The sequence below is a fragment of the Eubalaena glacialis genome, chromosome 7 (assembly GCF_028564815.1).
Source record: "Eubalaena glacialis isolate mEubGla1 chromosome 7, mEubGla1.1.hap2.+ XY, whole genome shotgun sequence".
NCBI classification, from domain to species: domain Eukaryota; kingdom Metazoa; phylum Chordata; class Mammalia; order Artiodactyla; family Balaenidae; genus Eubalaena; species Eubalaena glacialis.
Genome location: NC_083722.1, coordinates 101,926,271 through 101,998,359, shown reverse-complemented (window position 1 = coordinate 101,998,359; position 72,089 = coordinate 101,926,271).

The following is a 72,089-nucleotide window of genomic DNA, read 5'->3' as shown; positions in this document are numbered from 1 at the left end:
ACCTTCTATCTCTAGCTTTCATTGGTTACAAAGTGTGTTCACTTATATAAACTCATTACCATCTGATAACTTTGAGGTTACGAAGGCAGGAATAAAATGTTTCGAACAATCCTAGAAGGGGGAAAAATAGAAAGGTAAAGAATGCCAAGTCAGAGAGACCTGGATCCAAGCCTCGGCTCTGATCCTCAGTACCAGGGACCGGCTGAGCCTCGGTTTCTTCATTAGTAAAGTGGGTATTATTGTATCAAGATGTGATAAGAATCATTCATTAATGACACACCCTGAGTACCCAGATTCCTTTTCCAGACTTCTTTCTGTCTCACCACCCCACCTCTAAATTATCTTCCCCCATCCATCCACCTATATTAACCACAGCTTTTATTTCCTGTATCCAAATGATTCGACATCTGGAGTTTGCTGACGCTGGCGGGACTGCCCTCTCAGGGCTAGCCAGTTCCTAGAGATAATCAACAACTTAGCCAAAGGTGTACTTTTCAAATGCAAACTAACCAATCCAGAACCCATACCCCCCAACCACCTCCCGTATGGGACTCTCACACTCCAGGCCAATAGCCACCCGCTCTTATCACCCCAGGCTCAGCTACCAGGGAACTAGGGACAGCCCTGATGTCCCAGAGCCTCCCAGAATTATTCAAATTGGCCAACCCTAAGCCTGCTTTTCCTGCCTCACCTGTTCCTTTTCCCAGAAACCATAGTCAAAGTTTTCACAATACTTCCTTCCTTTCCTTCTGCCCCGACCAACCCTGGTGCTTCCCTGTGTGCCCCCTCCCCCTCCCCCTCCTCCACCACGGCATGGCAGGCCCCCTCCTCTTGGGAACTCTCAGTAATAAATGATTTTTTCAGTGGCAATCATCTCTTCGTCTGTTGGCCTCACTATACCTCAAATTTTTCTATTCATATGCTATAATTTAGGGCACCCCTACCACCTTTTACCCACCCCAGTACCAGCATAGGTGAGGTCACATAGCAGACGCTCAGTTAAGTGGCTGTCATAGTACATATTATGTGTCAACTTGACCAGACCACAGTGCCCGTATATTTGATCAAACAGTATCCCAGATGTTTCTATAGAGGTTTTGATCATCATTTAAATCAATGGACTTTGAGTCAAAGCAGATTGCTCTCCATAACAGGGTGGGCCTCATCCAATCACTTGAAAGCCTTAGGAAAACAAAGACTGACCTTTCCAAAGGAAGAAGAAATTCTGCCATCAGACCATTTTTGGACTCAAACCACAGCTCTTCCCTAAGTCTCCAGCCTGCTGGACTACCCTGCAGATTTTGGACTTGCCAGCTTCTACAAGCACATGAGCCAGTTCCTTAAAATAAATACACACATACCCTTTTGATTCTGTTTCTCTGGAGAACCCTGACTCATACAGTAATGGTGAGATTAAATGTACCAAATCACGTCTGCTGGGAATAAGAATGCTCATAGCAGCACTCCTCATAATAGGCAAAAACGACCCAAATGGTCCTTCATGGTGGTTTGGATAAATAAATAATGGCACGGTCATCACATGGAATACCAGACAGTGAAGAAAATAAACTACAGCTACAGTCAACATGAACAAGTCTTAAAAAAAAAAAAAGAACACCTTGCCAGTACAGTATAGACCAAGGCAAAACTAATCTATGATGCTACAAGTCAGGACCTGATTACTCTAGGAGGAGACATGGGAAGAGCTGGGGACCCCGGGGTGCTTTTGGAGGACTCCCTGCAAGGTTGTTTCTTGATCTGGGAGTTGGTGACACATGTGAACCAATTGGTGAAACATGTATTGAGCTGTGTATTGATGATGTGCGCCTTTTCCTGTATACATGTGACCTTCATGAAAGGTTACAAAGATGGAAACATAAATTAAAATGATTTTTTAACATTATTCCAATCTGCAACCTATCTCCAAGATATAGTGGGCATTTGTATATTAGAAAGTCAGCAATGTAGAAGATAAATGTTAAGCTTGAAAATAACTGAACATGTTAGATGTTTCCTAAACTGAATTTTGGAAAACATGTTATAGCATCTGGCTCATATCTCTGGAATCACTGAGAAGATTCAGGCTTCTGAGCCTTGGAATCATCCCACCAGGTACCTGAAGTGCTCTCCCCGCCCCCATCCCCCTGCCACAGGGCACAGAGCCCCACAGAGAACCTGGCAAAATAACCCTCTTGGCATCTAGGTTTTCTCAGAAAACGGAATTTCCCAGTGTAACTATCTCAAGCGTCTCTGGATGAGTTGAATAAATTAGACATGCAATCTGTACTGCACACTTCAAGAATCGTGAGTTATTCTACAAACTTTGAGAAGAAAAAAAAAAAATCAAAAAAAACTAGAAAATCACTGTGTTGCCCAAACAATGATGGCAAACCTGCTTGGATTGTGACTTGGAGGCAGGGGAGTGCTTTGTGTCTTGTCTTTTTTAGTAGCTGTGTGTTGAGAGTGGATTCACTCAGAGAAAGTGGTTGGGTTGGAAACGTAGCCTTCCGGAATCCCTTGGGAAAAAAGGGAGCTGTGAGACCAGGAGATGTGTGAGGGTCAGCAGTCCTTTCTTCGGACCCCGGGGTCTGCTTAGCACGTAGAGCAGCGAACGCTCACACTCAGCTGGCCGCTCCCCTCAGGACCACAGCTACACTGCTTCAGCAGCGTCCACCCAGCCCTGTCCAGCTCCCCCAGCTCCTCCCAGACACGCCACGTGCACCTCTGGGAGCTACAGGAAGGCACCAGAAGGCCTGACCTTCACACCTGGGGGGACCCTGTGCTTCACTTGGAAAACGAGATCGAGGCAAACTCCTGCTCCCTCCTCAAGACCCAGCCCTCCTTCCAAAGGCTTTTCCCAACCCTCCCGCCCACCCCAGCGCAAGCCCCCTCATGCACTGACCACGCTGCATCACAACCCACGGTGACCTGTCAGCCTGCCTGCCAGACTCTGAGCACCTTGAGAGCTGAGGCTGAGGCTTTTGGTTCTGGATCCCTAGCACCTCCCTCTGTCCACCTCTCTGGGCGTGTGTGTGTGTGTGTTTCCACGTGTGTGTTTGCTCACCTATGCACCCCCATTGGTGTGTGTCCCCTCCCTCTCCCAGTCCCCCTCCCACTTTGCCTCCCCATCACCCTCCCTCTGCCCTTCTCTGTCTCTCTCCCCCTCTGTACTCTGACCCTTTAGCTCCTATCTCTCCCCCTCTGTCCCTGTCTCCCCCAGTGTATGTGTATCCTTCATGTGTCCCTCTCTCTCTGTCCCTGCCCCCATTCCCCATCCTTCTTCCTTACCATGCCCTCCATCTCTCTCTCCCTCACCCCCCATCTGTCTGTCCCCCCGACCCAACTCCTTCTCCCTCTCCCCCCTCTCCCTTTCTCCCATACCTCCTTCCTCTCTCCCTCTCCTAGTCCCCTCCTCCCCTCCTGTCCGTGTCCTCCTGTGTAACCCCACCCTGTGTTGCCCCCTCCCTCCCTGTCAGCTCTGGTCTCTCAGAATTCATTCTCCCTATAGCAAGGAACATAGGTCTGCAGTCAGTCTTACATCCTTTACCAGAAAGCAAAGAGTCTCCCTTTCCTGAATTCAGTAGGAAAAAATCCTAGGGAAGAATTAGGATTGGTTCGGCTCAGACCAAAGTCCTTTCCTTTAGACCAATTACTGTGGCTGGAGATAGGAGATCTCACACATCCTCATTTACATTTTAAAATATGTTTAGATGAAATACAAATAATGTTAAGATGACTTGGCATTCTTATTAAATTTCAAAGCTACCCTATAAAGGATAAGCTCCAGATGGACTTTATTTACCTATATCTGTGTGTCTTGCACAGAACTAAGCCTTGTTCACAAACCCATCAGTCTACTGAAATGCAAGGCCCATAAGACAGAGCTGTGTCTGTCGGGTTCACTGCTGTATTGCCAGCACACAGCCCAGTGGGTGCTTATTAAATATCGGAGTGAAGAAATGAATAGATGACAAATGACTGGATAGATGGATGATCAATGATAATTTCGTAAAACACTTGAGAATTTCTCTTCACTAAAAACAGACCTCTTTCTCTCACAGATGCATCCCCATACTTCACCCAACCAAAGATAACTAGACTCAGTGGCTCCCCATTTTTCAATCAACCACCACTCCCAAACACAGCACATGCTGGTGGCCCCCCATGGCACACTAACCTACAGGGAACCTCCCACCTTACCTGCAGCCCTTTCTTCTGATTCTTTCTTGGATCAGTTTCCACAAGAAATCCCAAGTGTCTGACCTAGAAGGTCCCTGAATGAAGGAACCAGCCCTGGATTCCACCCGCCAACACTGACCCAACTAAGAAAGGATGAAGCTCACAAGTAAAGCATCTCCCGTCTGATTTCTTCCTAACTGCATGTCTGACCCACACTCAGGAGGCAGATGAAAATGAGGACAGGATCATTAGGAATCAAATCTGTACAAATGAGGATGCCTACAGCAGATTAAAAAAAGCAACACAGGGCCCTTTTTCTGGGTATTGCATCATTTCTCACACGGCGCCTTTGGAAACGGCCCCTAATGATAGAGCAGGCCTCAGAAGGACCACATGAAACCGAATAAAACATCAGGGCTGGGCAAACAGGGTTGATCGTGCATTTTTAAAACCCCAAGTATGCAGAGAAGAACAGAGAATTGGCTCCAATCAGCCAGACACATACAGCCTTTATTTTTTTCAGCTGGAAGAAACCTTCATCTTTCAACTCACCTCCGGGCTTTCGTATTTAAAAACCAGTCAGGAACACAACCAGAATTCAATGTGTGCTCTGACACCAGATCTTTTTGACGCACCTGCCAGTCCTGACCTTGGATGTGTCAGAGTCATGGTAGCCCCTTCCTCAGTTTCCACACTTATTCACTGGGACATTATGTTCCCCATAAATCTCAGGAGCCACGGAACAAATTCCACTTAAGAACAATCTGTTAAGTCCTCTGTGTCCCTCAGCTGAAACACAATTACTGGATTCAGGGCCTTGGACGAGTCATCAAAGATTGTGAAGCCTCAGTCTTCTTGTCTATAAAATGGGAATAACACCTCTTACTTCTCATTTTCATTAAATGGAAAAAAACGGGTGAACCACCTCACCCAGGGCAGTGTTTGGTCCATGGCAAGTATTTCAAAAATATTAGTTCCCTGTATATCCTAATCAAAACAGAGAGACCTAGAACCCCCTATTTCATGATTGCATTTCCGCACAAATGCGCACACTGAGACCCCTAGGAGGCAGTGCTCCCCAAGTTGGAAAGCTGGACCTTCAATATAGACCCTGTACATGGGATTCCACTGCCCACCCCAACAACCACGTGGTGATTAAAGCCAGACCAAAGGTATAAGTCATGGAACACAGTGATACGGAGGTTAGAGCAAAGAGGTAACAGGAAATAGCAACCAAGACAATGGAAGAAAGAGTCATGTTATTTTTTAAAAAAAATCAAAACAGGCAAAGAAAACAGGAGGAGGAAAACAGGGTAAGGGGTATGGGGACGTAATTCTCCATGTGTTGGTCCAGCTCCTCTGAAAGGCAGCACCAGGGTGGGATTAAACAGACAAGGATTCTATTACGGGACATGCCTTGTGTGAGAAAATAGGGAGGGGGCTAGAGAAGACGGGGGAGCTTTCAGACTGCAACGCAGGTCTGACCCCGAGGGAAGGAAGGTTGGTGTGACACGTCCCAGCCTCTAAGGGGGGTTCAGCAAGGTCGGAGGTCACTCTGTGAGAAGTAGGGGAAGGCACATTCTCAAATCATCAGTCAGCATTTTCTACCAGAAACAGCGGACACCCGAGCATCTCCCTCCAGTTTGCTTGCATATCGGCCTGTTTTTACAGCACAGGTCACACGCCGAACAAAAGGACATGCAATAGAAATACACCGCACTAGGGCTTAGAAAGCTTGTAAGCGAGGGTACAAACGCATGACACTGGTTCCAAAAGGAATGGTCAGGGGAGGTACAGGGATACTAGAGAGGGTTGGGGAAAGAGGCAAAGGGACCAGGGTGTGCTCCTATTGTAAGGGTGCACTACTGAGCTAGTGCAAGGGGAGCTCAATTCCCCCCTCAACCCGCGTACCCCAGAAGTGCCCCGAAGGACCACAGTCTAAAGCATTTATTCATGGGCTCTCATCCCACTGGTTGAGAGCTGTTTCTTGAGGAGTTACTCCGCAATATTCCAGGCTGGAGAAAGCCTAGGCAGAAAGCCAACTCTTAGGTAAGACAGTGCCAGTGGCAAACAAGCCTGAGCGTACGTGAAACTGCCCATCACAGCTGCAGTGAAAACCAGAGATGGGCCCAGAGTTGAAACGCAAGGGCTACAGCTCCAAAGGCAACTTGTAACTTAATATTAACCTTGGCACTTTGTTTCCATTGTCATATTAAACACTCCCTTCGCCCTGGGTCCCACGAGTGTCAATCCTATGATGTTTCATTTAACACTTTAGTTATCTGTGACCTCCCACCCCAATCCCCAGGGCATTTCAATTCAACCCGGAGGCCCATCAACACAGAACTCAGAGTGGGGTGAAGGACGTAGGGCAAAGCCAGGCCATTCCATGTCCAAAATCCTCCCCCTCGCCGTCATTTCTTCCAGAGGCAAACTCACCCTGCTTCCTGAAGGATGACTCACAGAGACGTGGCACTTCACGTGAGACAGGCTGGCTCACACTACGGTGACCTCTTTGCTACAGAGAGGGCCAGCGTCTGTCGTGACTCAGCAGCTCAGAGTGATGGCAAAGAAGCCTACATCCGCGCCCCAGCTTCACGCCTGACACACTGCCGGAGATTTCAGACTGGTGAAGAGTCCGCCTTCACCGGCTGCAAATACCTAGTATTTAAGCCAGCGGCCTTCAGCCCATGGTGTGTATCAGAATCACCTGGAGGGCCAAGGAAGCGCCCAGAGACCTCTGCTTGTTGAAGTAGGAAAGGGAGGGCCTGAGTCTTGACCAGTCCCCTCAGGAGATTCTGAGGCCCACCGAAGTGTAAGAACCCCTGATTTAAGTCTGGACCACAGGGTCTCAAAGTTTTCTGTGCATATGACTCATCTGTGGATCCTGTACAACTACAGATTGATTCAGCAGGCCTGCTGTGAGGCCTGAGAGCCCGCATCTCTGATGGGCTCCCAGGTGATACTAATACAGCTGGTCCACAGGCCAACTCAGGAGCCAGAGCTTACGATGCAGAACTTACTGGCCTCAAGATGGCTTCACAGAGAATCTGCAGCAGAGGCTTTTCTGGGTACTGTTTTTCCCTGGCCTCTTGGTACCCCACGTTGTGTGCAGCTACCAGTGACTTTTGGGCTGCAGGTAGAAAAAACAAAAATTCTTGCTATGCTGCTACCTTTTTTGGAAATTTAGTAACCTATTCTATTTAACCCAATATATTCAAAATATTATCATTTTAGCAAGCAATCAATGTAAAAGCTATCAGTGAGACATTTTACTCTTTCTTTTTTGTTATTGCGTCTTAGAAATCTAGGGTGCACTTTATAATCACAAGCTGTCACATTCCAAATAATAGCCACGTGTGGCTGGCGGCCACAATACTGAATAATGCACTGCGCTGTTACACTCTGGCTTACATCACAATCGAGAAGTTCTTTTTCTAGCAACCTATGTGCTTCTTTTCAAGCATTGCACAGTCCTGGTTCTTAAGCCAAACCCAGCATTAGAAAGCAACACCCTCAGCCAAAGACAGAAAAAGTGCTCCAGCATCCCTGAAGACATTTTCTTTTCACCTCTAGCTTTTCAGTGGCTTCCAGGGAAGCCTAGGGTGACCAACCATCCCAGTTTGCCTGGGACTGCCTCAGTTTTAACACTGAAAGAGCTACATCCCAGAAAATACCTCAGTTCAGATAAACCAGGAGAACTGGTCATCCTTGAAAGTTTGTTGCTGCACAGGTCACCCCCTTACCCTAGAGGACTTTTTCCCACAGGTGGGACAGCTATTAAGAGCTAAACAACTACATACAAGATTAGCAACGTCTGAGGTCCTGACAATTAGCACAGGGCCACTCCCATTTCCCTGATTCTGTTGTTGACTCTGAGCCTCGATGTATCTCACCAGGTTTCAGGGGCATTGTAAGAATGTGAAAGCACTTTGAAAACAGGGGAATTAAGTAAATGTGTCTACTATTAAGACTTACTGAGCAAGTGTTATACGCCAAGCCCTGGGCTAGAACTTTACATTCATTATGGGATTTACACAGACCCCAAGGAAGCAGGCAGGTACCACTATTGCCCTCATCAGTCTATGAGGCAACTAAAGTTCAGAGAGATTAAGTAACTTGCTTACAGTCACACAGCTCATTAAGTCTCAGAGGTGTGACTTGAACCTAGGGCTCTTAGTCCAAAGTTCACGAAAATAACAAAACAGAAGAGAAAGAGCTGAGAATGGGAAGATCCATACATGGCAGGACTGATCTCCATACTACAAGAAAAATGCTCTAAACCTTAGGCCCTTGACGAAAAGCAACAACAAAATTTTCAGGGACATTCGAGACAAGAGTATATGATACTGTCTTCAAACAGGTTTCAAGAAAGGATTTATGGAAACTTATGAGTCCTATTCATCCCTCTACGTCCAGCTCTTAGTAGGAGCACTTGCTGTGCCCTCGGCCTGGGACACTCTGGCCCCTGATCTTCAGATGGATGGAGCTCTCTAGTCACCCAGGTCTCAGCTCAAATGCAGCTTCCTCCGTGAGGTCTCCCCTTCCTGACTTATCTAAACTTCCACCCCTCAAGTCACTCACATCTCACCCTATTCCCATTACCCTGCTTTATTTTGGTTGTAATACTCATCAGGGATCTGCTATTTTTTTTTTAAGATTTTTTTGATGTGGACCATTTTTAAGTCTCTATTGAATTTGTTACAATATTGCTGCTGTCCCATGTTTTGGTTTTTTGGCCGTGAGGCGTGTGGGATCTTAGCTCCCTGATCAGGGATCAAACCCTCACCTTCTGCATTGGAAGGAGAAGTCTTAACCACTGGACCGCCAGGGAAGTCCCAGGGATCTGCTACCACCTTATATCTGTATGTATCCGATTTGTGTGTTAATTACTGCCTCCCCATATAAGCTCCATGGGGCAGGGACCTGATCAGCCTTGTTCATCCCCCGTCCTGGGGCCCAGAGCAGAGTCCAGTACATGGCAGGCCCTCAAACTTTTGTTGATTGTTGAACAAACACAATACCTGAAAAGTTGTGGAATATATTGCCAATAGGCGGGACAAAACTGCTGTGTAATTTTTTTTAAGTGGTCTGCAATCAACACACAACGTCAAACTTGGTCAAAGGGCTCATCTTCTTAGTATCAGTGCATCCCCATTTGCACAGTGACCAAACGACAAAAGCTATACTGAAACGTTCCCTTACTGGAATGAGTTCTCACTCTCTGTTTACAAACTGGAATCTGTTGATTTCAATTACCAAAAGTGTCACCACAAATGACAATCACTCAAATTCCTTGGCTCTGGAGAGGTCAAAACCCAAGTCGGCCAAGCCAGAAACACCTTCACCGATCTGGTTGTGTTCTGAATCATTTCCACAGAAACTGGAAGAATTCCCAGCAGAGGCTTCCAAACTTCCAGCAATTATCTTAAGGTCTGATTAGCATTTTAAATGTCACCTGTATAAATTAAAACGGTTTACAGCTCCCAAAGTCATTATTTTGTGATTCATGATTTCGCCGCAGCTAGCCCAAGCTCACTTTTTGGAAAATCTCATCCTAAATGTTACCTGCTGGATTAGGCCTGGCAAAAACGCTTTCTCTTGGTTCAAATATCTAGCTTCGGGCTTCCCTGGTGGCGCAGTGGTTGAGAGGCTGCCTGCCAATGCACGGGACGCGGGTTCGAGCTCTGGTCTGGGAGGATCCCACATGCCGTGGAGCAACTGGGCCCGTGAGCCACAACTACTGAGCCTGCGCGTCTGGAGCCTGTGCTCCGCAACAAGAGAGGCCGCGATAGTGAGAGGCCCGCGCACCGCGATGAAGAGTGGCCCCCGCTCGCCGCAACTAGAGAAAGCCCTCGCACAGAAACGAAGACCCAACACAGCCAAAAATAAATAAATAAATAAATAAATTTATTAAAAAAAAAAAAAAAAAAAAAAAAATCTAGCTTCTCTTTTTCTGCTTCACTTTGATAATCTCAGCTTCCTTCCCTGGCACATTTCGGGTACTGAGGGTGTCAAACTTGGCTGGGAGACTATTTGAAAACAGTTCTTCTGGTGCTGTAACTTACTCAACACCATCTTACACTGACTTGAAGAAAACAAATGAGGCTTTCTGAATATACGTCCACATCCATCAAGCATCACTCATCATCATCTCTCTTGCTGGTGTACACATTACTTTCCTAGAGATTGGAGGATGGGATAACGATTTTTGGAAGTCACCTCTACTCCTGGTCATTTGTTTACCAAAACAGTATTTTTTTTTTTAAATCCCCTTTTATTTACACTTTCTCTATGCCACCAGCATTTCACTGATTTACTTCATTTTGCTCCAGAATTATAGAGTATAGTGGCATTTTGTTTCTCTGATCAAAGGTAGCTGGGCTGTGAAGTCAGTTGGATGTGGATTCTAAGTTTCACTTGGCTACTTCAAGCTCTAGGACCTAAAACAAGTCCCGTAGCCTCCATCTGCCTGAGCTTTCTTCGGCCCAGCCCTGCGCAGGGAACAATGTAGAGTCTAGGCCTTCAGTCTATTGGGACTTACACCAACACAGGAGACAGCCGGAGGGCCAGCCACAAATACTCCACCTGGTGCCACTGTGATCTTCCTAAACTTCCATTCCCCTGCTTTCAACCCTCTAAGCAGAGGTCAGCAAACTCTTTCTGTAAAGGGCCATATAACAAATAATTTTGATTTGGGGGGATATATGTTCTCTGACTCAACTACTCAACTCAGCCCTGGTAGCATCCGCATAGCCATAGACGAAATGAAAACACGTGGCCATAGCTGTGTTCCAGAAGGATTGCTCACCTCTCCAGCCCCATCACACTTCAGCTACACAGGCTCCTTCTTTCAGTTTCTGGAACGTTCCAAGCTTATTCCCTCTTGCTGTTCCTTTTTGTGGTCAGTTCTGCTCTCGTTATCAGCACATGCCTGGTTCCTTCCTGACATCCGTCTGTCCATTTACTGTCATCAACTTGGAGAGGTTTCCATGACCACCAGTCAGTCACTCTTTAACAAATTTCCCTGTTTTGTTTTCGCCAGCACACTCTGACAAGTGGTACGAAGAAGTCGGTTCCCACAATAGTGGTTCTGGAGATAGACTACTGATATTTTCTCAATCTTATATGGAAAGTTTTGCAAACTTTTTCTCTTATCCATTTATTTGTTTTTTAATTATTATTTTTAACTGTGGTAAAATCCACATAACATAAAATTTCCCATCTTAGCCACTTTTTAAAATTTATTTTATTGGAGTATAGTTGATTTAAAATGTTGTGTTAATTTCTGCTGTACAGCAAAGTGATTCAGTTAAATATATATATACATATGTATATTCTTTTTCATATTCCTTTCCATTATAGTTTATCCCAGCATATTTTTTAAATGTATTTTTTTTAAGTCTTTATTGAATTTGTTACAATATTGCTTCTGTTTTATGTTTTGGTTTTTTGGCCGCGAGGCATGTGGGATCTTAGTTCTCCGACCAGGGATCGAACCCACACTCCCTGCATGGAAGGCAAAGTCTTAACCACTGGACCACCAGGGAAGTCCCTGTCACAGCATATTGAATATCGTTCCCTGTGCTATACAGTAGGACCTTGTTGTTTATCTAGTCTATATATAATAATTTGCATCTGATCTTAGTCACTTTTAAGTATACATTTCAGTGGCCTGAAGTATAGTCACTTTATTGTGCAACCATCACCACCATCCATCTCCAGAACCCTTTTAATCCTGCAAAACTAAAACTCTGTACCCATGAAAAACTCCTGATTCCTCCCTCCCCCAAGGTCCTATCAACAACATCTTATCAGTTTTTAACATTAAACCTTACCAGGTAAAATCAGATTAAGAAAAGGTCAATGCCTTCTAAACGATGTTACCACCAAATTTCCACCGCTGAGCCCTTAGCTATAGAGATTCTGGAACCACCGTTGAGATCTGATGTTTTCTAATCTACTTTTTGTTTCTTCTTCTCTTCCCGCACTACAGCGTAAGTTCCATGAGAACAGGAACCTTATCCTTTTCCTTACTGAATGGCAAACACCAAACACGGGCTAACACAGAGCTGGTGCTTAATTAAATGAGGGAACAAAGGTGCAAATAACTGCCTTCGTGGTCGGGATAGACCTTGAGCAGGGCTCTCCAAAGGCTTTGGATATGTAAAGAAGAGAGGGGAGGTCAGCCCAGGGTAACAGCGGCAAGCTTAGCTCCTGGAGGCCTGGGTAGTATCTAAGTTGCAACATCAGGGCCAGGTACCAGCAGGCAAAGGAGGAAGGAAAGGAGAGAGGACAGGAGGAGACAAGCAGATAGGGATGCAGGAAGAAAGGAGAATGAGAAAGCCCAGGAATTTCTGCAGAGAGTATGCATTTTGAGAGCCTTGCAAAAAAGGGGTTGAGGAAGCAGGGAGCTAGACCGTGGAAGATCTGGGAAGTGTGGTCCTGTGAGCCTCTGGTTCTTGACCAGGTAATGTCATGATTCCAGCTGGTGTATAAGGAAAATGTCCCTTGCAGCCTGGTGAATATCAAGGTGAGGGAGTATGTCCAACTGTCACGTCCCTGGCAAAAACTTTATTTTCAAAACTTCAGAAACAGCTGGAGGCACATGTTAACATTTCCAGGGCAGACGCCTCATCATAATGAAACTTCTCACAAAGGGGAGAGAGGCAAAAGGTACATCTGCCAGAAATACAGACTAAATGATCTTTCTTACCCAAGAAGAAGGAAAAGAGAGCTCATTGCATGGAGCCAGCATCTGCTCGATACCGTTCTGACCTCTGCTCTGGCCTCCAGGTCCGAAGTCCCTGTAACCCGTGGCCTTGACAAGGTAGGTGACACGCTGATCAGTAGTGTGTGGTGTGGGGGGCTGTATATTTCCCTGAGCATGAGTGATCGTTCACAAAGGATGTGATTCACCAAGCAGCTCTGATTGTGATTTCCTGCATCACCCCTCTGGGAACCCTGACTCATTCACAAGCCATGAGGAGGTTGTTTTTAAATGGTTGAAATCGTACAGCAAATTTATACAAACAGAAGTGGGCTGGGCGTGGGATTTACTGATGTACACTGGACTTCCTCATGGACTCAGATAGTGTCTCTCGTAATTGGTCTTATGAGTAATACCTACCTGGAGGCACTATTCCTGCCAGGGTTAATGATATGCCTTGGTGGAAAACTGTGTGTAGCTGATCCTATGAGGTAGCTAGGTTGGATGATTACACATCTAAGCTGCAAGTTCTTGAAGCATTCACAGTTCACTGTGGAAAAGTTAGCTCTATTCAGCTGGGATGTATTAGAACGGTGATGGCAAAGAATGTAGAAATGAATTCCACCTACTCAGTTTGCAAACTAGGAAACTGATTGGCTGAGGTTAGTTTAAGGAAACTGACACACAGCTGGATTATCTGACTCATGGGGCTGGGGTCTTTGGACCCCGGTTGTCACTGAGTTGCACACTGGACAAGGAGGGATTGGATGAAACAGAGGTCCCTGCCTTCAGTGAGGTTAAAGAACTTTCAAAGAGGCTGGACAGACACATAAGAGTGTGAACATAAGAAATGAGTGATAGGGCTTCCCTGGTGGCGCAGTGGTTGAGAATCTGCCTGCCAATGCAGGGGACACAGGTTCGAGCCCTGGTCTGGGAAGATCCCACATGCCGTGGAGCAACTGGGCCCGTGAGCCACAATTACTGAGCCTGCGTGTCTGGAGCCTGTGCTCCGCAACAAGAGAGGCCGCGATAGTGAGAGGCCCGTGCACCGCGATGAAGAGTGGCCCCCGCTTGCCACAACTGGAGAAAGCCCTCGCACAGAAACGAAGACCCAACACAGCCATAAATAAATAAAAATTTTTAAAAAAAAAAGGTAAAAGCTTTCATTGATTTAAAAAAAAAATCAGTAAAGCTTAATATCTTTCTTAAAAAAAAAAGAAAAGAAAGAAATGAGTGATGCGGGTGATAAGTGGAGAGTGTGGAGAAGAGGGTACGAGGGAGGGCAGGAGTAGTCAGGGAGGACTTCTTGGAGGAGATGATGCTTGGTCTGGGCCTTGAAGGAAGGGCAGGATTTGAGAGAAAGGAGTGAAATATGACAGCAGAAAGATGGCAGAGAGCAGCAGCGGTGAAATCTGAAGCAAGCAGGACAAGAGCAGAAAGCAAACGGAAGCACACCCACCTCAGAAGAGCGTGATCCATTGAGACCATCGACACTGCAGCTTTGAGCAATCCCGGACCCCCTGCTGTGCTGGTAAATGATTAACAGCCGGCTCTTGGAGACGGGAGCCCTGATTTGTAGCCTCTGCCAACTGTCATGGTGTAAATACTCCCTCCACAGCTGATTTCTAAGATGGCTGTGTTTAGCAACAGGCTCACAAATTTTCTGAAGATTTAACTATCAGCTCCTTCGGGCAGCCCTAGCACACCTCTGCTTGGGACCCTCTTTGTTTACAAGGATTCTTCTCTCCTAGTCGTTTCACAATAGCTGCCCCTTACTGAGCACTTACGCGTCAGGGTCTACACTAACAGTCAAAGTGCATTATCGCCTTAATTCCTTACAAGAACCCTATGGGGTAATTGTTAACAATTAACATTGCCATTGTGCCAATGGGGGGAAAATGATATTTAGAGGTATTAGAAAGCCAAATGCCTGTCATTCTAAAACTCATACTCCTAACTTTTATACCATACTCTTCCCCCTCCTCTGGCCACCGCTAATATTATCTTTTTCTTTATTATCATTCTTGGGTTGTTCCTTTTAATCTCAGAACGCTTCTGACCCTTTGCTGGAAAAACAAACCAGAGAAATGATTTGCCACTGGAGCTACTGTCCATCTTCAAATATAAAAAACAGTCAGGGACGTTGCCTAACTTTATCAGAACATTTTATTGCTTAGATTTTCAAACTCATATTTTAATAAAAAGGTTAAGGAGGTAAAACCATTCCTCATCAAGAAAACAACAACACGTGACTAGATAAAATGGAAAAGAAACTTTGACTTTTTCCTTTTCTTAAATTTTACATTTCACAAAGTTTTCAGTGAGAAGTTAGTAGACATATTTGACTGCTGAATTTCTGTCCTCTCAACTCTCCAAGTTATTCTAAGACAATATCTTTGACGAGGTTCCCTGGAAACGGGGCGCCTGAAATGGGGATTCTTGTGCAAATGATTTTTTTGACAGAATAATCAGTAAGGAAGTGAGGGAGGCAGGAGAAAGGGCAGAACAAAGAAGTGGTTTCAGCCTCAGCCTGGCCCCAGCCGGATCCTACAGGAAGCTCCGGAGTGGGAATAGCGTCAGAGCCCTGTCTTCCCTTAACGCAGGAGGACCAAGCTTTTATATCATATCGTTGGCTATGGGACCATAACCTCCCAAGCATTTGCCATTGAAGTAGCTCCCGTGGACCAAGCGAAATTCTTTAGAGCCATTAACAGCCAACACTCACAACAGGTATGGGATAGATATACCAGCCAGTAAATGGGAACCAGGCAGGGCACTGATAATGTCTATTTCATACAGGTAATCAAACTACACTTCCTAATCAAAAGAGCGTCACTTCTTAAGTACAACATAGAAAGAAAAATATCATATGATGTCACTTATATGTGGAATCTTAAAAAATGATACAAATGAACTTATTTACAAAACAGAAATACCGAGACATGGAAGCAACCTAAATGTCCATCAACAGAGGAGTGGATAAAGAAGATGTGGTACATATATACAATGGAATATTACTCAGCCATAAAAAAAGAATGAAATAATGCCATGTGCAGCAACATGGACGGACCTAGAGATTGTCATACTGAATGAAGTAAGTCAGACAGAGAAAGACAAATATCATATGATATCGCTTATATGTGGAATCTAAAAAAATGGTACAAATGAACTTATTTACAAAACAGAAGTTGAGTCACAGGTGTAGAAAACAAATCTATGGTTACTGGGGGGAAAGGATAAATTGGGAGACTGTGAGTGACATATACACACTACTATATATAAAATGGATAACTAATAAGGACCTACTATATAGCACAGGGAAATCTACTCAATACTCTGTAATGACACATATGGGGAAAGGAATCTAAAAAAGAGTGAATATATGTATATGTATAACTGATTCACTTTGCTGTACACCTGAAACTAACACAACATTGTAAATCAACTATATTCCAATAAAAAAAAAAAACACAGAAATAGAGTCACAGACAGAGAAAACAAACTATGGTTAACCAAAGGGGATAGTGGGGAGTGGAGGATAAATTAGGAGTTTGGGATTAACATATACACATTATTATATATAAAATAGATAACCAACAAGGACCTACTGTATAGCACAGGGAACTATACTCAATATCTTGTAATAATCTATAATGGAAGATAATCTGAAAAACAATATATATGTGTATAATTTAATCACTGCTGTACACTTGAAACTAACACATTTTAAATTAACTATACTTCAATTTACAAAAAGAAAAAATGCTTTGAAAAAAAAGAACTTTACTTCTGCCTACTCAACCAATCACAGTAATTGTTCAGCATGTTAAATGCATGGGAAACCTTACAACCCCAACGCCTGCGTTAAGATTTCACATCAGTCAAAACTCAGATGTTGTAAGTGAAACTGCCATGAACGCTCATAGAATTTCTTATGAGGGATTGAATTTCTCTTCATGACTCTAAAGATCTTCCAGGGGAAAGACTATGTCTTATTCATTTATGGGTCCCTGGAGACTAAGACAATACTTGGCAAATAGTAGGTGCTTGATAAATGCATTGATGAACTGGATGCCTAAGACCTCAAGTAAAGTGACCAGCTCATCCCTGTTTGCCCAGAACTATCCAGTTTTAAAATTAAAAGTCCTACATCCTGGGCACCCTCTCAGTCCCAGGCTAAATAGGACAACTTGTCACCCTACCCTTACGTCTTCCTCCCTGCTTCTGCATCATGGCTGCATTCAAATCAGTCCAGTCTCTTCATTTTCCCTAAATGTCTCCCAAGAGAGAAACGTTTTAAACTCCATGGGTAATACACTCATAGAAACTTCTGCAAAATATCTAATGTAAATGCTCTTGCTGGAATTTAGATCATTTTCGCTTTTCTTGTCTCCAATAGAAACATTACCACAACTGCCTCCAAAACGTTGATATAAGAAATATTAGCATATATAGTCCTTTCATTCCACCTTCCGCCTCACCCGCTAGGGTAGCCAGTGTCCTTGGGTTGAACTCTGGGTACTTCAAGCTTGAGAAAGGCTGACTACACCTACAGCTCTAGAATTTTTTCTTCTACATCCTCTCCGTCAAATGTACCTGTCCTGTGTCACAGTGTCCCAGTTAGATAGTAATTATCTGGTCCTCAAAGTAAGAAAATGATCAACCTAGTTAAAATAGGAGAAGTGTAAGCACTGGGGCAGCTTTTTGTCCCCCATTAGACCCTGAAACTATGCTCAACTAACAGGGACTCTTGGTGTGTGTAACGATATTAACTCAGTCCAAACAATGTTAAGGAATGAATGAGTTGATATGATGATGAGGTGAGGATTACTGGTTCACATAACCCAAGCTCTCCTCTGCTTTGCTGTCGTCTTTCAATTCCAAATAAACTCTCTTCATGAAGGGGGAAATACACCACTGGAGGGTCATCATACTTGCTACCCACGGGTACAAGAATACATACCCCCTCCTTCAATAATCCATACATCAAATGTCTCACAGGGACTCGGGGTGTCCCCAGTGGGTATGTGCTTGTCCTGAACCAGTCATTCTGGCTGAAGATAGCAGAATCCTCTGATTGACCAAGTTGGGGTCACTTGCCTCCCCAGGTCTGATAAAGAGAAGGGGAGAGGAAGAAGAGAAGGATTAGGTGTGGGACTGACAAAAACTAAAGCTGTGAAAACCACAGCCATCCAGCTTCACACTTCACCTACCCACAGGGCTTTGCCTCATCGCCATCCTTATTTCATCATAAAATACTCTGGCTAGGGACTTCCCTGGTGGCGCAATGGTTAGGACTCTGTGCTCCCAATGCAGGGGGCCCGGGTTCCATCCCTGGTCTGGGAACTAGATCCCACATGTATGCTGCAACTAAGAGTTCGCATGCCACAACTAAGGAGCCCGCCTCCCACAACTAAAGACCCAGCGCAACCAAATAAATAAATAAATATTTTAAAAAAATACTTTGGCTAAGGCCCTGGAGCCCTATGTAGAATCCCTTGGGGGAATGGGGTAAAAATGTGCTATTAAAAATAATAATAACTCTCTGTGAAGAATTTTAAAAGTCAAATAAATACAACACTTTAGGTAACATGCCCCAAACATGGGTAAAGTTTTGCTTAAAAGTGGGAGGTTTTGCTGGGGCAGCTCAGGGAAGTTTACAGGTGGTTTCTCAAAGCTTTCCCTGGTTGATGCCAGAAAGACCTTCCTCCACCCAGGCGTATTCTCCATTTATTCAGAGCCCTCGGTAGCAACTTCACTCTCTAATTGCCTGTAGTTAGTCATCACATCTCAGCTGCAAGACTTGGGGATACTAAGAAGACAGCTCACCCAGAGGCCTTTTGTGTTTTTAATGTTTGGACCAAAGAATGAAATTTCCTAAGGAAAGTTACCACTTAGACTTCGGTGGGCTAAAGAGCTCTGGTTTGGAAACATTTCCAGGCAATCCAACTTTGAAGTCTCTGACGTTCACAGAAGAACCTTAGAGCAGCAGCGTACACAGAAATGAGATTTAACAATCCTTTGCACTTATTCTTGAGCATGGCACAGACTACAAAATAAGTTGGCCGACCAGTTAGGGGAATTCAATTCTATGAACATTAATTGAGCTCCGTTTCAGCTGCAAATAACAGCTGAAAGAGCCAAATAAGTTGGCTTTAAATAATAGGAATTAATCACCTCACATAACAAGAAGTTGGAGAGAGGCAGGTTCAAAAGTTGGTTAATCTAGCAGTTAAACAACACCAGAAATACTGGTTGGATTTTTTGAGATTCCCATGGAAATATAGGCATGACTTCAAGATGGCTACTACAGCTTCAAACATAACATTCTCCCACAACATCATCCAAAGGTAGGAAAGAAGGTGGGATTTCTCCAAGAGCATGCCTTTCTCTTTTTCTAGAATAGGAAATATTTTCCACAATTCCTTGCAACAGACTTTCTCTTACATCTCTTTGGGGAGAATTGGATTGCATAACCATTCCTGACCCAATAAGCCAGGAAAAAGGAATATGATGGCCATTAATGCTTTGGACCAATCGTATTCATTTCTTAGTTCTGGGCCCACCTTTCTGGGGCACCTTGCCTCCCAAACAAAGTGAGGGATTTATGGGTAAGGAAGAAAGGGTGAAACAGTGGCTGTTAAGTAGGCAACAAACGGTTTCTGCACCCAAGCCTCTACCTCTGGGGTTCTGCACTGGGCACACAAAGATGAATAAATCTCAACCCATCTCCTCAAGGAGCCCACAGGTATACAAGAATCCACTCGACAGTTTTTATTATTTATCACCCTGCTCGATTCTAAAATGGATTTGAAGTGGTAATTTGCTGTGTCAAATTTTTTCTGGAAACTTCTACAACAGTATCTCCCATCCCATATGCTCTTCTAACAATGTGACTTTAACACTCCTCCTTCAAGAGGTGGGGTCTCTATTCCCTCCATTTGAATCCAGGTGGGCTTGTGACTACAGCCAAAGTGACACCACAGGACTTCTAAGGCTAAATCTTAAAGGTAACACAGCTGCCACCTGGCTCTCTTTCGATGCTTCCTTCTGGAACCCAGCCACCATGCTGTGAGGAAGCCACAACTGCCCTGGGGAGGAACCCAGCTCCCACTTGCCAGCCATGCAAGTGATCCTCTAGATCCATCTGGATCCTCCAGCCCCAATGACCCACCAGAGCTGATGCCACATGGAGGAGAGATGGATTGCCCCGCTGGCCATTGGTCACATCACAAACACATATGTGAGTAATAGAAACGATCATTGTTTTCATAGGTCACTGGGTTTGTGGGTCGGTCCATTAGGTGCAACAGATAACTAGAGCTGCACTAACTTTAGAACCAGAAATACATTTTCAAGATGCCATAAATCACCTGCTATTGGAACACAGAGGAAGGAAAAATAAATATTTACTGGGGCAATGAGAAAGGGCAGTTACAGAGGAATCAGACACACAGGAAGGGTCTTTAGTGCAAGGTCTCAGAGGATGAGTAGATTACAGAAGATGGATGATGGAAGTGTAAGCAAAGTGAACACACACTGTGATTTTGGAAAACATGGAGTGCACGGTGGATGTCTGTTGGGTTTGACTCCTGTGGTAGACTTTACAGGTGCTCACCAAGATTTCTGGCTTTCCTCTCCCTCCAGACACACCGCTTCTTGAACTTAGGTTAGCGCCATATGCTGGTAGGGCCAGTTAACTGTCATAGGAAGTGTCATGAGTCTCTTTTGGTGAAGCACTGAAGAACCTCTACACAATTCTCCATTCTCCTGACTATAACCAATCCTGAGGCCTCCTGTTGAGATGGTGAAGTTTCTGACTCCCTGACTATAATACTGTTTGTTTGCTTGTTCGTGTTAATGCTGCCTTGACCCAGGCCCTAGTGAGAGGTCAGTCAGTTCCCCTTCTGAAACAGCCTGCTAGGTCCACACCCCGAACCGCCTCCCTTATTGGGCTCTCGCACTCCAGGCCACCACAGACCCACCCTAATGACCCTTGGTCCAAGTACCAGACAATCAAGTACAGCCCTGTGTTGCAGAGCCCACTTAAGTTATTCAAATTAGCCAATCCTAGACCCCTTGCCCTGAATCCCACTGTCCTTCACACAGAAACCACAATGAAGGTGCTTGTCCTCAGTTCCCTCCCCTCTCTCTGCCCCATGACCCACCCCAGTGCTTCCCCACGTGGCCCTGCATGGGGCTCTGTGTTCTCTCCCAAGAAGCAGTGAGGATAACAAAACAGAAAACTCTTTCCATTTTCTCTCTCCTGATCTGCATCTGGCCTCAGCATATCTCACCCAAGGTAATATGGGTAAAACACAGAGTTATTCTCATAAGTACATGTTCCTTAGTAACCTGCATTGGGCATGCAGCTGGTGCAAAAGGTACAACTTTATTGCATTAAACCACTTGGGTTTTGAGGTTGTTTCTTACTGCAGCATAATCTGGTCTATCCATCCTGACTGAGAACTGCCCAATCACTATTCCCTTCCTCTTGTGGGAGTACCTCAAATTTTCATTGGGAAACCATTTCTCTGACTTCCATGGGGTTGAGATGTGTTGGCTCCACTTTCCTGGCTCCAGAAAAAAACATGTCTCCCAAGACTCGATAATCAGCATAATTCATTTATCTTCAAAAGATACCTAAAATCTGACCACTTCTCTTTCCAGCTTCACCATCCTGGTCTGTGTCAACATCATTTCATCACTGGAGGAATGCATTTGCCTTTCCTATAACTTTCCTAGTCTCTTCGACCATCTATTTCTGAAAGAGCAATCAGAGGAATAACTTTGAAACATAATTCACATCATGTCACTCCTCTGCTCAAAACCCTCCCAAGACCACCCATCTCATTCAGTAATAGCCAAAGTCCTTCCAATGGCCAGTGAGGTTCTACCTGATTTGCCCTCTCTTACCCCTTTGTCCTCTCCTCCTATTTCTTTCCCCCAAGCTCACTTTTTTTCAGTCACACTGACCTCCTTCCTTTTCCACAAATATGCCAGGCTTGCTCCTGGCTCAGGACCTTTGTACTAGCCATTCCCTCTTCCTGGACCACTCTTTCCCTATATCTGCGTGGCTCACTCCTTCATCTTCTTCAAATCTTTGTTCAAATGTCAACTTCTCAGTGAAGCCGTCTGTAACACTCAATCAAAAATTCCAGTCTGCAACTCCCTAGTATTCTCTATCCTCCTTCTTACTTTATTGTTTATCATAGCACCATCTAAAATGCTATATATGTAGATTGTTTATTTGGCTTCACTAGAATGTAAACTCCATGCAAGCTGGGACTTTGGTCCGTTTTCCCAGAGTTGAGAATCGTGCTTGGCACATAATAGCTGTCATATTTACTGAATGAAAGACAGAATCAATGAATGCATTTCATCTACTTAGTCACAGTTTTTAACTCAAGAATAAGGATATGACCCAAACCAGCCCAAGGCTTAATTTCAGAGAATTTGGAAGTTCTTTGAAAAATTAAAAATAGAAGTACCAGTTGATCCTGCCATACCACCTCTGGGTATGTATCCAAAGGAAATGAAATCAGTGTCTTGAAGAGATATCTGTACTCCCATGTTCATTGCAGCACTATTCACAACAGCCAAGATGTAAAACCACCTAAGTGTCTGCTGACAGAGGAAGGATAAAGAAAATGTGACATATTATATATATGTATATATATATATGAATATTATTCAGCCATAAAAAAAAGAAAATTCTGTTTGCATATCAGTGAAACTGAATGACATCATGCTAAGCTAAATAAGCCAGACACAGAAAGACAAATACTGTATGATCTTCCTTATATGTGGAATCTAAGAAAGTTGAACTCACAGATGTAGAAAGTAGAATGGTGGCGGGGGGGAAATGGGGAGATATTGGTCAAAGGATAAAAACTTCCAGTTACAAGATGAATAAATTCTGAGGATCTAATGTACAGCATGATGATTATAGTTAGTAACACTGTATTGTATGTTTGAAACTTGCCAAGAGAGTAGATCTTAAGTGTTCTCACCAAAGAACAAAAAAGTAACTATGTGAGATGATAGATACGTTAGTTAACTTCATGGTGGTGATTGTTTCACAAGGTATACGGATGTTAAACCATCATGTTGTACACCTTTAAGAAATCACATTGTATAACCAAAAAAAAAAAAAAAAAAAAATCATACCACCTTTCCATGATCTGGAATTGATACTAGGAAGCAGTTACTCAGTCAATGGCCACATTTCTCATCTTTCTTTATCCCCCCATAGAGTCATGGAGCCAATTCTTGCTGAAGGAAGGTGAGAAGGTGCATAGTTAACATTCTTTAAGAAATTGATGAGGTTTGTCCACGTTTTCTTTACCCTCTTGCTGACTAAATGAAGAGGATTCTGAGCCCTAACAGATGGTGGGACCCAGAATCACTCACCCCATGGAGAAAAGCCACTCGCCAGTCAGGAACACCAGCATCAGACCATCATGCGAGAGAAAAATAGATTCGTATTGCTCCAAGACCATTCATTGTAGGGGGTTGTTTGTTACAGCAGCTGGCATGATGCTAACTAATCCAAATGAAGCAGCTTTAACTGCTTTTGCTGAGAGGATAGGTTGCAGGGCTGGAAGCAGTATGGGCTACTGCATGGGAAAGAGCCTGCCTGAACTAACTGCTCACAGAGGAAAGCAGATCTAGAGAAGCACCAGATTCACAGTGACATCATTGGAGCCCCCGGGTAAAGTTAGTCCTCCCAATGAACTTTTTCCACCGTCTCCGCCAATAAAATCTCTTTTGCTTAAGCAGGTTTGACTTGGCCTTTCTGTTACTCAGAAAATTCCTGAAATAGAACGTCCCAACTAGTAACAGGTGAGTGGAGGGATATGGGGAAAGGAGGAACCAAAAGGAGTTTGAGACAAGATTGCGGCGGCTGCCACCACCCAAGGACTTTGGAACTTAGAACCCCGCATGTTAGTGAAGGGGGCACCAGATCAGGATCTGAGACTCCGCGACATTGTATTACATAACCAGCCAACGTTCTTTTCCAAAGGTGTAATCCATAACACAGTTCTCATTTCTCTCTCACCTACTAGAAAGAATGTTTTTCTCCCACCATGTACCTTTCTAGACCTATCCTGCAATTCTGCAGCAGTACACCTCTACAGCTTTCCTTTATGACTGGGAATTTTTAAACTTTGAAGGACAAAAAAGAAAATTGAGGTCTAATTTTCTTCAAGCAGTGGGGATCTCGAGTATTTTTGACTGTGTCACTGAAGACAGCATACTCTCCCTTCAGCCCCAGGTCAATTACCTTCCTGACAGCTGCTGTGGAACAGAGTATTCCAACCAGATTGAGACCATCTGAAAGCTATTTAAAGTCATACATAGAATGTAAAGCTTCCTATCTGAGGGACGCTTACTACTGTGTGACGTTGGTTTTGTTTCTTAACCTCTCTGTGCCCCAATGTCCTCGTCAATAAAATGACTATATTAAAAGCATTGTTGTAAAGAGTTTATGATATATTACCTGTAAAGCACTTAGAAATATCCCTTTTATATACTAATTGATCACTAAAATATTAACTATTTTTTTCCAACAAATATTGATTGAGCAGATACCATATTCCAGGCTCTGGTTCTGCATGATATGCTGGGGATACAATAGTGATCAGATATGTTCCATGCTTTCATGGAAGTTATAGTGTACTGAAGGAAAGGGGCAAGAAAATAATTATGCAGAAAACTGCTAAATTACAACAGGAATAAATGCTACCACGGAGCATATAACAGAGTGTAGCAGACACTGTCAGTGGTCCATGCACGTTCCCAAGTCCACCCAGAAGTCAGAAGTCTGTGTACATGAGTTCCCATATGGGGGATAATCAGACTTTGTTGGATTTCTTCCTACTTATTTTAAAATTTTTAAAAATAGAACTACCAAATGACCCAACAATTCTACTCCTGGGTATAAATCCAAAAAAAAAAGAAAAATAGAAACACTAATTTGAAAAGATACATGCCCCCGAATGTTCATAGCAGCATTATTCACAATTGCCAAGATATATATGGAAGCAACCTAAGTGCCCATCAGCAGATGAATGGATGAAGAAGATGTGAATACTTCTTTATCAGCTACTACTGCTCAGCTATAAAAAAAGAACAAAATGTTGTCATTTGCAGCAACATGGATGGACTTGGAGGGCATTATGCTAAGTGAAATAAGTCAGACAGAGAAAGACAAATCCAGTATAATATCACTTATATGTGGAATCTAAAAAATACAACAAACTAGTGAATATAACAAAAAAGAAACGGACTCACAGATATGGAGAACAAACTACTGGTTACCATTGGGGAGAGGGAAGGGGAAGGGACAAGATAGGGGCAGGGGATTAAGAGATGCAAACTATTATGTATAAAATAAGCTACCAGTACAACACAGGGAATATAGCCAGTATTTTGTAGTAACTATAAATGGAGTATAACCTTTCAAAATTGTGACTCACTATGTTGTACACCTGTAACTTATGTAATATTGTACATCAACTATACTTCAATTTAAAAAATGGGGGAAAAGTTTAGTTTTGTTTTTATTGTACTTTGACTCAAACATAGCAATTAAAGTGGGGATAGGCATAGTGTTTTTCAGAGCTTAAGAGCTCCAAAGGTTTTGGACCTCCCTGGTGATCCAGTGGTTAAGATTCCATTTTTCCACTGCAGAGGGGGGCAATTTCTATCCCTGGTGGGGGGAAGTTCCGCATGCCGAGCCGAGCAAACGTCTTAAAGACCTAACGCAGCAGAGAGGTGGGGAGAGAGAGTCCTCCTTTAAGAAGAGAGAGTCCGGAGCTGATCTCCCTGTGCTAGGTGGCTGCTTCCCACTAGCTATCGATTTTACATTTGGTAGTGTATATATGTCTGTGCCACATCAGCTCGGTGCTTTGTGACCACCTAGAGGAGTGGGATAGGGAGGATGGGAGGGAGATGCAAGAGGGAGGAGATATGGGGATATATGTATACGTATAGCTGATTCACTTTGTTGTACAGCAGAAACTAACACACCATTGTAAAGCAATTATACTCCAATAAAGATGTTTAAAAAAAAAAAAAAGAAGAGATAGTCCAAACGATTTTACTGTCATAAAAATTGCTTGAAATAACTGGTTACTTAATGGAGGTTTAGAAATCTTAATAAACACGGATTTCTATTCTAGTGGTACACTCATTTGGAAGCTGGCTACCTTCTTCAGCAGGCAGGAAAAAAAGAGCTAAGGCGCTCTGCATAGGGTCTGTTTGTGTCTTTAAGGCTCTACACACGAGTGAGTGCTTATTCTTTGGGAAATCTTGGGGCACATTAGTTAATGGGAAAGATTATGAAGGTAGCATAGATGAGGAGACTAAGTAAAGGCAAAACCTTTTTCCCCCAAGTTGCTTTACATTGTATAGCATTAGACTGAAGGAAAGCAACACTCATTACATCTTCATTTCCTGTGGGACAATCCAGGTCAACTAATTATCATTAAGGTTTAACTGGAAATTCAATACATTGTGCAAATGTGCCCATTTACGTACTATCACGTCAGCCAGTACCGAAATATAGCTGTAGTTACAAGGAGTCGATGATACCCTGGTTCTCTTCCAGGGACATTTCAAAAGCGATGCGTGAAGCTCCACAGCCCAAGCATAAATCTCGCAGAGAGCTATGGTCTTGTTACCACGCCGGCTTTCTCTCGGGGCTAAGGAGCTGCAGGAGAGGGAATCCCAGTACCCCTCATGCTAAAGAAGTTGAGCAATTCCTGTTTGCTTCCAAAGAGCGACATGACTTTTCGTGTGACTTGTCAGGAACGAATATGTAAGGCAGACCAGCCGGTCTCACTGCAGGGTAGAGAAACGAGAACCTGCAGGAAGAGGACCGGGGCCAGAGTACAGTTGGGGGCTCTAGGAATGAACCGTATTTTAGAAACAGAGGGAATGAGAGATGATGTTGATACTCCCCGCTCCCCTAACACCCCCGCACACACATCCCAGGCTGCAGTGACTCTGCACGCAACAGGCCAGGCCACTCCCACGGCCTGGGATGCCCTTCCATTTTCTCTCCTTGCAAACCCCAAACTCCTGGCTCTGGGAACCTGAGCAAGACATTTAACCTCTAGTGAAAGTGATATCATCACTACTTGACTGGCTTAATGTGAGGATTAAATATGATATTGTATTTATGTATCTAGTACATTGCCTAGAGTACAACCATAACCAATAAATCTTTATATTAATATCAGTAAAAATAATTAAAACTTATAGAGAGCTTACCATGCGCCAGGCACTGTTCAAAGAGCTTTACATTACTAATGTATTTAATATCAAATCATTAATCATCAGGGAAATGCAAATTAAAACCACAATGAGATATCACCTCACACCTGTTACGATGTCTAGTATCAAAAAAGAAATGGGGAAACATTCTAGGCAGAGAGAAATCATATGCAAATGGCCTGTGGTAGGACAAGTCAGTTTGTATATGAAGAACTGAAAAGGGCCAGTGGGGCTGGAATGCAGAGACGAGGAAGAGCTTTGCAGAACATGGATTCTGGAGAGTAAAGCAGGGACCAGGCACGTAGGGCCTCCCAAGCCGTGTTAAGGAGTCTTATCTGCCCTAACCATTCAGGAGCTCTATGCAGTCTTGGTTTCCAGTGGCTGGTCATTTACACTTAGCCCATTCCATTTTTGTTAGAAAATTCTCCTTCGCATTGGGTTGGAATCACTGTTTCTTCAGCTTCCAGCTCTAGACTCCATCCCCTGGAGCCCTGCAGAGAAAACCTACTGCTTATACTACTGTCTCTCCATATCACACTCTCTCTAACTCTCCTGCTCCTGAGTTCAACCCATCCCCATAGGATAAGGGTTTTAAGAACCTTTTCCATCACTGTTGTCTTCTGTGGGATACACATTACTTTGTCAGCATCCTTCCTCAGACACGATGCTCAGAACCAAACACTTGAGGTTGGACCAAGGCAGAGAAGAGCTTTCACCACCCTTGTTTATGATGCTTAGCTTCTATTGATGTGACTTTAAGATGAAGTCCTTTTTTGAAAGCCACCTCGCACTGCTGATTCATAAAAAGCTTGCAGTCAACTAAAATCTTTAAGTCTATTTCTCGTAAGCTGATATTAAACCAGGTGTTTCTCATCCAATATGCATGTAGGCATTTATTTTTAATTTATACCTTGTTTACTTCTAAAAATGACTCAGCCTAGACACAGAACACAGCTATACATCTACACAGTTAAAAGAAAGCTCTAAAGGAGAGTAGAAATGTTACATTTTTCACAGTAGCTTTTCTGAGTTTAAGTGCAGATATCTACATACAGCTGGTCCTCCTCTCAGTCAAAAATCTGCATATCACTTATAGTCGTCCCTCCTTATCTGAGGTTTTGCATCCACAAAGTCAACCAACCATGGATCGTGTAGGACCACACTGAAAAAAATCCGCATATAAGTGTATCCAAGCAGTTCAAACCCGTGTTGTTCAAGGGTCCCCTGTATACCCCTATTTAATTTCATCCTATTAATTTAGAATTCTTGGTGCTATTTTTCCAGATCTCTTTCTCTTCTTTGAGATGTAAGCCACTCTCAGCAACAGCTCATCCGCCACTTGGCTGTTGTTCACCATTCTTACATAGTTCCATCCTACATTTCCATTCCATCACTTACTAGCTGTGTGACTTTGGGCTGGTTCATGAACCTCTCTGTACCCCACTTTCCTCATTTGCAGAGTAGTGCCCACTTCACAGAGGTGTTGTGAGGATTAAATAAAGAAACTGATGGGGTTTCTCCACACTTTCTTGCCCCACTTGCTGGCTGCCTGACGGGGACTCTGGGTCCTAAGAGGTGGTAGGGCCCTGAGTCACTCCATGGAGAAAAACCACTCGCCAATCAGAAATACCTGCATCGGACTGCCATGTGAGAGACAAATAAGCTCTTATTACACCAAGACAATGAACAGTAGGTAGGGGTTGCCTACATCCACTGTCCATCCTTCCCCAACTCTAAATGGCACTCCCTGCTTTCTGAATTCAGAGGGAGAAGGCAGGGCTAGGATCTGTCCTGGGCCTGATTGTCTCCAGGTCCCCCGTTCCCTACCCCCTTGCTCGGTTCTACATCACACTGAAGCCTACAGGCTGTGCTTTCCAGGCCCCCACTTTGGCTTAGTTCTTGTGGCTTGGTCCAGCGGGAAGTGTTGGCAAGACACTGAAAGGCAGGGAGAGAAAGCAGCAGGGTGTCTCTCCCGAGCATCTCTGGCAGTGCCTGCGTTGCCTTCATGCCTCTCGCTCACTCCGGACAAGCCCTCCACGGTTCCAGCTTCCTCAAGTGACCGGGTCACTGGGCTCCAGCTGAACTATCCCCTCCCTTTGTCCCTCCAGCCTTGGAGCGCTGGCGTCTTCCTACGACTCTGGTCTCTGGTTGCCTCACTGCCCCCTGCTTCACACCTGCGGTGCTGCCACCACCTATGCATCCAGCTGTCGCCATGAAAAACCTTCTGTGTTAATTACTCAAGCGATTTCCGTTTCCTGGCTAAATCAATACCTAAGACGAGGAATCATCACTCTTCACATCACAATTAATGAGACACTTGCTAATAATGAGTTTGATAACTTGATGTTTCATCTCTGATTCAGTAAATGGAATATGCACCTCAAACAGCCAACACTCTTGATCCCTATGAGTTTCAGGTGGGCTTGGGAGGGGTGTTCTTTGCTTGAATTTAGGCAGACGCTAGGATGCATCATTTTAAAATTCCTTTGCCTCCCCCTGATCCAAAGGTAATCTTGAGACACTTTTAAGAGCCTCCTAACTTGTCTCTCTGCTCCTACTTTGGGCTCCTCAATAATCTATTTTTGAGAAGCAGCCAGAATGGTGCCTTGAAAAACGCAAATCTGATCACATCACTCCCTGCTTAAGCCTGCTAATGGCTGCCCCTTGTGCTTGGAATAAAATCGAAACATCTCCCCACAGACCACACGGCACTGTGTCACTTGCTGCTTGCCTGTCTCTCCGTCCAGACCTCCCACCTCCGCCCTGCCCCGGCCCCTTCTGCTTTAGTCTCGTTGCTTCTTCCTGCTCAACACATTCTCAGCTTATTTCTGCTGATATGTTCCTTCTGCTTCTGAGAATTTAGTGTGGTTCCCTCCTCTTGTCATTCAAATCCAGCCTAAATTACATCTCTACCCTTCGGTCATTTTCTATCTTTTCAACTTGGTGTTTTTCCCCACAGCACCACTAGCTAACAAAAATTAGCTGGTTCACGCATTTGCTTACGTGAGCGCCTGACCACACCATCTTATTCCCCCACTGTTTCCCAAGCATGTAGAAATTCAAGGCACGTAGATATTTGTTGAATAAATGACCAAATCTTCATTTCTCAGATGAGGGGACTGAAGCCCGTTAATGTTAAGTGACATGTGTATGATCTCCCAACCCAAGATCTGATGCCTTACTTTCTTTGACTCTTTGTCATGCTGGCCCAAACACACCCACCTTCTATACCAGACCCTCCAAGGCCATAGTACGAAGACTTTAGACACTGGACAAGAGATTGCCCCATCCTTAGACTCTCCTTTGGCATATTTGTTTAATAACACAGCTGCCTCTTAGCATTCTATATCTCAGTGAGGTTTGGCCTTATGAAAACCAAGTAAACAACCACTATTGATTCCACATTGCTTTTCTTTATGAATATATTCATTGCTGAGATGTGTTTTTTCCCGGTTATAGATCCTCATATAAATGAATACATGTTTGTCTCTATCTACAAATGTTTAAATAATACCTCCTTCTCCCACTCGCTTTCACTTGCCCTTGGCACTTGGCTCTTGAACTTTTACCTGGCTGAAAGATTCACCACAGTACTATATTCTGTTCAAAGATATTTCCCTAGAGGCTCTGGAGGGTCTTGCTATAATTTGACATTAAAAATAAATAACAAAGACTCCCTCAACCGGCTCTGGGATCCTACCCACCTCAGCTGAGCTCCAAGCTCACACCAAGAATCTAAAAAGTCTGAAAGAGCTCTCAGCCTCTTTTTCAGGGAGGGGGGAAAAAACTAAAAGAGGTATATCTTACACATGCTGGCAGCCAGACTAACAGAGAGCAGTGCTGTCGCATTTCATCTGCCAAAGGCAGAGAGAAAGGCCTGAACATGGACTTCAAGATCAAGTGCAGCTTGTGGGACTGAACTCTGAAGACATTCCTCGGGGCAGCTAGGAGAAAATGTCTAAAGGAATCATATTTTTCCAGACTGAAAATTAGGACACACAAGCATAGAACAGACTTTTTCTTTCTTCATTGTTGTTGCTTTGCTTGTTTTGGTGAGTACATATATGTCTGTGTATATGTGTGTGTTGATTCTGTATATATGAAGAAGCCAGGAAAATTTAGAATTAGCCTCCAAATATTGGATTCTCCAGGGACCTGAGATGGATTATTTTCAGGGTGATAACTGGAAAAGAACATTTTAAAACAGGATTATCTCAAAAAATGTTATATATACACTGTTTTGTCTACCTTTAACTCAGTTCCTAAAAGAGACAAAAAAGTTTACATTTCTTACCCAAAAAAAATTTTTCCACGGTTCACTCTGCCTACAAACTACATTGGAATATCCTCAGGCCGAAATTCAAAATTCTCTCTTCTATATGTCTAACTTTATCCCCTTTTATAAACTGTATTAGTCAGCATAGGCTAAGCTACGCTGAGGTAAGAAATAACCCCCCAGATCACAGCCTTGGCAGAGGGATCTTTCTTGCTTAAGCTACATATCCAGCCAAGATCCCCAGAAGACTCTACTCCACAAAGTGACTCAGCCTCTCAGGTCAACGAAGGCTCCATGATCTTGCAACAGTACATCTAGAACACAAATCTGCCCTGGACGTCACCACGGCAGGGGAGGAGAGCCTGGAGGATTACGTAGAGATTTCTCAATGCCTGAGTCCGGAAGTGACACATGTCCCTTCTTCTCACGTTTCTTGGGCCTGAATTAGTCATGTGGCCTCACTTCACTGCACAGAGGGCTGGGGAATATTGAGGAGCAAACGCAGTGTTGGGTGAGCGTTACTGGCTCTGCACCCAATCCCTCCAGCCCTTAAGAAGAACTGACCACTTACTTAAAAGCCACTTAGAATCTCAGACAGAACTGGGTTCAGGTTCAGTTCCCAGTTCTACTTAATTACTTGCATGGCTTGCAGTGAGATATATTTTACCTCTTTAAGCCACAGTTTCTTCATGCATAAAATGGGAAGAAGAAGAATACATATGTCATCAGGTTTTTCTTAGAATTAAGTGAGCAGATTCACGTCAACTACTCAGAACAGTGTCTAACACCTAAGTTCTCAACACATCAAGGTATTTATGATGAGGATGAGGATGATTCCACATTCTTAAGGTGTCTTTAAGAATTCATTGCTCCAGGTCTTTCTCATCTCCAGAGCCCCAGTGCTAGTAGAGTATCTGACCTATGCTGGATGGTCAGAAATTTTAAATAAATGTTGACTTAGGCAGCTGCCATCTCAATACTTTTTGATTATTCTCCCCAGTAAGCCATAGCTGTCGCTACTGCTGTTTCCTCAACCAGAACGCCCTGCTCAAGTCCATCTGCCTTTTCAATACTATTTATCCTTCACGCCCAACTTTGTCAGGTCATTCCCATCCTACATGCATCCATTTCTCTTATCTTAAAATTTCTACTTTTCTTATCGTCAAAAAAACACACTGGGGACTTCCCTGGTGGCACAGTGGTTCAGAGTCCGCCTGCCAATGCAGGGGACACAGGTTCGAGCCCTGGTCCGGGAAGATCCCACATGCCGCGGAACAACTAAGCCCGTGCACCACAACGACTGAGCCTGCGCTCTAGAGCCCACAAGCCACAACTACTGAGCCCATGTGCCACAACTACTGAAGCCCACCTGCCACAACTACTGAAGCCTGTGCGCCTAGAGCCCGTGCTCTGCAATAAGAGAAGCCACCGCGATGAGAAGCCCGCGGACTGCAACAAAGAGTATCCCCCGCTCGCCGCAACTAGAGAAAGCCCGCGGGCAACCACGAAGACCCAACGCAGCCAAAATAAAATAAATAAACAAATAAACAAACAAACAAATAAATAAATTTATTTTAAAAAAACAAAAACACACCGATTGTTTGGCTATATCACACTCAACACCTTGATTTTCCAACACGACTGTCCATCTCCTAAGTAGGGACTGTGTATTTTGTACTCCCAGCAACAATTCATAACAACAATAATAAAATGCTATTAATTTGAGCATCGATAAACCAATTATGATACAACAACACTTCTCAAGTTTTAGCATGCCTCAGGGCCACCCAGAGGGCTTGTTAAAATACGGATCACTGGGTCCTACCCCCAGAGTCTCTGACTCAGGATCTCTGGGATTGGGCCTGAGCATCTGCATTTCTAACAGGTTACCAGGTGATGCTCATGCTGCTGGTGCAGGGACCATACTTTGAGAGCCACTGTTACACAAGACGTTTTACATCTGTCCTTATACTGAATCCTCACAACCATCCTTTAAGGTAGACATCGCCGCCTCATGTCAATATATACCAATGGCACTCAGGCACACAGGGCTGAAATAACTAGCCCAAGTTTACCCTATTGGTAAGTAGCAGATGCAAGAAAAGTGACTCAGCACCAGCTAAACCTTTTCTCTCCACCACGTGGATGACTGTGACTATGGCTTACATCCTGATAGACAAGAGTTCATTAGTTGTTGAAATAAAAGGTCCACTTTCCCTTTGCATTAAACTTTTGATCACATTCTACAACCCAGAGTCCAGGAACATTAGAGTATTTGTTGCTTAAGGAAGTTTGCTCCAGCTCAAGATAAGGATGAATGTTTCCTAATAACTGAAGACCTAAATCAGAAGCATTATATAATAATAGCAAGAGATACAAAACAACGATGACACGAGAGCTGCAGCCACCACCCAGTGGGGCTGACATCAGACCCCATTCCTCTCTGAGGCACAGCTGAGTCTATCCTCTGGGAACTCCACCTTTCCTCAGGGCTTGCCTTTATGCTCCAGTTGACATTTTGACTATTTCCTAAGGCATTCGGTGAAAAAAGTAAAAATAAGCTGAAAGAGTACAGCTCTTCCCCAGAGCAGCATCTGGGTAGGCTTAGCACCCAAAACGTCCTGAGAAACCAGGCTTCTAAAGTCTTTTTCTGTGACTACATTGCCCTCTAGGGGCCATTGGTTTCCAGGCAGAGGGACAGTGCGGGTTGCTTCTCTGCCAGGATAAATCCATGTGAGGTCTAAACTTGGGGCAACCCCAAGGGACATGGTAGCATTTGGAGAGATTTGTACCTTGAGAACACGAAAAGCAAGACTGGTAATACCCTATATGACCCTCCCCACTTCCAAGTTCCTCTTTCCAAAAAAAAGCCTAGAGTCCTAGAGTGTGTCTATCCTAGTCTAGTCTGATTATCAGGCCATACCCAGAACTGTGTGCTCAAGTACAGATGAGACAAAAGCAAATATAAATGCATGGGACATGTGAAAAAAAAAAAAATGATCGTGAGACTCAAAACCATGCAACATAGTTAAAGGAATGATATTTAGTTGGGAGAAAACTCAAGACACTGCAGGCCTCTTCAAATATGTCAAAGGTGGGCAGCATTTCCAAAACGGTGCCTTGCAAGATGAAAAAGGATATTCCCCAAAGAAGGGCTCTGAGTGCAAATACATCTGAGGAACTTGGGTAAAACAAAATCCAACAGATTTCTTTAAGGCAGGACTTCTCAGAACCTTTAATATAGAAGAGGTCTTGTGAACCTCTAAGAGGGCAGCAGTACATTGTGTTTGCCCAACTTATTTAGTGAGAAGCTCTTTTCCCCTAGGAATACCTTTCAACTTTTCACAGGATATTGAGTTTACCTAGAATACACATTAGGATCCACAGACATTTACAGGATACTAGTTTTCCTAAGTCCAAATCTGGACAAACTTGAGGATAATTGCGCTAGAGGACCAAGGTTTGGTCTGCATTTTATCGTCCCCAGGGGACAATAAAAATAAAATAAGTTGCTAGAGCACTTTACAGTTTACCAAGCACCCCTTATCCCTCTTGCGTTTAATCCTCACAGCAATCCTGGGAGGTTTGCCAACCAGCAACCCTGTCATTAAAAATTAACAGACCTGAGCCTCGAATTAAAATCATCTCACTCACAGTTTAATGGTGTTTCTTCTGAACCAAAGGAAGAATGAAGCTAGCAAATCCTCCATCCCTGCAAATATCTGAGTACTATCTGAAGTCTACTTAATAGTTATAACTGCTAGCTTTTATTAAATTATAACTTCCTATGCTAAGCTCATCTCATCAACTCTCACAAAATCCTGAGGTGTAAATTATCATTATACTCATTTCCCAGATGAGGAAATTGATGCTTAGAAAGGTTAAGTGACCCACCCTGGCTCATACAGTCAGATTTACTTTAATCCAGATCCACATGTCTAAGCATTTGACCTGTTTCACGGAAGCTCTAAGTATTAAAAGGGCCATTGGCGGCATCTGAAGTTGCAATGCTCTCCGAGAGTCTACATCGCATGACAGGTTACACTGCCTGTGCCTCTGCCTATTCCCTTCCCTTCTCCCCTCCCCTCCCCTCCCCCTCCTCCAGCCTTACAAGCAGGCTCATTAGTTCCAGCAGAGTACCTGCCATAAACAAGCAATGCCGATATCTCTAATTATCTGTCCCAAGATGGTTTGCAAAGGGTGGGGTCTCCCATATAACTCTTTGCGTGTGTGTAATTTCTGGTGAACAAGTTAAAGTTACTTTGGGGGGCTGAGTACAGAATGAAGCACCTGCTACTAATTCCTTCACATTGTGAAAATCACTTTGCCTCAGGCCTCAATTTCCTTATCTATACATGAGACGGTTAGAGCATATCAATCTTTTCAAACTGTGTTCTGAGGCAAATGCGCAGGTTGTCCACGTACAGCACATGCATACCTGCACACAGCAGCCCTGCCCTCAGGGACCCCCAGGGGTTCCTTGGAAGAAATTTCAGGCTAGTGGAGGGAGGGGACCAGTTAGCAACCTCAACTTCAATCAGCATTTCTGCTTTATCTGTCTCATATATTGCACTTCTGCATAAATTTTGTGAGGTTTATACAGCTAAAAAGCCTTGAAAACCAACTAATGACACAAAGGGCTGATGCCATTGTTAATACCCCTGTTTGATGACTCTATGTCCTAATACCAGGAGTCTCAGCAGGTGGGGTCATTCCCAGCAGCCACTCTGGGTGCAGGGTCAGAAAGTGTGCTTCCCGCTCGCTGGCTGTACTCTCTCAGGGATGGGTGACCTGAGTGTATGCAGGAAGTAAGAAAGCGTGTCGCATCACCTAGGGATTCGAGGAGTGGGAGAAGGGACTACCACACTCCTGTCTAAGAAAATCACATTCCATTTGTTCTCTTACGCTTATCAAGCAGTTATAGAATTCCCCCCTCATTAAACCTTCTAAATTTATTCCTCTTCTTCACCATTCAGAGCTACATGACACTTGGTGCTGTCACAGACTGTCTGAATTGAGGAATCCCACATTGCTCTTTATTTTCAGCCTCCTTTGCTTACGTTTTCATTTCAGTTCTCAGCTGGGAGTTTTCTCTCCTTTGTAGTCTTAAATTGGCAAGAGGCTCTGGGTTTTGGGGCACCAGGTTTTAAGTCTGACCATCTTCTTTGGGTGAGACCTTTGCGGTTGAGCCATGACAACCCCGCTAAGTGACTTGGTAAACATTTGTTAGGTACCTACTATTTACTCTGTGCAAGTCCCTTTTCTGGAACTCTAGAGGTTTCAAGAGTGAATCCGATACAGATCCTGCCTTTAAAGACTTAAGAGCAAAGATGGGGGTGGAGGGAGTGATGAGGGAACCCATGGGCTTCCTTCCAACAAAGTTGGAAATCTCCCCCTACAACCTGCAAGAATGTCGTTAGTGAGAGACAATCTTCCTGGAGGATAATCAGTGACATTAAACAGAAAACCATGGCCTGCTACTCCAGGAGCCTTGTGGTTCTCATCCCACTAGGAAGCACGATGCAGAAATCATCTCAAGACATTCTGTGCAGACAGCCCATCTCTGCAAGACTCTCCCTTATGCATGGGGGAGGGCAGTCATTCCAGTTTTTGATAGAATTATGCCTTAGGTGACGGTGCAGAAAAGAGTTTAACATAGAAGGCCTGGGACTGCTATCCTCAGAAAGACCTGCTTGCAAAGGTGGCCCTCGGCTGGCATCTGGGAACATGGATTTCAGGAGGGTTCCCACCAATCCTTATCTGATGAGAGTGGCTCAAGAGTTGGTACAAACAATGTGGTTTATGCTGTACATTTGCTTTCCTTCAGGGAGCCTGGGATTTTCGTATGTTCGGGCCATACATGACCAGCCCCCAGTGAACACCCTGGGCACTGAGTGTCTAACGAGCTTCCCTGGTGGACAACATCCGCGCATGGGTTGAAACTCAAAGCTGGAGGAATTAAGCGTGTCCTGAGCGACTCCACAGGGACAGGACTCTTGGAAGCTTGTGCCTGGTTTCCTCCAGACTCCACTCCACGTGCCTTTTCCTTGGGCTGATTTTGCTTTGTCTCCTTTCGCTGTACTAAATCTTACATGTAAATACAACTTTATGCTGAGTCCTGAGAGGTCTTCTTGCGAATCAGTGAAACTTGGGGACCCATAACAGTGACCCTATCTAAAATGCCAAAATTCACTGACTGCTCTGAACCTCTGTCCTGACGTATTGCCTGGAAATGTGCCCCACCTCCCCATACACACACATGCACATATTCTCTTTGTCAGCCTAGTCAGGATCTGTCTGGTTCCCGGTATCACATACCTTCCCATGGTTGGGGCCTCCTGTCCATCACCAGAAGGCTCAGGCTACTCCCAAGATCTAAAGCCAATTCTTTCCCTGACCAGGGGAATGTTTAAGTCTCCGGTTCAACCAGTCACAAGATTCAGCGCAAAGCTCTTCTTGCCGCTAATCGTACTCTGACTTTATATACCAGACTACTCCAAAGACCAAAGCTCTACTCTGTCACTTCAGCTTGTCACTGAAACTCTGCTTGATAATATCCCTCTAGGACCCTGCTTTGATCGTCGTACTGACCAGCACCACCAGTTCACTCTGTGTCTCTGACGACTCTACATTGTATAAGCGTTCCAACAGACTTGGAAGCAAAAAAACCCAAAAACAAAACCAGTAGAAATACATCAAAACAAACTAAGGAGCAACGTCCACACTGGCCTTAAACTATTCATTTGGTTAGATTATTACTCATACACTTTAGCTTGAATGGTTGCGATGGTGTCGCTAGCTTCTCCGGAAGAGGAAACACGTTTGGATTTAAAGCACACTATTCTACAACACTACAGTTTCTAAAATGACTACTTAGAGGTTAACATGCAATAACCTGATCATATAGAATTGTCAGGATGTGAGATGCAGTGAAGAACATAGTCTTTGGTCTTCTGTACCCCCTTTATTCTGTATGACAGTCAGAACTGTCAATAACCCATGAACATAAAAACCAGATTATTTATCTAGGATCTAACAAAAAAATGCTAAAAATTCTATTTCCTTTATGCACTGTGATAAATGTGGTAGTGAATAAAGGGGGAAAAGGAATAAGCAAAGATAGAAAGATAGGTACAGAGGTTGTGACATTAGCAAAATTGTGACCAGCACTAAGTATACATGTATACTGAAAGATCTCGAGAATGACAATAATGGATTCTAAATAGCAAGAGAACAGAGATCATTTCTTTTCCTTGGTGCATCATCACTACCTGAACTTCTACTTCCTTACTTCGATTATTCAGTGCTAGTAATTAAGCTAGATTTTTTTCTTCCATCTAAGTGATCCTAAATTTTAAATATTCTGCCAGGTAATCTATCAGAGACAGACATCGAAACTCAATTCTTATTTGGGACGTGGGATTACAATGATAACGCTTTGTTAAATCTACCTATTTTGACAATGAAATTAAATATGTCTGTATATATGTACTCAAATATATATATTTAATAGAAATCAATGTAAATGCAAATATATATTCAGACGTGTATTTCATACCTCAAAATTTGATGAAACACATATTAAATCACTATTTCAAAAGCAACTCTAATGTGAGTAGACTCTAAAATATAAGTTAGTAAGTTTCCTTCATGCCCTTACTATTCGACTAAAACATTTCTTTTAATTCATCCTGATCCACAGTCCAGGGTCATAACCCCAGGCCCTACACATCATTTAGGGATTAAAGGTAACTTAGTTTCAAGAACTCCAGAGCACCTTCTCTTTGCTCTTGGTTAAGTCCCATTTACAGGTGAATGTTTCACCTTTCTAAGCAGTTTGAACTCAGGAAAAGAACATGCTTGCTCTGTGGTTTCAGCACACATCCAATCAGCAGCCAGAAAGGTTCTTCCCACTCCCTCCAGCTCTCTCCTAGAATCTACTCTACCTAGTTTTTCCCTTTGGAGCAGAAAAATAAACAAAACATCTCTCTCTTTAGGCAAGGCCTTCTTTATCTGTATCAGAAGGTGGTACTTCCCCTTCTTATTATTTGCATAGGAGTTCACTCTAATGCCAATCCCAGTATCTTCCTTAACTCCCTTCTTTAAAAATAGTTAAATCTGAACATAACTCTGAGGTGCTGCATTAGCTCAGGACCTTTGGTTTTACTTAAAACCTGTTTCAAATATAAAATGTTTCAGGACTTCCCTGGTGGCGCAGTGGTTAAGAATCCACCTGCCAATGCAGGGGACACGGGTTTGATCCCTGGTCCGGAAAGATCCCACATGCCGCGGAGCAACTAAGCCCGTGCACCACAACTACTGAGCCTGCGCTCTAGAGCCCGTGAGCCGCAACTACGGAGCCTGCGTGCCACAACTACTGAAGCCTACACACCTAGAGCCCGTGCTCCACAACAAAAGAGGCCACCGCAATGAGAAGCCCGCGCACCGCAACAAAGAGTAGCCCCCATTCGCCGCAACTAGAGAAAGCCCGCGTGCAGCAACGAAGACCCAATGCAGCCAAAAATAAATAAATTAATTAATTAATTAATTAATTAATTAATTAATTTTTAGAAAACAAATGAAAACAAAAATAAGGCACCCAAGCCCTCCTCCTTTTTTCCCCTACATCTATCATGCTCAATCATTCATTCATTTATTAAATTAACAAACAATTAAGCAGGTACTATGTGCCAGCAGGAGAAAGAGTGGTAAACAGACCAACAGGATCCGTGTCCTCACAGAGCTTTCACTGAGCAGTCACCCCCAGAATGACCAGGAATTTGCCTGGAATTGGTTTCTACAGCCTGTAAAGGGACTTGTAATAAGAGATGGGAATGTGTTGCCTGGAAAATTCCATCCAGCTAAGTAGATGGATTTGAAGCTCACCTCACAGTTCCCCCGGGCCCCCCAAATGCCATAAGTGGTAATAGAAATTTCCACGTTCCCATGATAGAGGATATCCTACCTCACACCTAGTACAAAGCCCCCTTGGTGAAGTCAAAAATCAGTCCCTATGCCCACCTTTCAGTTTAAACATCTGTCAAATAAAATAATAACTGGGTTTTTTTAATGTTTGTTTGTTTGTTTGTTTTGGCTGTACTGGGTCTTAGTTGTGGCATGCGGGATCTAGTTCCCCGACCAGGGATCAAACCTGGGCCCCCTGCATTGGGAATGTGGAGTCTTACCCAGTGGACCACCAGGGAAGTCCCAAGAACTGTTTTAGATGACCACCGAACAGAGCACCTGACTATACATGGCCCTGGGAAGAAACAGCTAGAAAGGAATTCAGAAATCATCCAGCCCAGTCCTTCATTTTACAGATGAGAGCTGACTTGAGTTAAGAAACTTGGTAAGAAACAGCCTAAACTGAACCCCAGGTCTCCTCATTCCATCTTCACTACGCCCTCATCGTCCCTCAGGCTCCAATTCAACCTAAATACTTTTTTTAAAGTTGTCTAACACCCTGGAGCTACATTTGCTATTCCTATTGAAGTCCGAGACAGAATAATTATTTCTAGCTTTGGTGGATGGTTTGCTATCCTCTCTGCAGAAGAGGTAACTGCATTCCACCAGGCAAATCTTCTGCAGCAGCCCCAAAAAGCAAAGGTCAGCAACGTGCGGCCAGCCAGGTCCCGCAAGAAGTCCTCCAGCAAAGCCTCATATGCATGCAATGCCTTTGGAGAGCCCAAATTCAGAATTAAGATGGCAAACTGAACCAACCACCAACATCGATTAAACTTCCTCACACTTTATCACCTTCTAATTGCATCTCAGGTGGTTTTTCCTCAGCGCCACTGGTTTCTGAATAAAAATTTTAATTTCAAGGTAGCGCTGTAATTTATTGCACCTGTTCCTTTTGTAGTATAAAAGCCAGTGTAATCTCTCTTCAGGCAAACGAGCTCGTGTTGCCGTGATCTGTGGTCCCCTCTGTCATGGGTACGTGCTCTACCTTAATCAGGTTATAATTAGAAGATGCAGAGAATAGTGGTGTTTACAAATAGGATTTGAAATGGAGAATGAGACATCCACCGCTAGATCTGTCTGGAACTTTCAGCATTAACTCCATTCATCCATCAGAAAAAGAAAGGCACTAAATTATCCATGCCTGTGGCAGAGAAGGAAAGCTTCCATTTAGATCATGACATGGGGAGACCAGACGCTAGACGCTGCTAGGTGTGTAGTGTAGGGTGTGTAGGGATAATTAATCACAGAGCTTGAAGGAGGTGAAGCATCCTGCTAATACAATCACATTTCATGGGAGAAAGGTCACAGAATGGTGATTAATAGAGGCGGGTCAGTGCCACAAATCTTAAAGTTTTGTTCCAGTCCTGCTTCCCATCACATGAACTTCTAGATAAGCCAGAAGTTCCCTGATGCTCACAACATACACACAAGATTACTAATGGACATCTTTATACATTTAGAACTGTGCTAGGCAATGTGATAGGAGAGGTAAAGAAGACAGACAAAATCCTTTCCCTCATTAAGCTGACATGCTGTGAGGGAGCCATCCAATGAACAAGTAGGCAAGGCAATAAAATGAGAATTACAGATTGTGATAAGGGCTACCTGGGAAAGAATGATGCAAGAGAGAATAACTGGGCAGGGAGTGAAGGGAAGCCATCCACAATCAGGGATGACTTCTTGGAGGAAGTGACATTTGAGCTGAGACCTCAAGCCATGTGAGATGAGCCATAAGCACCATTCCTGGAAGGGCTAAAGGGGGCCAGTATGCTTATTAAGTGCCTAGGACTATACCCAATTTCAACTACTCCCCACTCTCCAAATACTCTCCACCAGAGACCCTCTGGATTCATGTTTTCTCTCTTCTAATCCTCACAATAACTCCATGAGGAAAGTATAAGTCAGTAATCCCCCACTTTATAGAAGAGTAAACTGAGGCACCAAGAGTCTGAGTGATTTTCCTGTGGTCAGACATCTGGTAAATGGGGAAGCTGGGACTCGATGGGTTCACTGCTGGAACCTGAGGGTTTTTCTTTTTAATATTTATTTTATTTGGTGTTTGTTTTTGTTTTTGTTTTTTGTTTTTTTGGCTGCATCGGGTCTTAGTTGTGGCGTGCGGGATCTTCTGATGCGGTGCGCGGGCTCTTTGTTGCGGCATGCAGGCTTCTCTCTAGTTGTGTGCAGTTTTTCTCTCTCTAGTTGTGGCGTGGGCTCCAGAGCGTGTGGGCTCTGTAGTTTGCAGCACGCAGGCTCTCTAGTTGAGGCATGCAAGCTCAGTAGTTGTGGCCCACGGGCTTAGTTGCCCCACGGCATGTGGGATCTTAGTTCCCTGACCAGGGATCGAACCCACGTCCCCTGCATTGGAAGGCGGATTCTTTACCACTGGACCACCAGGGAAGTCCCTGGAATCTGAGTTCTTAATCCTGCATGATGCTACCTCTCAGGGGTGGGTCTCAGCACAATATAAAAGGCACAAGATTCAGGCTTAGACAGACACCTCTTAAAAGCTAGCAGTGGAATTGTAGACAAGTCAGCCCATCTCATACTTAGATTTCTCAATTGTGAAGTAACCATAGCAGAAACCAGTCCCAAGGGCCTCAAACATGATCACCAGCGTGCAAGCTCCCTGAGAGGAAGATATCTCCTTTCAATTGTAAGGTGGTACCACTGCTTTCATTTTCAAACTGAAGACCAGCTCAAGCCCTAAAAAGCCACAGTGAAACTTATTAGAGGAAGGCGGCAATCCTCCAGAAGAGCCGCTGTTGCATTTGACATCTCTACCCTCTGATGCTCGGGAAGCACCTAGAAGCAGACGCAATATCTACAGACTGGGTTTTCTCAATTGGCCTTTCAAAGTTGTGGACACAAGGAGACCTCAAAATCTCCCCATCTTTAGGCTTTTTCTACTCAATGGAACCGGGAATCCCAGACCTGTTCATTTCTGATCTCACCCAGGCTGCTATATCCAAGTGGCCTCTTGTAAATAGCTGAACTGTAGTCAGTTACATGAAAAATAGTGAAAAGATGTTACTTTTTTGCATCTTTCCATCCTCCTGTCAGTACCCATGTGTTTCCTCCTTTGCTTCTTGTGACATTTGAGCTGAGACCTCAAGCCATGTGAGATGAGCCATCAGCACTATTCCTGGAAGGGCTAAAGGGGGCAGACACCATCATCTTACATCCATACAGCCCTTTAAAGTCTGCAGAGTTGTGTACATACATGATCTGATTTAACAGCATCGCGGCCTCTGTGCTAGGTATTGTCATCCCATTGCACAGCTGCAGAAATGGAAATTATATATTTGAAGGCATTTGCTCAACATAACTCAAGCTAGTTTGTGACAATGCTGGAGCTTGAACCAGGTCTTGGGATTCCAAGTACAGAGTTCTTTTCATTCTATCACACTGCCCACCAACCAAATAAGTATTAATAAATGATATTTTCCCATGCAGGAATTTTTAAGATGGCATTCATGAACATCGAAATCACAGCAAAATGTTAAGTGTATGATTTTTAATCAGACATTGGGGTGAGAAAGGGTCCATGACTTTAATACCCATCAGATTATGAAAGACACCCAAGACCCAAAATTGTTAAGAAGCACTATAAATATAAGCAATGAGGTATTTGCTCCTATTTGTCCAGCCCAGGAAGATAATGAGTCTTCTTAACATTCCAGAGAGGTCGATCTCCTCTGTTCATCCTTAGTTGGGCTCTGTTGTAAAATTTCATGCTTAGATTAAAATTGAAAGTTAGGAGTAAAATTACTTCTACTCCTATTTAAAAAAACTACTTTCCATTTTTTAATCATCACTGTTTAATGTATTTTAAGGCTAGGAGAGGGAAGGGATCAGAGAGGCAGATCTCAGAGGTATACTAGAGCCTCATAGATCAATAAAATCCCAGTAAATTGACCTTCCTTCTTTTCCCCAACATCCTCTCATGGCCTTAACTCAATAGTTTTCAGAGTCAGCCCTAAGGAATATAAGAATGGTACCCACTATTGGAGTGCAGTGAGGTGAGCCGGGTGGGGAAGGGATAGAGGGTGTGTTAGTCTGGGTTCTCCCAAAGATAGAACCAACAGGAATATATATATATATATATGTGTGTGTGTGTGTGTGTGTGTGTATGTGTGTGTGTGTATATATGTGTGTGTGTATGTGTGTGTGTATATATGTGTGTGTGTATATGTGTGTGTGTGTATGTGTGTGTGTATGTGTGTGTGTATATGTGTGTGTGTATATATGTGTGTGTGTATATATGTGTGTGTGTATGTGTGTGTGTATATGTGTGTGTGTGTATATATGTGTGTGTGTGTATATATGTGTGTGTGTATATATGTGTGTGTGTGTATATATGTGTGTGTGTGTATATGTGTGTGTGTGTGTGTATATATATATATACACACATACATACAATAGGATATATCTAGGGAGAGAAAAATTTATTTTAAGGAATTGGCTTACACAGTTATGGAGGCTGATAAGTCCAAACTCTGCATGGTGGGCTGGCAGGCTGGAGACCCAGAGAAGAGCTGCTGCTGCAGTTCAGATAGGAAGGCTAGCTGCTACAGAACTCCTTCTTGCTTGAGGGAGGTCAGTCTTTTTGTTCTATTGGGGCCTTCAACTGATCAGATGAGGCCCACCCACATCATGGAGGACAATCTGCTTTACTCAAAGTCCACCAAATTGAAAATTAATCTTGTTCAAAAACACCCTCACAGAAATATCCAAAATAACGTCTGACTGAGTATCTGGGCACTGGAGAACAGCCAAATTGATGCATAAAATTAATCATCACAGTCAGATGCTGTCCACCACCATGCCATCCCCACCTGAGCAAGAGCACCTCAGTATTTATTGTTTTCTTCTGAAGCTTAAGATTTTGTTTGAAAGATGGATTTTGCTACACGATAGTAATAATAGTCATTTTTAAAGGTTTGCTCTACTGTCTTAATCCAGAGTAGCAATGAAGGTAGAAATCTGGCTCTGCACACACAGGTGATATTCTGATGCCTTCAGGTATAAAGTAGCCTTTCTAACTAGTTGACTCACACATGCTCTTAACTCCCTCCAATCACATCTCCAGAGCACAAATGGGAAATCTTTCTAAACGCAAATCTGATAGTGTCAGCCCTCCATGGTTTTCTCATTGATCGAAGGGTAGCATTTAAAAATCATTTCTCCAGCCAACAAAGCACAAATGGCTCACCTTCTACCTCTTCCCAAAACCTCATGTCATGCTTCTTATCCCTCTACTCTTTTCGTTCCAACCATATTGGGTTTCTCTCCATACTTAATTTGCCCCTAGCTCCCTGACACCACAGAGCCTTTGAACATGCTGTTCCCTCTGCCATGAATATCTTTCCCTTCCCTTTGTCAACTACTTGATTCCTATTCAAATACCTTAAGCACCACCTGCTCAGGAAAGCCCTTCTTGACCTCCCTGCTTAGATCAGTTTCTCCTATTAGAAGCTTTTACTGCACCATAGTACTTAGAATAACTCTTATTCATAGTACTTAGAATACTAGCAAATCACATCTATTGGTGTAATACATTTACAATGTCAAACACACTCTCTATCCCCAGTGACTGCCATAATGTTTATATCCAGTAAATATTTGCTGAATAAATAAATAGAGCACACTGCCCCGTGATCTACAGCTGTGGGTAATTCTGCAGCAGGAGAAATACATCCTAAAAAATTTCCCTTCCCAATTTGATCATTCTAAATCCAGTGTGCCTAAAAGGAAAGACCTTCTTAAGAAATCCCTCGTCTCAGTTTTTTTTCTGCTTCTATTTTCAATCTGCCACTTACATGGCTCAGTAAGCAATGCCCCATTGCAAACCATCTTCAAATACCATGTCCCATCGTCCCAGAGGTGCTTTCTTCTACTAACGTGTGTGGAACTGATCCCACATTGTCACAAAAGCAAAATAAATCTTTTGTTCTCACTCTGGAAGATGAACTCAGTAGTGAAACCTGTAGCACTGAATTATGCACAAGCATCTGATTTCTGTGCATCCAACATGCTGGTTCTCAGATTTAAAACATCTCCTGCTAAGCAGCAATATTTTTCTCTTTCCAAAAGGGGAAGGCTTTGTCTCTAACATTGAGTCCAAGTACTGACTCAACTGAAGCCTTTCCTTGTGAAAGTGCAAGTTATCTTTTAAAAAGGACTTACAGCGTCCCCCTCCCTGCACCCATCTCCTTGTCACACAAAAGCCAAACCACTGAGCTCAGAATTCGAGGTCCTAGGATTGGGCACCAACCTGCTTTGGCATCCTCCCTTCCTTGGTAGGATGTGCCAGTGAACAACCAATACAGAGAAAGTGGTCCCTTGCCATTCTCTCAATATGTCCTGTGCCTTTATACATTTTCTTAAGTACTAGATTGATTTTTGGAAATAATATTTGTAAAATGTATACAGATTTTTTGAAAAGAGATTGTGACTAGTAAACCTCATCAAAGTTTCTCCAGCACTGTAATTATTGAGTGGACCAAAAAGTGCCTTCGGTTTTTTAAGTAAAAATAAAAGACACATTTTTCATTTTCACCAAGAACTTTATTGAACAACGTATTCACCCTTTTGTTCCACTACCTTCTGCCATTTTTCAGGCAACTTCATAATTCCATCTTCCCAAACCTCTTTATCTTTTTGAGCAAAGAACTATTCCAGGTGCCTTTTACAGCCTTCCAGAGAATTGAAATTTTTTCCATTAAGAGAATTTTGTAAAGACCGAAATAAATGTAAATCTGAAGGTGCAATGTCTGGTGAATACGGCGGATGAATCAGCCAAGCTGTAACAGTTTTTGCCTGGTCATCAAAGAAACATGTGGTCTTGCATTATCCTGATGGAAGATTATGCGTTTTCTGTTGACTAATTTTGGATGCTTTTCGTCGAGTGCTGCTTTCAGTTGGTCTAATTGGGAGCAGTACTTGCTGGAATTAATCTTTTGGTTTTCCAGAAGGAGCTCATAATAGAGGACTCCCTTCCAATCCCACCATATACACAACATCACCTTCTTTGGATGAAACCGGCCTTTGGTGTGGTAGGGGTGGTTCGTTTTGCTTGCCTCACGATCTCTTCCATCTGCATTTTTGTACAGTATCCACTTTTCATCGCCCGTCACAATTTGTTTTAAAAACGGAACATTTTCATTATGTTTCAGTAGAAAATCACAGGCAGAAATATGGTCAAGAAGGTTTTTTTCACTTAACTTATGTGGAAACCAAACATCAAAATGATTCACATAACCAAGCTGGTACAAATGATTTTCAACGCTTGATTTGGATATTTTGAGTATGTCGGCTATCTCCCACATGGTATGACATTCATTGTTCTCAGTGAATGTCTCGGTTTGATCGCTATCAACTTCAACTGGTCTACCTGACCGTGGAGCATCGTCCAGTGAGAAATCTCCAGCACGAAACTTCACAAACCACTTTTGACACATTCAGTCAGTCACAGCACTTTCTCCAGACACTGCACAAATCATTTTGTGCGTTTCAGTTGCATTTTTACCTTTCTTGAAATAATAAAGCATAATATGCCAAAAATGTTGCTTTTTTCTTCCATCTGCAATATTAAAATGACTACACAAAAATTCACCAATTTTGATGTCTTTTTTAAATGAACACTGATATGTCAGCTGTCACATACAATCTAACAAAATAGTTTCGAATGAATTTAAAGACAACTAAGTGCTACTAGAGCCATCTTACGGAAAAAAACAAACGAACCTTTTGGCCCACCTAATATTAACTCTACTCAGGTCATATGAGGACTCTGATTTCCTAGACCATCTTATTCCTGCCCAGGAGGTAAGTCAAGACCCCCTGCCTTGGTGAAGCTGGTCATTACGATGATCCCTGTGTTCCCAACGGCTCATCAAGCAATGAGCTCTGGCTGTTGCCCATTTTAATTTCAGGGAGAAAATATTCTGGACAGTATTAGGGTTTCTCTGGATCCTTGGTAATTACTGTGCTGTACTATATCTATTTTAGCATTTTAGTGCCTCTGAAAACAGGTGCATCTTCTGATCTCTAATGGCCCAGGCCACCATCATGTTAGAGCATCATGTTTGATGCTCTGCCCTTACCAGAGCATCAAAACTTGCAGAAGGGAATGGACACTTGGAAGAAATCCCAGAAACAATAGTTGAGAGCTCTTCTAACCCCACCCTCCCAAACCAAATATTTGGGAGGGGTGAGGAGAGAGGGGAAGTAAATCAAAGGGTTTAGCAACATTCCTGAAGCTGGAGTCCACAGTAACCCTGCCTTCATAATTGGAGACTTGCCTTAAAATCCCAGCACTAAAGACTTGGATTTGCTTTTATGGACACTTTCATGAAGTGCTTTATCACGCACACACTTCAGGTCACAGAGGACAATACTGTGTGGAAAAACACAGACAACCATGACTCGGGGTCAAAAAGTTATTCTAAGGAGTCAGACTCTGAATGAGAAGTTTAAAGAAAACCTTAACTATTTTATTTCACCTTTCTTTTCCTTTTATATATGCACAAGATCAATTTTTAAAACGTATGTCTAATTGTAAATGCACTCTTTCAATAAGTAAAAAATAGAAACTCCACGAGATTTTTTTTTAAAGCATCAAATCCTAGTTTAATTGGCAGTCATGATATTGTGATTTATAATAAGAAATATATATTTGGTCTTCACCCACTGTTCCCATCACAGAGCTCCTAAAACCCTTGGAATTTCCTAAGTGAAGAGAGAGATAAAGGTATCTTTTGTTATGTTAATGAGGTGGCTTTTGGAAAGCACCTAAGGAGGGGGGCTGTTTGCCAGGAGAACCAACTGGGTGATTAGAGGGCTAGAACTTTCATTTCCATCCCCCTGACCTCTGAGAAGAGGAGAGAGGCTGGGGGTTGAATCAATCGACAGTAGCCAATGGCTTAATCAATCATGCCTGTATAATGAAGCCTCCTTAAAAACCCAAAAGGATGGGATCCCGAGAGCTTCTGGGTTGGTGAACAAGTGGAGATCTGGGGAGAGTGGCACACTTGGAGAGGGCATGGAAGCGCCACACCCTTTTCCCATACCTTGCCTTATGAATCTCTTCCATCTGGCTGTGTATGAGTTACAGTCTTTTGTAATAAACCAGTGCTTTAATAAGTAAAATGTTTCCCTGAGTTCTGTGAGTGGTTCTAGCAAATTAATCAAACTGAAGGAGGATGTCATGTGAACCTCTAATCTATAGCCAGTGGGTCAGAAGCACAGATGACAACCTGGACTTGTTATTGGCCTCTGAGGTGAGGGAAAGGACCAGTCATGTAGGGACTGAGCCCTTAACCTGTAGGATCTGATGCTGTCTCCAGAGAGACAGTGTCAAATAGAGTTGAATTGTAGGATGGCCAGCTGGTGTCAGAGAATTGCTTGGTGGTGTGAGACAACCCTCCCCACAACACACACACACACACTGTTACTGGTATTAGAACCTATTCAGTAGTACATAAAATAATAGCATCTTTTGCAGTGGATTTTTTTTTTAGATTTGATGAAACGTAATGTGTTTCTCATTTCAAAGTACTGCAGTGATTCTCTGGGTTAACCATTCTCTGGGCTTACAGAGCTTGTTAGCCTGTGCAGGCCCCTGACTCAGCCCAAGTATAAAAAGAAAATAGATAGTATAGGGTTTCGGGAAGTGCAAATCTTAGGACTGATCCCTGGGATGTGTAAACTCATTGGAGTACTCACATCTTGTGAGAACCTCTCTCTGAGACTCTTCTCACTCTCACTGATGTCTAAGCTGTGCCCAAGGCCTCCTTGAAATTTAACACTATTGTATATTCATTTATGTATCTCTCAAAATGCCTAGCACAAAGCCATATACACAATGCACTTCCTATCAATGAATGTATACAGAGTGGATGACACCTTCCACTGAAACTTCCTTTCCTCTCTTCTTCCATCCGTTCATTCAGTATTTCCCTGCTCCAAAGCATACATCAAGTCACTGAGATGCTAATCTTCCTTAAATGTTATTCTTAAGCCTCTATTCAACTATTTGCCTGGGGTTCCTATTAGCACTGCATGTCTGTTGTTGCTGGTCTCTTTCTCTCACTACTGAGAAAACCTACACTGGTTCTACCAAGGGGATGGAACTTATCTTTCCAGCACTCCACCAGGTTAATCATAGCTGGGATCTATAAGGAGGCAGCATGTGTGTCACCTGTGATCAGTTGATAATACCTCTCTAGAAAACCACAAGGACTCTGAGACTACATCTGGCTCAGCAGGGAAGAGAGCTGTGATTGATTATTGATGTCTGCCATGGGACACGCAGGCACCACCACACATTTGCCATACCTAATCAATAAGGCATGATTCATGCAGCACCATGAGTTCTCCTCACAGTCCCCCACAATGTAAACATTAAAATAATTTCTATAAATACTCCTTTTGGTGTTTAAAAGTTGTTTCTTATAGTTGTCTATGCATTTTTCTTTGTACAAAAGTGTGTGTGGTTGTGTGTGTCTGTGTTTGGTTTTGTTACATAATCAACTCTATGAATTTTTCTTTATTGTTTCTGGCATATTTATTTTTATCAAAAAAATTATCCTATTCCAATATTATAGAAACTTGCATCCATAATTTTAAGTAGTTTTTTTAGAATTCTTTTCCTATTTAAATTCTACCTGGAATTTATTTTGGTGTAAAAGGTGAAAATGGGAGCCAGTTTTATTTTTTTCCCATGTAAAAAATCATTTTTGCATAAATTATAGAACATTTTCCTCCATTAATTTGAAGTGCCTTTTGGATTTAATACTGTGTACCTTTATATCTCATTGTTTACTCTGCCCGTTTCTATGCCATTAGCATAATAGTTCAATTACTATGGCTTTACAATATATTTTAGTGACTCATAGAACATGTTTTCTCCTTGTTCCTTTCATTTTCAGCAATTAATGGTGATCTTACATGTTTATTCTTTCCAAGAGCCTTTGGAATCATTTGTCAAAATCAGGGGAGGAAATTCCATGGTAATTTTTAATGAACTTTGTGTTCATAGATTACATTAAGGATAATTTAGTTCTTTATAAAATTAAATCTCCCTGCCCCCACCCAAATAATTATCTCTTAATTTTTCAAGGTGTCCTTTGTGATCACTCAGCAAAATTTTATTCTTTTTTTTTTTTATAAGTTTATTAATTTTATTTGTTTTTGGCCGCATTGGGTCTTCGTTGCTGCGCAGGCTTTCTCTAGTTGCGGTGAGCGGGGGCTACTCTTTGTTGCGGTGTGCAGGCTTCTCATCGTGGTGGCTTCTCTTCCTGCGGAGCACGGGCTCTAGGCACACGGGCTTCAGTAGTTGTAGCATGCGGGCTGAGTAGTTGTGGCTCGTGGGCTCTAGAGCACAGGCTCAGTAGTTGTGGCGCACAGGCTTAGTTGCTCTGCGGCATGTGGGATCTTCCCGGACCAGGGCTCGAACCCATGTCCCCTGCATTGGCAGGTGGATTCATAACCACTGCGCCACCAGGGAAGCCCAAAGCTCAGGTTCTTGATGACTCATCGCAGAAAGAATTCAGTGAGAGACAAAGTGATAGATAAGAAGTGGATTTATTTAGAGAGAAACACACTCCACAGACAGAGTGTGGGCCATCTCAGAAGGTGAGAAAGGCCAAAATTTTATTCTTATTTTTATCAATATTCAGAGCATTTCTTCTGAAGTTTATACCCAGATAACTTATGTTTTCAACATGACTGGGGAAAAAAATCTTTTATCCAATACATTCTCTAGCTGGTTTCTGTTGATGTTTAAAAGAAAGTTATTTTTCGTACATTATTTTGGTTATTGTACACCCTCCTAAATTTATTGTTTCTGGAGTTGTTAGTTGATTTTCATTGTTGTTTTTATTACAAGATCATATGATATAATTTCCCCTCTTTTTTTCCAAAGCCAATTCCTCTTACTTATTTCTCCTATATAACCACATTGGCTATCACTGTCAGAAAAATGTTCAAAAGCAGGGATAAGAGCAAGCATCCGGTCTCACTTCTGAGATAAAGGAAACTTTCTAGTGTTTAAGCATTACACATGATTCTGGCTATTATTTTGAGATTCTGTTAAGGAAGATGTTTTCTATAGCCGTTTTACTTAAGGAGTTATATCAGGAATGCATGTTAAAGTTAAGCAAATGCTTTATGAGCATCTACTGAGATGAAGATGTGTCTTCGTGCTTCCTTAGTCCTATGTATTAGTCGACTACTGTTGCAAGAATGCTGTATAACAAACAAGTCCAAAAATCAGTAGATAGACTTCTGGTTTTAGCTCTGACATGTAAAGAGCTTGAAAGTCATCACTCTTGTTCTTACAACAAGAAGAAAAGCCCGGAAAAATTGTAAATCAACAACTATCCTTGACCACATCAAAGAACTGAGATTAAAAGAAATCTGGAGAGAGAGACATTATCTATAAAGACACAGATCAAACCTTACTAGAGCACAAACCATAAATTGCTAGGAACACTTAAATGGTTAATTTTGATGAGTGGCTAGCGGCCAAACGTGAACCAGTGTGAGAATGATAAACTCCTGGGCCCACCGCCTGCACGGCAAGACCCACATTTTCACGAACTTTAACTTTTGAACCACCTCACACACACACATCATTTGCTCATGCTGAAGACCTGAAAAAGATCCCTTTGTGGTTCTGTCAGAGAGAGGACAAAAGTAATCACTGTGAAATGTGCTCAAAGATTCCTCCAAAACAAAGGCCTTCTCTCTAGGGGAAAAGAGTACCAGAGCCTTAGCCCCAGCTCGAAGCACATTCCTCCAACTCCAGCTCCCACTAGGCATTCCTATCTCACTAAGGGGGGAAAAGTTAGTAACAGGGTTCAGAGCTTCAAGGCAATAGACTGGGAACATGGTAGCCAGGGAGGAGAGTAAGGGGCAGAGGGAAAGTACAGCTACATCACAGGAGAAAAACTTGTGAAGGTTGCAGCCCCAAGACACAGGCCCAATAAAAGACAGATTTAATCAGAAGAGTAAAGGCTACTCCTCATCCACTTAACCTCTATCGACTGAAAAAAAACAAAAAAAACAAAACCACACAACGTAAAATTCGTGAGTCGAGTTTATTCAGTGTCTTACTGAGGACTATAGCCCAGTAGACAGCCTTTCGGATAGCTCTGAGCAACTGTCCCAAAGATGTAAGGGGGGAGGTCAGTATATACGTGATTTTGGCAAAGGGGGTATGTGCAACCAGGCACACATTTCCGTAGAAGTTTGCTGCTAGTCACAAGGAACAGATAGCTTAGTTACTGGTTTTAGTGCTTTTCTAGTATGAGAAGATGCAAGAATCCAGGGTCAGAAAAAATTTCTCCTAAAAATATCTAACTATCTGAATGCTTGTTCTGCCAGTTTGTCAGAGCACAGAGTGCCTCATTCCTGATCTCCACCTTGAAATCCTTTTGGGGTGTGTTAAAGGTCAAAGAGTGCAATGCCTAATGGCTCTATCCTTGTACAGTCAGATGGCAAGAGACATTCTTTAAGTGGCACCTCCACACCAACAGGGCTCCAGTATAATTACAGTGGATTACGGCTTAAAGCAATGCAAGACACAGACTGTCTCTGAGGTGATGTACTTGGGAAAGCCTAAGGTCAAGAGGGAAAGACAAGAACAAGGACACCAGAAGAATTTTAAACCTCTGATACCTACAGCTACAACAAAAATTAAGCATAGCCCAACTCCTAGCCATATTAACATAAATCCTCACACTAAAAGTCTGTTCACCTTGATTTCTATTAGCCAAGATACATGATGTCTGGCTTTCAACAAAAATGGCAAGGCATACCAAAAGACAAGAAAAAACAGTCTGAAGAAACAAAGCAATCATCAAAATCAGACTCAGATATGACATAGATGTGGGAATATCCAGACAATTAATTTTAAATAACTATGATGACTATGTTAAGGGCTCTAGTGGCAAAAAGTACACAATGTGCAAGAACAGAAGGGTAATGTAAGCAGGGAGGCAGAAATGCTAAGAAAGAATCTAAAGGAATCTCTAGAAAGCAAAAATGATAATAAAAACGAAAAATGCTTTTGAAGGGCTCATCAGTAGACTCAAAACAGGTGAGGAAAGAATCAGTGAGCATGAATATAAGTCAATAGAAATTTCTCATTCTGAAACTCAAAGACCAAAAAGAAAGAAAAAAGCAGAATAGAACATACAAGAACTGTGAGAAAATTTCAAAAGGTGTAACGTATGATCACTGGACTACCCGGAGAAAACAGAAGAAATATTTAAGCAGTAACTGAGAACTTTCCAAAGTTAATGACACACACCAAATAAAATATTTTCTCATTCTTATTCTTTACTGCTGTAAAATATAACTTTTTGTTTCAAATAATAATAGCAAAAATGTACTGGGTGATTGTAGTGTGTGGATAAATGAAATAAAGGACAGCAACATCACGAGAAATAAGAAGAAGGAATTGGGAATACTTTCTTATAAGGTCCTGCACTACATGTAAATTGGCATAGTGTTAGTTGAACTTGGATAAGTTAAAAACATATATCATAAACTTTAGGACAGCCACTAAATATTTTTAAAGGAAGTGTAATGGATGTTATAAGAAAAGAGATAAAATTACATAAAATGCTTCATTAAAACCAGAGAAAGCAGAAAAAAGAGGGGGAAAAATAAACAACAAATGGAAAGCCGTTACAGACATCAACAGTCACATTTATGTGAATGGTCTAAATATGTCAATTAAAAGAGAAATTTTTCATAGTAAATTTTTTTTAACTTTTTTTTACCATCTTTATTGGAGTATAATTGTTTTACATTGTTGTGTTACTTGCTGCTGTATAACAAAGTGAATCAGCTATATGTATACATATATTCCCTATATCCCCTCCCTCTTGCATCTCCCTCCCACCCTCCTTATCCCCCACCAGCTGGTCACAGAGCACCAAGCTGATCTCCCTGTGCTATGCGGCTGCTTCCCACTAGCTATCTATTTCACATTTGGTAGTGTATATATGTACATGCCACTCTCTCATTTCGTCCCAGCTTACCCTTCCCCCTCCCCGTGTCCTCAAGTCCATTCTCTACATCTGCGTCTTTATTCCTGTCCTGCCCCTAGGTTCTTCAGAACCTTTTCTTTTTTTTTTTTTAGATTCCGTATATACGTGTTAGCATACGGTATTTGTTTTTCTCTTTCTGACTTACTTCACTCTGTATGACAGACTCTAGGTCCACCCACCTCACTACAAATAACTCAATTTCCTTTCTTTTTATGGCTGAGTAATATTCCATTGTACATATGTGCCACATCCTCTTTATCCATTCATCTGGCTATGGACACTTAGATTGTTTCCATGTCCTGGCTATTGTAAATAGTGCTGCAATGAACATTGTGGTACATGACTTTTTGAATTATGGTTTTCTCAGGGTATATGCCCAGTAGTGGGATTGCTGTGTCATATGGTAGTTCTATTTTTAGTTTTATAAGGAACCTCCATACTGTTCTCCGTAGTGGCTGTATCAATTTACATTCCCACTAATAGTGCAAGAGGGTTCCCTTTTCTCCACACCCTCTCCAGCATTTATTGTTTGTAGATTTTTTGATGATGGCCATTCTGACCGGTATGAGGTGATACCTCATTGCAGTTTTGATTTGCATTTCTCTAATGATTAGTGATATTGAACATCCTGTCATGTGTTTGTTGGCAACCTGTATATCTTCTTTGGAGAAATGTCTATTTAGGTATTCTGCCCATTTTTGGATTGGGTTGTTTGTTTTTTTGATATTGAGCTGCATGAGCTGCTTGTATATTTTGGAGATTAATCCTTTGTCAGTTGCTTCATTTGCAAATATTTTCTCCCATTCTGAGGGTTGTCTTTTCATCTTGTTTATGGTTTGCTTTGTTTTGCAAAAGCTTTTAAGTTTCATTAGGTCCAATTTGTTTATTTTTGTTTTTATTTCCATTTCTCTAGGAGGTGGGTCAGAAAGGATCTTGCTGTGATTTATGTCATAGAGTGTCCTGCCTATGTTTTCCATTAAGAGTTTTATAGTGTCTGGCCTTACATTTAGGTCTTTAATCCATTTTGAGTTTATTTTTGTGTATGGTGTTAGGGAGTGTTCTAATTTCATTCTTTTACATGTAGCTGTCCAGCTTTCCCAGCACCACTTATTGAAGAGGCTGTCTTTTCTCCATTGTATATTCTTGCCTCCTTTATCAAAGATAAGGTGACCATATGTGCATGGGTTTATCTCTGGGCTTTCTATCCTGTTCCACTGATCTATATTTCTGTTTTTGTGCCAGTACCATACTGTCTTGATTACTGTAGCTTTGTAGTATAGCCTGAAGTCAGGGAGCCTGATTCCTCCACCTCCGTTTTTCTTTCTCAAGATTGCTTTGGCTATTTGGGGTCTTTTGTGTTTCCATACAAATTGTGAAATTTTTTGTTGTAGTTCTCTGAAAAATGCCATTGGTAGTTTGATAGGGATTGCATTGAATCTGTAGATTGCTTTGGGTAGTACAGTCATTTTCACAATATTGATTCTTCCAATCCAAGAACATGGTATATGTCTCCATCTGTTTGTATCATCTTTAATTTCTTTCATCAGTGTCTTATAGTTTCCTGCATACAGGTCTTTTGCCTCCTTAGGTAGGCTTATTCCTAGGTATTTTATTATTTTTGTTGCAGTGGTAAATGGAAGTGTTTCCTTACTTTCTCTTTCAGATTTTTCATCATTAGTGTATAGGAATGCAAGAGATTTCTGTGCATTCATTTTGTATCCTGCTACTTTACCAAATTCATTGATTAGCTCTAGTAGTTCACAGGAAATTTTTAAAAAGGAAAACCAAGACCGACTATCTGTTATCTATAAGAAACCCACTGTAAAAATAAAAACCTTAAAACCTTAAAAATAAAAGGATGGATAAAGACATGTCATGCTAATACTGATCAAAAGAAAGTTAGAGTAACCATATTAACTTCAAGCAAAGCAGACTTTAGAACAAGAAAAATTCTAAGGGATAAAAAAGTATTTTATAATGATTCAAAGGTAAATCTCTAAGAAGACATAAAAATCCTAAATGTATATGCCCCTAACAGCAGAGCATCAAAATACCTGGGGAGGGGGCAAACCTTAGAACTGAAAGAAGCAGCAGACAATTCCACTATTATACTGGAAGATTTCAGCATCCCTCTTTCAGTAATTGATAGACCCAGCAGGCAATAAAGTCAGTAAAGATAGTTACCTAAACAGTATCATTACTCAACTTGATCTAATTGATATTTATAGAATGCCTCCTCCAACAGAAGAATACACATTCTCGAGATCACATAAAACATACATGGAGACTTCCCTGGTTGTCCAGTGGTTAAGACTCTGCACTCCCAATGCAGGGGGCCCAGGTCTGATCCCTGGTCGGGGAACTAGATGGCGCATGCCGCAACTAAAGATCCAGCATGCTGCAACTAAGACCCGGCGCAGCCAAATAAATAAATAAATATTTAAATATATATATATATGAAAATAGACCACATTCTAGGCCATAATACACATCATACACATCTTACCATACTTAAGAGAACAGAAATCATACAAAGTATGTTCTCAGACCACATGAAATTAAACTAGAAATCAATAATAGAAAGATAGCTGGAAAATCTTCAGATACTTAGAGATTAAACAAAACACTTCTAAGTGACACATGGATCAAAGAATTCTCAAGAGAAATTAACAATTCTTTGAACTGAATGAAAATGAAACTATAACTTATCAAAATGCGTGGGATGTAGCAAAAGCAGTACCTAGAGGGAAATTTATAGCATTAAAAGCATATATTAGAAAAAAATTCTAAAATCAATTAGTTAAGCTTTCACTGTAGGAAGCTAGAGAAAATAGAGCAATTTAAGCCTAAAGCAAGCAGAAAAAAATAAATAGTAAAAATTAGAGCAGAAATCAGTGAATTTGAAAATAGGAAAATAATAAAGAAAATCAACAAAACCAGAAGCTGATCTTTTTAAAAGATCAATAAAATTGATAAATCCCTAGCCAGGCTAATCAAGAAAAAAAGAGACAAAAATTACAAGTACCAGAAATGAAATAGGGGTTGTCCTTATGGATCCCATGGACATTTAAAGGATAAAAAGGAATAGTATGAAAACCCCACACCCAGAAAAATTGATAACTTAGATGAAATGGACAAATGCCTTGAAAGGCACAAATTATCAAAATTCACACAAAGAGAAATACGTAATTGAAATAGGCCTACATCTACTAAAGGAAATGAATAAATAATAACTTTCTAAAAAATGAAGTACCAGGCCCAGAACATATCACTGGTGAATTCTACCAAATATTAAGGAAGAAAGAATACCAATTCTCCACAATCTCTTCCAGAGAAAAAGAAGAACAGAGAACACTTCCTAACTCATTCTATGAGGCCAGAATTACCCTGATACCAAAACTGGGTAAAAACATTATCAGAAAGGAAAACCACAGGTCAATCTCTCTCATGAACACAGACACAAAAATCCTCAATAAAATATTAGCAAATTAAACCCAGCAATGCATAAAAAATATTATGTATGCAGGATGGTTCAATACTGGAAAATAAATGTAAGCCACCTTATCAACAAGTTAAGAAAAAACTATTTGCTTCTATCTACTGACACAGAAAAAATCATTTGACAAAATCTAACACCCATTCATGTTTAAAAAAAAGAAAGTCTCAGCAAACTAGGAATAAAGAGGAACTTTCCCAACTTGATGAAGATTATCTACAAAAAGCCTATAGCTCATATCATACCTAATGATGTAAGACTAGATGCTTTCTTCCCCAAGATCAGGAACAAAGCAAGGCTGTCCTATTTCACTAATCCTATTCATTATCATACTATAAGTGCTATAATGCAATAAGGCTAGAAAAGAATAAAATGTACACAAATTGGGAAGGAATAAACACACTGCCTTTGTTCATAGATGACATGATTGTATAGGTTGAAAATCTCAAGGAATCAACAAAATATTCTTGGAACTAATAAGCAAGTATAACAAAGTCACAGAATACAAGGTTAATACAGAAGTCAGTTGCTTTCCTATATACCAGGAATGAACAAGTAGAGTTCAAAAAAATGTTATATGTCATTCACAATGGCACTCCAAAAGATGTAATAGGTATAAATCTAATTGAATATGTATGGGATCTATAAACAGAAAACCACAAAATTCTGATGAAAGATGTCAAGGAAGATCTAAGCAAATAAAGAAATATTTCATGTTCATAGAATGGAAGTTTCAATATTGTTAAAATATCAATTCTTCCTAACTTGGCCTATAAATACAACACAACAAACTAATTCTAAAGTCATCAACAAACTGAGTCTAAAGTGTATATGGAAAGGCAAAAGACCCAGAATAGCCAACACGATACTGAAGTAGAAGAACAAAATTGGAGGCCTGATACTATGCAATTTCAAGACTTGCTAATAAAGCTAAAGAAATCAAGACAGCATATTATTGAGGAAAGAATAGACATATAAGTCCATGTAATAAAATAGAGAGCCCAGAAATAAACCTACACATGTGTAGTCAACTGATCTTTGATAAATGAGCAAATGCAAATGGAGAAAGAATAGTCTTTTCAACAAACAGTGCTGAAAAAATCAGATGTCCATATGCAAAAATAAATGAACCTACACACAGACCATACATCTTTCACAAAAATTAACTCCAAATAGATCATTTGGCACAAAACTACACAACTTCTAGAAGAAAACATAGGAGATAATCTAGTTGACCTTTGGTTTGGTGGTGAGTTTTCAGATAGAATACAAAAGCATGATACACCAAACAGAAATTGATAAATTGGACTTCATTAAAATTTAAAAACTTCTTCTCTACAAAAGACACTCTTGAGAGCATCAAAAGACAAGCAACACTCTAGGGAAACATACTGGCAAAGCAAAAACATGGTAAAGGACTTGTATTCAAAATATCCAAAGCGATCCTAAAGCTCGATGGTAAGAAAACAAGCAACGCAGTTAAAAAATGGGCAAAAGATCTGAGCAGACAATTTACCAAAGAATATGTACTTCTAACAAATAAGCATGTGAAAGATGTTTACCATCATTTGTCATTAGAGAATTGTAAATTAAAACGAGATACCACTACATGCCTATTAGAATGGTTAAAATCCAAAACACTGACAACACCAAATGCTGGCAAGGATACCAAGCAACAGGAGCTCTCTTCCATTGTTAGTGGGAATGCAAAAATGGAATATCCATCTTGGAAGAAAGTTTGGCAGTTTCTTACAAAGCGAAACATAGTCTTATGATACAACCTAAGAACCATACTCCTAGGTATTTACTCAACTGATTGAAAACTTAAGTCCACACAAAAGCCTGTACATTAATGCTTATAGCATCTTTAGTCATAACCACCCAAAACTGGAAGCAACTAACATATCCTTCAATAGGTGAATGGATAAAGAAACTGTGGTATGTTCAAACAATGGAATACTACTAAGCGCTAAAAAGGAATGAGCTAACAAGCCAAGAAAAGATATGGATGAATCTTAAATGCATATTGCTAAGTGAAGAAGTGAGTCTTAAAACGTCACATACTATATGATTCCAATTATACAACATTATGGAAAAGACAAAACTACAGGGATGATAAAAACATTGGTGATAGCAGTGGCTCCAGGGAAGTTGTAGAAGGCATAAAAGTTGCAGCAGGGGGATTTGTTAGGGTGGTGAAAGTATTCCATGTGATACTGGAAAGATGGATACATGACACTATGCATTTGTCAAACCCATGGATTTGGGTTTTACAGCAAAAAGAGTGAGACTTATTGTATGAAAATTCTTTTTAAAAAATCATTTAGGAGGTCAGGGGATCCCAGGATGGAATGCAGAATGTGACGAAAGAATCGAACTGCATTGCAAATGTATGAAACAACCTCACTTGAAGCAGTGTGAAGGTAGATGCTGACCTAAGTAACATTAGAAAAGACCTAATGGGAGTATGGTGGTATGGGTTAATAACTCTGATACTGCTATATACATACGCTGGAGCTGGTCAATTAAGTAAATGAATGGCAAATGGCGAAAACCAAGTTTTTCACTCTTGGATTGGGAGGTTAGAGGTAAGCAAGGGCAGGTGGCTAGAAAGATCCATGTGGTAATGGATGACAGTTAGAGACATGAGTACAGACTCATATTTAGCTTAATATAGACAGAGATGATTACTTACAAAAATGTTTATGGATATGTGTATATACACAGGTTACTATACACATATATTTCCTTGCTCTACCAGCTGGGGGGACCCAGAAGCAACAATGCCTCGGTAGCAACAAGCACATCGTGCACCCAGATCTTGGTTCCTAATTTTTCTCCAATAAAAGAAACCAGGGATCCTTGGAAAATAGCTGATTCTAACACTGGGGAAAGAAATATAAAAGATAAGCCTGGAATTTCTTGTAGTCCCAGAAAGTAAAGATGTGTTCCCAAAAATGTATGGACACCAGTGGGGGGAGAGCGGGGGTGGTGGTGGGATGAACTGGGAGATTGGGATTGACATATATACACTAATATGTATAAAATAGATAACTAATGAGAACCTGCTGTATAGCACAGGGAACTTCACTGTACAGTAGAAACTAACACAACATTGTAAAAAACTATACCCCAATTAAAAAAATAATAAAATAAAAAATAAAAGGGGGGAAAAACCCACAATGACAAGGATATGTCAAATGGACACAGGAGCCAACTGAAACGGCTTCCAGTGGCCAAAGCTGGAACAATTTCAGCAAAAAAATAGATAAAAGAGCGTTGGGTCATAGCCTGAAGTATAAAATAAATATACATGAGTTCATACTGATACAAATAAATGATTGAATAAATAAATTATTGGGGGAGAAGAGACAAAACTCCCACGCAGAAGAATTTCAAATAATTTATGTAGATACCCCACCCTCAAGAAGGTGGAGCATGGATTGTGCATGGGTACCTCCTTCTAAGAGGTACAGTAAGAAAAGAGCCTGGGTGTGGAGGGTGATTTACGTTTTTTACAGCAGAAACTTGACAAACTCTACCTCAGTCTGGTTATCAATGTTAACATCAACACTGACAAGTCATACTATTAACATAAACCCTTGATGTGGTGTGATGAGAATGGCACATTACCTCTGTAGTCTTCCACCTAAGAACCCATAACCTCGGTCTAGTCATGAGAAAAGCATCAGACAAATTCCAACTAAGGGGCATTCTACAAAATACACAACTAGCACTCCTCCGAACTGTCAAAGTCATCAAAAACAAAGCAAGTCTGAAAAACTGGCACAGCCAAGAGGAGCCCAAGGAGACATGACAACTAAATGTAATATGGTGTCTTGGATGGGATCCTGGACCAGAAAAAAGAAAGTCAGGAAAAAACTAAGGAAATTTGAATAAAACAGGGACTTTGGTTAATAATAATGTATCAATATTGGTTCATTAATTATGACAAATATACCATATTAAAGTAAGATGTTAATAACAGAGGAAATGAGTGTGAAGTATATGGAAACTCCTCTATTGTTTCATAATTTTTCTGCAAATCTAAAACCATTCTAAAATTAAAAGTTTATGTTAAAAATCAGTTGGATACAACAACAAGCATTTATTTTTCTTCTGCTTCAGGCTGCATGTTGGTTGAGTTTGGCTCCAGAATTTGGGCAGAGTTCAGACTTTCCCTATGTTTCCACATTCTCCTTGGACCAGGGGCTACCGGAGCACGTTCCTTTCATGGTGACTGGCAGATGTGCAAGAGGCCAAATACATAAGCACACCGAAGGTCTCTGCTCACATCGTGTCAGCTACCATTCAACTGGCCCAGAGCAAGTCACGTGGTCAAGCCCAACATCAATGGGGAGGTAGGTATATTCCACCAGTTCTACATGCCAAGGGGTAAGAGGGAGATCCGAAGAATTCAGGACAGTTATCTTTATCCAACCTACAACAGTCTGTCTATTTGGTATTGAATCAGTTAGGATGGTTTGGTTGCAAGCAACAGAATCAAGTTTTATTAGCTTAAACAAAGAAAGAATTTACTGGAATTATGTACTAGTTCACAGAAGCAAAATCTGAAGAATAAAGATTCAGAAATATATAGGAACCAGGAAAACTGCAGGAATCTAGGTAACAGAAACTAGGGGTTTCTAGCTTATTGGAGCTCTGCCACCCAAACAAGAGAGCACCTATCATTTCTTCCTCTTGTATCACTATAATCTAAATTCAAATTCCCAGAAGAAAGAGCACAGTTAGTTGGTTTAGGTTAATGTTTCCTCCAATACTAGGATCCTAGAACGAGAATGAGGAAAAATAATGCATTTCTGGAATAAATTCTGCCTGATTATGGTGTATTATTACCTTAATATACTGTGGAACTCTATTAGTTAATATTTTATTTAGAACTGTTTATATATACATAAAAGAGAACTTTCTGTAGTTTTCTTTTTGTGTGTTCTATCTTTTGTTTCTGGAAACAGTGTTACCATGTTTCTCTTTTTAAAAAAAGCATGGATCCATATCCCTATTTATTTTTGCTCCAACAGCTTAAATTGACTAGGAATTATGTTTCTTAAAGTTCAAGAAGACTCTGTCCATGAAACCACCTGGACCTGGTGACATTTTTAAAATATGTATTTTCTACTTCTTCTTGAGTCAATTTTAGAAATTCACATTCTCCTGATGAAACATGCATTTTATCCATGTTTTTAAGTTATTTTCACTGGCTATTTTCTCTTGTAACCTTTTAACTGCTGTTTTGGTTATACTACTTTTCTACCATTTATCTTTTTCTCGTCTCTGATTTATGTATTTGTTTTCTCTCTCACTTTTTTCCCTTGGTTTTATTAGCTTTGAATTATTTCTTCATTAGTTTTTAAAGAATCAATTTTCAGATGTATCATAACCAAAAAGGACATACTGTATAGCACTGGGAACTCTGCTCAATATTCTGTTATAACCTAAATGGGAAAAGAATCTGAAAAAAAATAGATACATGTGTATGTATAACTGAATCACTTTGCTGTACACCTGAAACTAACACAACATTGTTAATCAACTATACTCCAATATAAAATTTAAATTAAAAAAAATTTTTTTTATTGGAGTATAATTGCTTTACAATGTTGTGTTAGTTTCTGCTATACAATGAAGTGAATCAGCTATATGTATACCTATATCCCCTCCCTCTTGGGCCTCCCTCCCACCCACACCCCATCCCACCCATCTAGGTCGTCACAGGGCACCGAACCAAGCTTCCTGCATTTTATAGCATGTTCCCACTAGCTATCTATTTTACGCAGTAGTGTATACATGTCGATCCTAATCTCCCAATTCGTCCCACCCTTCCCTTCCCCCACTGTGTGCACATGTCTGTTCTCTATGTCTGCGTCTCTATTCCTCTCATGCCCCGTGTTAATAGTAGAGCCCAAAAACAAGAAGAAAGACTCCTTTCCTATCAAGAATTCAGCCAATGAAAAGTCATGGAATCTTTGTTTACTATCACCCTCCCAACTTCCTTTTCCTCGCTTTAAAAGTGTTCTTCCCTTGCCCTGAGAAAACTTGAACATGGCTCGCCATGATTGCAGACCCTGAATGGCAATTCTCTGTTGATCCAGAATAAGCCCATCTTTGCTGGAGAAATATCTGGCTGTCTATTTCGGGTCAACAGTAGTAAGAAGCTACAAGTCATAGGACTGGGTGATATGAGATGTGGATCCAAACTCCCAGCTCTACTACAAGCCAGCTGTGTGATCCTGGGCAACCCCCTCACCTTCTCTGATCTCCAGCTTCTTCATCTCTCTCTAAAGAGGCCAAAGAACTTGTCTTTGCAAATTTGGGTCTCTCTAACTAAGCCTGGAGTTTCCAAAGGACTTTGGGAAGCAGTATCTCCAGCCCTATTATGCCAAATGAAGGGTTACAAGTATGTGATCCATAGGGTCCCAACTAGCTTTAAGATTTCACAATTGGAACAAATCCATTACCCATGGTCCTTGCTTTTTAACTGCCTGAACAAGTGTACCTGGATTAAAAGGACTCACATTGTAGAAAAGAAAGGAGGAGGGACTAGGTTCAAGTCCTAGCCCTGTATCAACCAGCTCTATCACCATAGATATTACGACCTATTAATTGTCCAACTACTCCAATCCTCACTCACCTCACCTTTAAAATAGATATAACATCACCAGTCTCACCAAGATTAAATAAGATAATCAGTAAAAAGTGCTTTATAAACTGCGAAACGTCATAACGCATTAGTTCCCGTTATTAAATACTCATGCAGCATTGATGCTTCCAATGTCTTATGTGTTTTATAAGGTGTTAAATTTAATGAAATTGTCAAACTTACTGCCTTTCATTAAACAGGCAGTCACAGGCAGGTCTAAATAGTGAAAGCAAGGGAATAGGTATTTTGTCTGAATTACCTAGGTAATCACAGCTAAATCACTTTGATGAGCTAAGAAGAGTAAAAGTTAAGAGTATCTCAAGGCTGGGGAAGGACTTAATAACCTCACTACATCTCCTTCTGCCCCATTATTTCATAAAATTGAGACTGAGAGAGAATTACATTACACTACACACTGAAAAGGAAATAAAACCATAGATACACACCAGACCAGCACATTAGCACGGGACAAAGTCACGCCTGGTGACTAGCGTGTCAAATGAGTTTTCACATGAGGTGCTGATCATTTGCTTTTTAAGGAAGAAGGTAATGAAGCAACATTCTGTTGTTTTCTCCCAACTCTAACCCTGTATGAGGCACCATTACGTAGGTCGCAGCCCACTGACATTAGTGGATACAAGCAGTCTATAATCTGATTTCCCTGGGTGCAGGCTAGAGAAGATGGATTTGAAAGATTTCTTCCTCCAGCAAAGAATGATCCACTGATTGAGCAAGCCTGTATGCTTACTGCCCTTTTCAGCTCCTGGGGAAAACATTCATGATCAACGATGACAACTATAAACTGACTGTTCTACTCACAGTTGAGAAGTTCAGAGTCATGCTTCCTGGAGCCTGGCTCTTAAACCAAAATCAAACCAACTTGCCCAGAGAGGCCAATTGGACTACCACTCAGTCACTCACATACTAAGCCCAGCTGAATTGCTGTCATGGTACATTCTAAGGGGAAACTTAACGCCACGCCTTTTTTTTTTTTTTTTTTTTAACAGAAGTCTTCCTTATAGAGTCCAATTTTCCACTCAGAGTAAAGGCGGAGGCTGAAGAGCCAATATCGTGATTAAATCTGTGTCCAGGCCATTTAGCTTTATCCTGGTCCAAAGGCATGATCTTTCTGCCTGTGTACGTGTATCCTTGACTACAAAGCACGTATCTGTAAAATGGGAGTAATGATATACTCGCCACCTGCCTGTAGGTTGAATGGTGACCCACCCTCCCAAAAGAAATGTCTACTACATCCTAACCCCTGGATCCTGTGAACGTGACTCTGAGAAAAATAGTCCTTGTGGATGTAATTAATTAAGGATCTCAAGATGAAGTCATCCTAGATTAGGTGAGTGAACCCTAAATCCAATGACAAATATCCATATAATAATGAGAAGAGAAGACAAACACAGAGGAAAAATCCCTGTTAAGACAAAGCAGAGATTGGAGTTACGCAGCCACAAGCCAAGGAATGCCTAGAGCCACCAGAAGCTGGAAGCAAGGAAGGATTCTCCCCCAGAAAACCTGGGAACAGTTTGACCCTGCCCACACCATGATTTTGGACTTTTGGCCTCCCAGACTCTGAGAGAATAAATGTTTGTTGTTTTAAACCACCAAGTTTGGTGTCATTTGCTATGGCAGCCGCAGGAAACTAATATACTGCCGTAAAAGGATTGCTACTAGCTGTGAGTAAAGAATTTATATCAGTTATGGACTGAGGTAGGGCTGCCTGGGGAAATAAAGGTCTGAGTCTCAGTTCCTTGGAAGCTATTTAGAATTGAGATAATTGTGAAATAAATATATGTTGGCCTTCTTTGCTCTGAAAGCCTGGTCTGTAGAGCTGTGGGTTGGCAGGAAGACCATAGGCTTATGTGGCTAGAAGTGTATAAAAGTCTGGTGGCAGACAGAGGCCTCATCTGCTCTCTGTCAGTGACCCACACATACAAGGTTCTTGTTCTGCATAAGGGGTTCTTACACACCCTTGTTGGTGAAGGGCCAAACGATGCTGTGTCCTTGGGTAGCTGCTGGGCCTCCTGATGAGGTAAAGATGATGCAGGGTCTGCACTTCCTGTCCTGTGTCTTTCTGTATGGCTGAGTAAAAACAGTATTTGTTCAAGGTCTACTGCGTCTTGTGAATGTGATAGCCAATTCTAACTGCACTCACCACTGTACCAGTAAAATAAAAATAATAGTTACCATACATATAATAGATAAACAAGAAGGACCTACTGTATAGCACAGGAAACTATATTCAATATTTTATAATAACCTAGATGGGAAAAGAATCTGAAAAAGAATGGATATATGTATGTGTATAACTGAATCACTTTGCTGCACACCTGAAACTAACACAGTATTGTGAATCACTTATACTCCAATATAAAATAAAAATTAAATTAACAAAAAAGAAAATACATAGTGTTGGCAAGGCTATTGGGAAATACACACTCTCATTCATTTCTGGTTGGAGTTTATACAACACTCTGGAGGATAATTTTGCACTATCAGCAATTTCACTTTCTGGAATTTATCCTACAGATATACTCACTATGTGAAAAGACTTTGTTCACCCATTATTTATAATAAATACTAAAAATTGAATATCTGTCAATAGAATACTGGTTAAATTAATCATGGTAAATCCATAAATAAAATAAAGATATATATATATATATATATATATATATATATATACACACACATATATATAAAACTGAATCCCTTTGGTGTACACCTGGAACTCACACAACATTGTAAATCAACTATACTTCAATAAACAAAATAATAGTTATATACTGATGATTCACGTGAAAGGTATTATGTTCATTTTCTCAATTAATCCTCACATCATTATGAAACTGGAATGATTAGCCCCATTTTAGAGACTTAACACTTAAATAACCATCCAGTAGTAATTCAGAACTGACTCTGCAGTATTTAATTATAAACCTCACATTATGCTTCTCCCTACTGGCAAGATTTAATAAGTTCAGGGTATTTTATCAAAAAATTACAAACTGATATCCATCAGTTTTGTTTCCCAGACCTGTTCTGTTTGTATTTATAAATTGCATTAGTTGTCAATTGTCTAAAATCAGGAAGTTCCACTTTAAAATCTGAATTTCTGGCTGATGTGAATAATCACATCTTGCAACCCACCATCTTAGAATATCCTGGATCTGGGTAGTAATGGTTCCTTTCAGATAGAACCCTCAATTACACCACAGTCCCTATTCCCTCTTGCCTCCCCAAACACTATCGCAAAGTGTCAATTACCATCCATCATTTTATACCCAGCCCAAGTAATACACATGTACCCACTTATATTTCTTTTTGGCCACTGTAGACTGAATTTGTAACCCTGAGGTATTAGTTTTTTATTGCTGCCAGAACAGATTACCACAGTTTTAGTGGCTTAAAACAATACCCATTAATTGTTTCACAGTTAGAAATCTGGATACAGAAGGGCTCAGCTCGTTCTCTGCCCCAGGTTTCACATGGATAAAATCAACATGCAGCAGGGCTGCAAGACTTTCTGGAGGCTCTGGAGATGGATCTGCATCCAAGCTCACTCAAGATTGTTGGCAGAATTCAATTCCCTATGGTTTTAGCACTGAAATCCTTATTTCCTTGCTGGCTGTCAGCTACAGGTGGCTCTCAGCTGCCAAAGGTACTCACATTCCCTGACCCATGGCCCTCTACCTGCACCTACAAAACCAGCAATGGTAGGTCCAGTCCTTCTCACGCTTCCAATCTCCCTGACCTCCCTTTCTGCCTCATCTCTCTTCTCCCTTCCTCTTCTGTTTTTAAGGGCTCTTGTGATTACATTGGGTCCATTCAGATAATCCAGGAAAGTCTTCCTGTTTTAAAGTCAGATGATTAGTAACTTTAATCTGCAAAGTCCATTCACAGCAGTACCTAGATTCATATTTGATTTAATAGTCAAGGGACAGGAATCTTGGGGGAACATCTTTAGAATTCTGCCTACCACACCTGATCTAGTCCAATTCTTTCATTTTAGATGAAGAAGCTAAGACCAAGAGAGGTGAACCATCAGACTCAAGGTTGCATTGGTAAGCATTGTAGAGCCAGAACTCCAGGGCAGCACCTGAATTCCTAATCTAGATATGTCATTCAGAGAGCTTACTGGAATTTGTAAAAAAAAAAAAAAATCTGATACTATTAGTTTACTTTACTTGTACAAAGGAAAAATAAACTACGTAGTGTTGCCAAGTACCACTAGTGGGAGACCAGCTTTAATGAACAGAAAAGAACAATTTATATTGGGCACATTAATTGCTTACATGCAAATGATTCTTAGTAGAACAGCTTTAAGAAGTCTTAGGCAAAGTTTAGAAATGCACAAAAATGTGCCTATAATAGTAAAATGGAAATATTATATGATTAAATGAGATCATGTAAAATTCTTAGCACAATTACTGGTAGTAGATGTTTGTTGTGTTTGCTTTCCAAGAGTATATTCCCCATTCTCTGAGTAACAGAGACCCTATTGTACCCCATGTATCTTGCACCCTCCCACCCCTTTCTGGATACAGTCTTACAAAGATTGTCAGTCAAGATCCCCAGCCCATTCCTAAAGAATGAGTGGGCATATTACCTAAGTCAGGAATCAGAAACCCTCCGTGGAATCTGAATCATGAGTCGAGTCACCCAAAGATTACATCTGCTACCTGACATATTGCCAAAACTGACACAAGAAGTAGCACATACATAAAATAATTTAACAAGAAATGTTCAAGATCTTTATACTGAAAACTACAAAAACTTTCTGGGAGAAATTAAAGAAGACCCACATTAATGGAGAAACATACCATATTCATGGACTGGAAAAATCAATATTTATAAGATTCTGATTCCCTCCAAATCTACCTAAGATTCACTGACATCTTACAAAAATTCCAATAGGCCTTTGTATAAATTGACAAGCTAAGTCTAGAATGTATATAGAAGGAGCTAGAATATCCAAAACAACCTTGAGAAAGAAGAAAACGTGTTGAAGGCTTACATTTCCCAATTTCAAGGATAACTTTTGATCCAAAGTAATCAAAATCATATGGTACTGGCTTTAAGATAAATCAAAGTATGGTGATGGATGGTTACTAGACTTGTAGTGATCACCCTGTAGCACATACAGGTGTTGAACTATAATGCTATACACCTGAAACTTACATAATAATTTTAAAAATATAAAAATAGATTAATGGAACAGATATAGAATTCATAAATAGAGCTACACTTATACAGTCAATTGATTTTCTACAAGATTGAATCTAGGAAGTCAGAATAAATCAAGTATGTTCTGTAGATGTCATTTATATGAAATTCAAGAACAGGAAAAACTAATCTCTGGTGATACAAATCAGTAAGTGGTTGCCTCTGGGTGGAGAGATTGTTTGGAAGGAAACACGAGCAAATATTCTGCAGTGTTTGAAATGCTCTCTATCTTGATTGGAGCCATGGTTACCTGGGCACACCATATTTCAAAACTCCTCAAACTGTATACTTAAGATCTGTAAATTGTACTGTATGTCAAATCTCAATAAATAACTATGTATTTATTTTTAAATGATGCAGAAGAAGAAATCAATGTTGTTTAAAAGTTGTAATTTCTATCCCTGTGCTACTTTACAGCAAGCATTTTTTAAACTTAAGGCTTAATGACTCTCTTTGTAAATACCGTTTTTAGCTTTACATTACTCCCACACTTCATTATTGCCGATTTGATTTTTTTCCTTTTAGCACTTAACAACTCTCTAGCTAAGCATCGTCTTGCAAGGCATGCATTATTCAGGCACTGCACTGAATTAGAGAAAGTGGATATTCCTAAGCCCGATTACATGGTGTAGAAATAAAGGCTTTACTATTGACTATGGGAACTATGCGAACAAATTATACATGGATTAGTAGTGCAGGGGGAAAATGTAGCGACAGTTAGGGCTTAACAAAGTGATGCATGGGGTTCATTAGAATGGAGTGGAATCTATCAGAAGAAGTTCTCAGAACCTTATTAATTAAACCCCCATCAAACAGATGCATTCGATTAATAGGATCTCATTCTGAGTTTAAACATCAACATTAATTAACCCCATAATTGATACATTTTCCCAGACATGTGAGGAACATTAGTCACATTAAATCCAAAAAGATCACACTATTAATGAAAATAAATTTAGTAGCAAATGTAAATGAGATGATGTGATACTTTGGCCCATCCTATTTTAAATTCATTTTTATAAATGGCATTAGGAAAAAATGCTGGGTGAAAGTATATTGCAGAGGAAACCTTTTTTAATTAAGAAATATGTTTCTTTCCTCAGTTTTGCCACTAATAGAATGTAGTTCAGCAAGTTACTTTAGCTCTCTGAGCCTGTTTTTACATCTCTAAAATAATCATACTTGAAAGACAATCTCCAATTTCTCTTACACCTCTAAATTAT